Raw genomic sequence first — 71,864 nt, 5'->3', positions numbered from 1 at the left:
CTTCTTTCTCTTCAGCTCTAGAACCAGCTCTACTAAGCACAAATCATCAACTTGGAGAGCAAGGGGATTCTAAGTCCCTCAGACTAAATTCTAATGGGCTGATTCAACTGGGCACTGCAAATTGCTCTGAATTAGACAATCCCCCCTGGCTACTATCAGGAAGCAACGTTCTCTCAGCAAAACTGGGCTTTTAGTTCTTTTAAACCTCTGGAATGGAAAATTAGGAAATAGGCAGTGATGCCTTTGCTCTTGCTGCTGCAGACATGGAAATGGATTTTCTTGCAGCCTACTCAGCTGGCCCTCTACACTCTACTGCCACAGGCCAAGCTCACAGCTTGCTGCACAATTCTTAAACGCCAGGAACATCAAATGTGCCTTTCTTACTCACCTCAGGATCAGCACCTCTGAATACCCGGCTCAGGTGACCTGCAGTGGGCAAGGGAAAATGAAGCAGATGCTTTGAGAAAACTGGAGACAACCACAGCATTTTTAGAAGATTTTCCAAGAAGGCCTCCCAGTCTACATTTTCAGAGTTGTCCTGCTTGACCCAGCAAATGGAGGAAATGACAGACTCTGGTGCCACAGACGCTCCCATGGAGGGAACGCAACCCCTGCAGGCTCCCTTGCAAATGCTGCCCGCACGGCCCTGGCTACACACAGCCCCTTTTGAGCTGAACGTGTTGACAGCACCTTTACCCAAGTGGCATCCAAAAGGTCTTTCTGTTTCCAAATTAACTCAGTCCCCAAGAAAGAGCAGGAAGACATACAAAAGGCAGGTTAGGTGACACCCAGGGAAAACCTCTACTTACGTGCTAGGTGAGTCAGGAAATAGGTGGAATATCCAACTCCATAAACGGAGCAAACTACAGCAGCCAGTTGCCCAATCATTGTGGCAACTGCTGTGCAAGTTTGCCAACTGTTCTCCAACACTATCAAAAAGCAAGTCTCCTGTCAGTGTGCACGTGCCCACTGACAGACGCCTCAAGCTGCAGGACGCTCCTGCACTGAGCAAGCCCAAGAGCTGCTCTGACACCCCTGAGGCCTTCCGTGCACCAAGGCAACCTTGCGATGTCACCATGACCACGTGGCAACCGTGCCCTGACATCACAAAGCAAACGCTCTGCCTTGATCTGTGAGTTGATACAGATGGAGAGACTGATGTTTGTGTAGGCCTAGGCTGCATTTTTACCTTTTCCCCCCCTCAGCTGCCTGTTTCAGCTCTTGTTTCTCCCCCTGTGCCCCCTGTGTCCCCTGTTGCTGTGCTGGGTCCCAGCTGGCGGCCGGGCCAGGCGGAGCAGCAGTTCCAGCCCCGGGTGTCCCTGGAGCGCTGGGAGCTGCCGGTGGCCCCAGGCACTGTCCCCTGAGCCAGTGCCATCTGCTGTCCTTGTCCAGGGGTGCTGCTCTGCAGGGGAGGAAGCAAGAACAGAGTGAAAGGCTTTGAAGATGGGGCGGCGGGAATCCCTCTGCTTAGATTTCTGTTTAAAGATAAATGGACTGTAGCATAGAGAGGAATAATTACATGGATATTTAGATATGCGGGTTGCTTATTGTATAGGAATATTTCTCTATGTATCTTGGTATATTTATAAATGTATTCTACCTATATATGTGTCTGTATATATGCATACATCTTTGTAATAACATATGTTTATATGGATGTAAGTATATGTATATGTAAGTATGCTGTTCGATGTGTGTTTTAATTCTATTTCCTATGAATACAGTTGTGTAGGTATTTCTATTTATGCAGTTGGAGTTATATGGCTCTTTAATTAGGTGTATTGGTATTCCTAGAAGTAAATATATCCAGTTTTCTATTTACATCTGTGTATTGACTTCTGTATTTTGAGGTGGGTGTATCTGGGTGTATCTTTCTATTTAAACATGTATGGAGATGTATAGTTGTGTCATTGTATCGATTGAGATCTTTGTAGACGACTGTTTAGATAGAAATACTGATATTTTTGTATTCCTAGATCGGCTTTAGGCTTGCAGTAATATGTAATAAATTAAGTTGCTAAACACCTAATTGATCTTTGTGTCTAGTGAGTTGTTGTAGATGTTGGCAATAAATTAAGGTTTTCTTAACTGAAGTGGATATTTCTATATTTTTTATATAGCATTGTTGTAAAAATTTAAAAAATCCCTTTTTTAACTTAAATTGAGATATAGAGTTAAATTAAATACATAGTTGTATAGTGTCAGCGTCGGTGAAGCAATTTGTAATAAATGACATTTTTCATGTGAAATCACTTCTGGTGTATTTGTCGATCAGCAGCGCAGCTGTAGGAATCTGCAAGAAAATACAATTGTCAACTGCGATGGGTGTTTTGTGATTTGTGCTGTCCAGAGCAATGAGCAGTTGTAAATACTGGAGGATTTTGGCCATAGAAATCTCCATCCATGCCCAGCACATGCCCCACTTGCACTCAGGCTGGCCAAGAAAAGCACAGATTTGGGATGGCAGCAGAGCCACACGTTGGCTGAGAACTCGCTGCAAAGGCAGCTGAGAAAACTCTGGGATTCCACGGAGCATCCAACTCCAACCAGAGCCACCCAGGGAGAACAAATCCACCCACCATGCCATGGGCAGCTCTTCAGGAAGCGCTCCAAGTGTCCCTCTGAAGGTCATCCTGGAGCCCAGGAGCCAACAGGGATCCTGAGCCAGCTCCGCTGCCTTTGGCAGCACTTTGCAAGTGAGCTGCAGCAAGGGGGAGGCTGCAGGGACTGTGAGTGCTGCAGGCTGGGGATGAAGGAAGGGCCATGGACACTTGGGCTGACATGCTCAGAAATCCACAAGGATGGTGAAGAACTGGGAAGCAACAAGTTCTCACAGCCACAACAGTGATGGAAGCCCTTGGTGTGAAGTTCCCTGGGGGAACTCCCAGGGGAGTTGCTGCTAGGATCAGCAGCAGCAGAAGCCAGCAGGATCTGCTCCTTTTCCTGGCTCTGTGTGCAGGGCACAGGCTGTGATGGCCCCTGCCCCACAAAGCCCTTGCCCATGGAGGCTGCAGGCTCAAAGCAATCCCATTGCAGAGAGAGGCTTTGCAGTTGAAGTCCACTGCCCTTGTGTTTCGGGCTGGAATGGCTCTCATGCCAAAGCACAGCAGGTAACCAGGGCTTTGGGAGGCAGAGACTTTAGAGGGAAAGAGAGGTCAGGCACTCACATGCCTGAAACTCCTTCAGCTCTCTTCTTTTGTAGAATGAGAAAGAAGCAAGCTGGGGAGAGGCACATGCAGTCCTTTGAAAAAACACGGTGTCTAACAAGTCCTGTGGCAGAAGAAAAATGGGTAACAACCTTGCCTTGTTTTCATAGCCTGCATCTTCTGCAGAGGAGACAATGGGATGGGCAGGAGGAAGGGGAGGGGAGGAATGACTGTGCTAACCCAGTCTGCCTTGCTGTGTCCTGCTATACTTTGTAGCAGTGAACATTAGAGGTAATGCCAAATTCCTATTTAGCACCATGACACGCTGCTGCTTCATTGCAAAACTGCCTCAGTGTTGTTATAAATACATACTAAGTGTTTGGCTTTTTACAAATATGAAAATGAATCTTAGATGTGTTATGGTAGAAAGTTATGCGATAGTAATATACCCTCTTGTAGTAGTGGGATAAACACAGTTTTTAGGCTATAGCAGATGCTTTTTGTAACTAGCTCAAAAAATAAAAATAAAAGAACCAAAACTAAAAAACAAACAAACAAACAAAACAAATGGGAGAAGCAATGAAGAAATTCCTCACAGCATCTCATGTGGATAGACATAACAGCAAGGACACCTAGGACTCCAACAAGAAGAATTTATTGCCTTCGTTATCAAGAGATTTGCGACTTTGTGGAGCCACAAAAACTTTATGTGCAGGAAAGAATGGTGGGGGAGAAAAGTTGCAATAAAGCAGAAACACCTAAAGTCAAAAGGAATGTTTAAATCGCGGATGAAATGTATGAATATGCCATACCTATGGTATTTAAAGGTCCTTTGTTGGCAAGCCGTGCCTTGAGTGGAAACACCAGGCACCCAGATGTCTGTCATTTTGCTTTTCTTATGCCTCTTCTTGTCTTATTGTTTATTATTAAACTTTTAAAATTTTAACAAAAAATGAACTGTGTTTTTCACAGAGAAAGTCAGCTGAATTTCTTGTTAGTTACATTAGATGTGGTGAGAAACAGTGACAGTGATTCAAACAGGTTTTCTAACCTCATCATCCAAAGGGAATTTAGTGTTCCCTTTTCTTCATTGTATGCACAACAGTTTGGAGTTGTTCTGGATTCTTCAAGGGGGTATCCACAACCGACCAAAAAAGAAAAGGGGGATTATTGCATTCATTCTCTTTTAACACCTATTTGCACTAAGCTGTAGCTTCAGCTTAGTAAGGAAAAGGAGAGATTGTCTTTAGTCATGCAGTGTGGAATCAATGGTGTAGAACAGCAACCATCCCAGCTGTAAGAACAGCGTGTTCTTGCTCTTAACAGGACATTGTGGATAAAAAAGCACCACAATGCTCATGATTCACGTCTTAGGTAAAACCAGAATGGTTCATGGTGTCAAACTAGCAGGTGATAGAAATAACAAATGTCCCTGGGCTGGGGCAGAAGCAGAAGTTTCCCTCTCTTCCCCCATTTCCTGAGGTACTTGAGAGCTACATACTTCCCAGAGTGCCCAATACCCAAAATTCCTCCTTAACATACAACCCCCTTTAAACTTTGAATTTTTATGGAATTTATGGGGTTTCCCCAATGTTTCTTTCATCTTTCAACATCCATTTTCATTTATCAGCAAACCCACCGTTTGTTTGTGAAGGCAAACATCTTCTTTTCCATTCATCAATCAGTGGGATCCTTCCCATTGTTTCTTTTCTCTCTCAGTGCTGGTTTCATCCACCAGCAGACCCAGAGTTTGTTTGTAAAGACAAACCTGTCATTCCTCCCAGAAGTGTCAATGTAAAGATAAATGTCAATCTTTAGAAAGCTGATGAGTTATTTTCTGATTGGGACAGAGTGTGAATAGTAGAAAAATTCATTTTTCTCTTTGTGACATCTGAGACTGACCAAGCCAACAATTATGAGGGAGAGGTCGTCACCCTACATAAAAGCTGCTGGATTTCTAGTTTCTCTATCAAAATAAAACCAGCCAAAACCCATGCTACCAAACACAATAAAAAGGCCCACAAACAAATTGATCAAATAAGATAATTAGCAAAACTTTAAACAAGCAAACAAAAAGTTTTAATATCTATTGAATATGTAAAACAGCAATCCTTAAAAACACAGCCATTGAAAAGAGAAGGGTGCGTGCTTTCCGGTGAAGCACCCCAGCTGAAACGTTTGCTCTTATGTCTCCTAATTGTCTGTCTTTAATTTTTATTCAACTCATAAACATTTGAAAAGAGAGTGGAGCTCGTTTTTCACACAGTGGAAATGAATTCCCTCCTGTCCTGGCAGTCCCTGATGAACACTCCCACTCCGGTTTCCCTGTAGATCCTTCAAACACTGCAAGTTTTCTCTTCTCCAAAGTCATTTTGTTCTTGAGTTCTTTGCTCCAAAAGGTTCTTGCCATATTATTCAAACCCTTGAAAAAGCTATTTTTTTTGAACTGTGAAAAGCTCCAGTCTGCTATCAAATTTCATCACCTTACACCAAAAACTACCTGAATCCTGTGTGCACATCAATTGCTTTCTGATTAAAAGATGTTCTTCTTCAATAAAATGTGCTTTTAACGAGGCAAAACCACGTTAAAAAAACTTCTGGATTGAAGCCAGAGGATTTATTTACCTCTTCAAGGTGTAGAAAGCAAAGGGCTGAGTTTTACCTGAGATGTTGAACAACACGTTCACTTTCCAGCGACTCTGGCATGAATTTGAGAAGGAACCACAGAAGAAAAAAAAAAAAAGTCAAAACAACTTCTCACAACACGCAGGTATCATGTTGGGAATCAGCTGCAAACTCCTCTTGGACATAAAACGCTTCATTTCCCTTGATCTGTGTCTTTTCAGAGATGTGTCAGAAGAGAACTGTGTTATTAAATGGATCGCCTTCAACTGCTCTGAAGTGGTTTCGATTCCTGGAAACCCGAGCATCTCCGTTTGCTACAGCTGCTGTGAAAAACACAGGCTCGAATGACAGGGCTTGGTTAGGAAAGGAGTTGTGCAACAAATTGGGAAGTTTCAGGGACCAGCTCAAGGATTTCAGTGACAAACTCGAGGGGTTTTGTACAAAACTCGAGGGTTTCTGTGACAAAGTTGAGGATTGCAGTGACAAACTCGAGGATTTCTATTGCGAACTCCAAGATTTCTATGACAAACTCGAGGATTTTTATGACAAACTCCAGGATCTCTATGACAAACTCGAGAATTTCTAGGACAAACTCGAGGATTTTTGGTAAGAAACTCGAGGATTTCTGTGACAAACCCCAAGGTTTCAGTGCCACTTGAGGGAGCTCAAAGATAATTGACCTCGCAGAGCCACCTGGAGTTTCCTAATTCCAGGGAAACAATTTCTATCCACAGATAAAACGCATCACTTTGGAAAGCTAAAGCTAAACCGAGCCTGGGGTTGTCTTTTTCTTGTTCTGTGTAACACCAGGCTCTTTATCAGAGAGGAAGAAATCTCAGCCACGTATCCGGAATATTTACCAGGAGAAAAGGACGGTTTTCCATTTGCTGATTCCCAAGATTTGCCTTTCTCCCCTGTCACCTTCACCTTGGCTGTGACCTTGCTGTGCCCGTGATGTTCCCGTGAGTTCAGGCACATGCATTGCAGGGGAGTGTTTATGTGCCAAATAAATACAGTGGATCGCTCTGAAACTCAGCTTTAGGATGTTTTTATTACAGATGGAGTTGCTGCCTCTCTGTAAATCAGAGCACTTAAAGTGCCATATGATCCCACAAAGGCTGTGTTTAGCAGCAGCAAATGCAGGAAAAGCTGTGTACAGGACTTTAGAGGGGCCATAAAATCCTGCCCTCCTTGCAGTGCAGGTGCAGGGAGCACTGAGGGCAGTAAAAACTCCCAGGAGACAAGGATGAGTCTCGGGGTTCAGCTCCTCAGAGTTATTGTCCAGCCCGGCCTTGGACACTGCCAGGGATGGACACCCCAGGATGGACACCCCGTGCCAGGACCAAGGCTGGTGCACATCAGGCACCCAAACAAGCCCCAGCAGCTGCAGCCTCGGCGGGTTTAATCCCAACCATCCAACATTCCCGAGCCGGCAGCACGGCAGTGCTGACCTCTAGTGAGAGGTCCCTGGAAAAGGGAGGATTTCTTGGGATAAAGTTCCCTTCCCAAAGCCTCCAAAAGCAACACCAGAACCCACAACAACCAAAAAGCACGGATGACAGTGTCCAACGAAAGGTTTTCTTTAAAAACCACCCCAAATTCACAAGGAAAGCGTCCAATCAAAGCCTCAGGGCTGGTACCGAGGAGCCCAGAAAGGACCAGGACAGCTCAGGGGGACAGGGAGCTCCCAAACTGCTCCTTTGGGTCCCCTCATTGTCCTCCAGAATCCAGAACTTTCACCCAAAATGTCCCTCGGGAAGATGAGAATTTTCCAGGCACGTCAAAAAAATCTCCACTGCACAAAAATCTCTTTTAAAACCAAGCTTTGAGATTGGGAGTTCTGCTTAGATTGAAACGATGAAATTCAGGATATTCTACATCAAATGCAGCTTTTTGATTCTAACGGACTCCTCTCCCTGCAGCCAAACAAACGTCAAAGGCTCCTGAGCTTTCTGTGGCACACCAGGATTCCCTGGAGCCATCCCAGGAACATTTCCTGGAGTATCCCAGGAATATTCCCCATTCCTGGGGCTCCACAAACCTCCTGCCCCTTTACAGCAAGCTCAGCTCGGGTCAGAGATAATTGATCCAATTACCTCCAGGAGGAATGAAAGCAAAGCAAAGCGCACTCTGCAGGAGCCCTGGGAAGTCCCTGTTCAGCAAGAAACTTCCCACCGAAATGATAGGAAAAGGATGAGTTCCAGCATGGAATTCAAGGCTTTTCCCTCCGGAAGCAAAATCCAGTCCTTGCATTACCTCTTTTTATTGGTTTTCAGTCACTAAATCTTAAAAAATAAATCGGTTTTCACATTGTTCAGGCTTGGAGAGGTTATTGCTGTTCCTGAGCTGGGATAAATTCCTGAGGCTGAGCACTTTTTGTACTTCTGGAACTGGAGATTCCTCTGCAATATTCCCTGGGGAGCTTCTCCTCACCTTTTCCTCCCCCAGGGTTTTTTTTTTTTTGTGTTTGTTTGCTTTGTAATACACACTAGTAAAGAACTACTATTCCTATTTCCCAAATCTTTGCCTAAGAGCCTCTGATTGTAAATTTATAATTGAAAAAAGAAAAAAAAAGGGGGTTGAGGGGGGGTTTACACTCTCCATCCTAAAGGAAACTGCAGTTGTTGTTGGTTTTTTTTTTTTTATTACCTGGCAGATACCTGTCTTCCCAAACCAAGACAGATTTTGGTACCCAATGTGGGGCTTGAGGGCACTGAGAAAAAGGAAGAGAAATAGCGGTTCTTAACTAACCTAGTACTTTCTTTTGTGTGCGTTGGATATAAAAACCTCATTAAGCAGCATCATGTGGTCTAACTTACCCTAGTTTGGATCGCATGTGGTTGTGGCTGTATTCCTTCCATTTGCAGGCCCTTATCTAAACATGGGCCCTATAACTAAGGCTACTGTGACTGTCATCCAGTTTATTTTATAGCTTAATAAAGTGAAGAACTCATGGATTTTTAATTTCCTCTGGAAGGCAGGCACATGGATTCAGGGCTATCGTACACTAACTGTGTGTTTTTGGAGTTACTTTAACAATAGTACCTACTGTGAGGAAATGACACCGAGAGAGTTTTTTTCCCAACCCTTTACCCATCTCTTTGGGTCTGCCTCACCAGTTTTTGAAGAGTTTAAATCCTCTTTGAATGCTAATGATATCATACAATGGCTGGTGCTGCTAATATGCGTATTCTATTTAGCATTCAGAGATAAGAAAAGATTGACCTGGATAACCACCCTGATACCTACCTCACAGAATAGGGATGATACCCCAGAGCCTGACTCTGCCCCACAGCCTGCCTCAGAAAGGACCCACCCGGATTGGGTTGAAGTTCTGGTAAAAGAGATGGGCCAGATGCTGAGGGAGTATATTTCCCCAGCTCATGAAAAACTCTCCCCCTGCCCCGAGAAGGCGGAGACTGATGGTGCAGCAGTGGAACCCACAGACGTTACAACTGTCCAAGTTCCAGCTGAACCACAAGGGCAGTCACAGCCAGCAGCAGTCGCCCCTGTGGAAACAAGGAAGTGTAAAGTGAAATCGTCAGATTCTGGTATTAAGGATAAGAAAGGAGGGTCCTCACAATCCACAGAAGAGCCACAGGTTGAGATCATCACTGAGTCCCTGACGTATGAAAGTCTACGTAATCTGCAAAAAGATACTGCACGACGAGGACGTGAGGCTTATACAGCCTGGCTACTTCGAGTCTGGGACCTTATGGGTACAAGTGTACAACTGGATAGTGCTGAAGCAAAGAATTTGGGACCCTTGACCCAGGACTCAGGTATAAATCAGGTATTTGTTAGAGAACAAAAGCCCCTTTCCCTTTGGAAACGACTTCTAATAAGTGTGAGAGAGAGATTTGTCCACAGAGACAAAATGCAAGAGCACAACCATAAAATGCGATGGAAGACCCTTGAAGAAGAAATCCAACAGTTGAGAGAAGTGGCAGTGTTAGAAGTACTTTTTAAAAAGACCAGACAGCATGATAATAACCCCGACAAGATTAGATGCACAGGGCACATGTAGAATCTAGCAACTCATGGACCATCTCAATACGCCACATTCATCGCAACAATTAATGCCGAGGATAACCGAAAGACAGTAGGTTCTGTTGCCAACAAGCCCGGAAATTATGAAAGTATGATCAGTGGCCCAATGCAGGCTCATGTCTCTGCAGTGATGAAAGAACTCGAAGAAGAGATGAAAAAAATAAGAGAGGAGATGAGAAGAAACAGTTCCCATGTAGCACCGGTGCGAGTCACAAGCCCCAAAATTAGAGCCCAACATTCCCCAGCGAGAGAGAGAGGGCACACCCCTCGAGCTGACCTGTGGTTTTATTTGCGAGACCACGAGGAGGACATGGGAGCATGGCATCGGAAACCTACTTCTGTCCTGGCAGCACGGGTACTTGAGCTCAAAGAGAGAAACACCAACAGAGAGAGTTCCACTAGAATGAAAGTAGCCTCAGCCTCCCATGAGCAAGCTGCCAAGTATTACGGAAGTGAGAATGCTGTGTCAGATTCCCTCGAAGGAACCTCTACCATGTATGTCCAAGAAGAGAATAACAACCAGTGCTAAAGGAGCCTTGCCTCTAGCCAGGAAGAGGCACGAGAAAATCGAGTTTTTTGGACTGTGTAAATTCGGTTGCCTAGCACATCAGAACCACAAAAATATGAAACTTTAGTAAATACTAGGTCGCAGTGTATTCTAATGCCATCGGGACATTTGAGGGCAGAACCGATTTCCATTGCCGAGGTGACGAGAGGATCACAAAAATTGACTCTGATTGAAGCCAAAGTGAGCCTGACCAGGAAAAAGTGTCAGAAACTTCTGATTGTGACCGGCCCAGAGGCTCCGTGTATTCTGGGCATAGACTTCCTCAAGAATGGATATTATAAAGACCATAAAAGACTCAGATAAGCTTTTGGAATAGCTGCTGTGGAGACAGAGAACATTAAGCAGTTGAACACCTTGCCGAGACTATCAGAGAACCCATCTGCAGTGGGACTCCTGAAGGTAAAAGAACAACAAGTACCTGTTGCCACCTCGACGGTGCACCATCAGCAGTATCAGACAAATCAAAACGCCATGATCCCCATCCACAAAATGATCCGTGAGCTGGAGAGCCAAGAGGTGGTCAGGAAAACCCACTCACCCTTCAACAGCCCCATCTGGCCTGTGCGCAAGTCTGATGGAGAATGGAGACTGACTGTGGACTATCGTGCATTGAATGATGTGACTCCACCGCTGAGCGCTGCTGTGCCGGACATGCTGGAACTTCAGTACGAGCTGGAGTCCAAGGCAGCGAGGCGGTATGCCACTATTGACATCGCCAATGCATTTTTCTCCATTCCTCTGGCTGCAGAATGCAGGCCTCAGTTTGCTTTCACCTGGAGGGGCGTGCAGTACACCTGGAACCGGCTGCCCCAGGGGTGGAAACACAGCCCCACCATCTGCCATGGGCTGATCCAGGCTGCACTGGAGAAGGGTGAGGCTCCGGAACATCTACAGTACATCGGTGACATCATTGTGTGGGGAAAGACTGCAGCTGAAGTGTTCGAGAAAGGAGAGAGGATCATCCAGATTCTGCTAAAAGCCGGGTTTGCCATCAAAAAAAGCAAAGTCAAAGAACCTGCCAGACAGATCCAGTCCCTAGGAGTAAAGTGGCAAGATGGACGGCGGCAGATCCCCACTGAGGTCGTTGATAAGATCACAGCAATGTCCCCACCGACCAGCAAATAGGAAACACAAGCTTTCCTAAGAGCCATAAGTTTTTAGAAGATGCACATTCCTGAGTACAGTCAGATCGTGAGCCCTCTCTACCTGGTTACCCACAAAAAAAAACAATTTCCACTAAGGCCCTGAACAGCAACACGCCTTTGCCCAGATCAAGCAAAAGATTGCTCATGTAGTAGCCCTTGGCCCAGTCAGAAGAAGACCAGATGTGAAAAATGTGCTTTACTCTGCAGCCGGAAACAACAGTTTGTCCTGGAGCCTTTAGCAAAAAGTGCCTAAAAGACCCGAGGCCGACCACTGAGATTCTGAAGTCGAAGTTACAGAGGATCTGAAGCCAACTACACTCCCACAAAGAAAGAGATCTTGGCCGCCTATGAAAGAGTTCAAGCCGCCTCAAAAGTGATTGACACAAAAGCACAACTCCTCTTGGCACCCCGACTACCAGTGCTGGGGTGGATGTTTAAAGGAAAGGCTCCCTCCACCCACCATGCCACCGACGCCACATAAAGCAAATGGATTGCCCTCATCACACAGTGTGCCCGTATTAGAAACCCAAATCGCCCTAGGATTATAGAGATAATTACAAACTAGCCAGAAAAAGAAAACTTTAGTCTCACGGATGAAGAAAAGCAAGAACAAGTGACACGGGCTGAAGAAGCTCCTCCATACAACCAACTGCCGGCAAAAGAAACACACTACGCTCTTTTCACTGACAGTTCCTGTCGCATTGTAAGAATGAACCATAAGTAAAAAGCAGCCATATAGAGCCCCACACGACAAGTTGCAAAAGCCACTGAAGGAGAAGGGAAATCAAGTCAACTTGCTGAACTCAAAGCTGTTCAATTACCCCTTAACATTGCTGAAAAAAAGTAGCCAAAGCTCTACCTCTACACTGATTCGTAAATAGTAGCCAATGCTCTGTGGGGCTGGCTGGAAAAGTAGAAAAAGGCCAACTGGCAGCGTCAGAAAAAACCAATCTGAGCTGCTGATGAATAGAAAGACGTTGCCACTCATGTAGAGAAGCTGCCTGTGAAAGTCCACCATGTAGATGCCCATGTTCCCAAGAGTCGGGCTAATGAGGAACACCAAAACAACAAGCAGGGAGATCAAGCTGCCAAAACAGAAGTGTCAAAGATAGATTTAGATTAGCAACACAAAAGAAAGTTGTTCCTAGCTCGACGGGCCCATGATGCCTCGAGTCATCAGGGCAGAGATGCCACCTACAAGTGGGCCCGAGACCGAGGGGTGGATTTAACCATGGACAGTATTTCTCAGGTTATCCATGACTGTGAGACATGTGCTGCAATCAAGCAAGCCAAGCCAGTGAAGCCCTTATGGTGTGGTAAACGGTAGTCCAAATATAAATATAAAGAAGCCTGGCAAATTGACTACATCACCCTTCCCCAAACCCGCCAGGGCAAGCGCTATGTGCTAACCATAGTGAAAGCCACCACTAGATAGTTAAAGACCTACCCTGTGCCTCATGCTACTGCCCAGAACACCATCCTGGGCCTGGAAAAACAAGTCCTGTAGAGACATGGCACCCCTGAGAGAATCGAGTCGGACAATGAGACCCATTTCAAGAATAGTCTTACAAGCACCTGGGCTAGAAAACATAGCATCAAGTAAGTGTACCATATTCCTTATCGTGTACCAGCGGCCAGAAAAGTTGAACAGTGCAATGGCCTGCTTAAAACTACCTTGAAGGCACTGGGTAGGAGAGCCTTCAAGAATTGAGATATTAATTTAGCAAAAGCCACCTGGTTGGTGAACACTCGAGGTTCCACCAACCGAGCAGGTCCTGCCCAATCTGAGCCCTTGCAAACGACAAAAAAAAATAAAGTTCCAGTAGTACACATGAGAAGTATGCTGAGAAAAACTGTTTGGATTAATCCTGCCTCCAGCAAAGACAATCCCATCCGTGAGGTTGTCTTCGCTCAGGGACCAGGTTGCACCCAGTGAGTGATGCAAAAAGATAGAGAGACCCAATGTATACCTCAAATGGACCTTGTTTTGAAGTGAACTACCCATGACAATGTAACTGTATCCATATTTGCATACATATTTATATATATGTATTTTAACAGTTAAAACTCAATGTAATATGTTCGTATGGAAAAAAAATTCGGGATGGATAATGTTGGGGGTTAGGTTTGTTCCTTCTTTCTCTAAAGAATTTTTTCCCCATAAGTTACCAAAGAAACCAAGCGTTGGATACTTAAGAGTACTTAACCAAAACAAAGAGGTGGACAAAGGTGGAAGAAGGAGAAAATGCAAGTAAAAGACAAAGCTTGAGGCAGCTGCCAGCTCTTCTTTTTCCGGCGTTCAGGGAGGGAGAGAACGGCTGTTGCTGGCTGGAAGAGTTTCACTGTGGCCAAAGGGATCCAGTCCTGGGAAATCTACTATCACCGGTTCGGCCTGAATCCTGAGTTTTCCCTGCCACCTGCGGGAGCTGGTCCAGGCCCGGCCTCGCCTTCGGCTTCTTCGGCGCTGCTCCTCTTGCTGCAGCGTGACCCTGCACCCCCTGCGCTGCCGGGACATCCTGCCCCTGCCTGCCGGGACACCCTGCCATCCCAGCGACCAGCCCGGGACTTTTCCACTGTTCCAGCTTGGTGCTCTGAGGATCCTGCAGGGACACCGAAACCAAACTGCCCTGGGTTTTGTGAAACAAAGCCCTCAAAGTTCTTGGTACTGTTTTCGTTTGTCATTAATGCTGTAGTTGTTTGGTGGGGGTTTTTTTGTGTTTGCTTGCTTTGTAATACATACTAGTAAAGAACTGCTATTCCTATTTCCCAAATCTTTGCCTAAGAGCCTCTGATTTTAAATTTATAATTGAAAAAGAAAAAAAAGGGGTGAAGGGGGGGTTTACACTCTCCATCCCAAAGGAAACTGCAGTTGTTGTTTTTTTTTATTACCTAGCAAATACCTGTCTTCCCAAACCAAGACAGACTGTGAGATTTTTTTTTTCCCGGGTTCATTTCTTGCTTTGGGAAGCACTGCCTTTTTAACAATATTTGCAAAAGAGGTTCAGGGATACACTGAAACACACTCTAAAATACTACAGAGATAAGCAGGGATCCACCATCCCTGTGCCCTGGATTCCTGTCCCTCATTCCCACTCCTGGAAATGCTTTTGATAACAATAAAACATGTTGAACTCTTTTTTGTACTCGCTGACACCACTGCTAAATCCCAATAAGAAATAAAAGATTTGCAGCTTGCTTGGATTTACATCCAAAAGAAACAAAAGGCACAAGACTGGGAAAGGGTGAAAAGTCCTCCACAAAAGCAGTCATGCTTTGCAATGTCCAAATGAAGGAAGACACACAAATATTTTCGGGAAGACCGAATGTAGAATGGAAACACTTGGAGATGGGCAAAAATAACAGAAAAGTGAGCAACCTGAAACTCCTGGCATGCCCAGAGACCTCCTGACACCACGCCAGCTTTAAAACAGAGCTACTGCTGCTCACAGAATAACCATTCGAGGGAGGCTATTTTGAATTCACATAATTTCAGTTCCCAAAGGGGCTATAAAGCACTATTGGTAGTCATCTGTACTACAGTCATTGACCTTAACTTTAATTATCATTAATGCAAAAATATTTATGAACCAAAGCTACTCCCTTCCATTTCTCTTTCCCTTTCAAAGCTGCTAAGAGCTGGATAACTAAGCGAAGGAGTGCCCTCTGGGAAGTCAGCGGTGATTGCCTCATCCTCAAACAGGAAATTGGAAATTCAGAGTAGGGCAAGAAGCTTAACTCCAGCTATTGAACAGCTGCCATAAAAGAAAGAGTTAAGTAGACAAGGGCACTTGTGTGGAGAAGAGGCAGCTGAAGAAAAGGTAAAAACCAGACAGCTGTGAATGCAGGCACTGGACAGAAAGCAATGATTCTTTTTTAGAAGAATATGGAAACATCAAACTAAACCAGCAGAATGAAGACCAGGATTCCTCGCAATGTGCAATGGGGACACTTTTGGACAATCTTATGTCCCAGGTGCACAGTTAGGGACTCTTCCAGAGCCAAAAGACTAGACTGGAAATCTCCTTAACTGGATTTAGCACACGCCTGCAGCTTCATTGTGTTCAGAGGAACACTCACCGTAAAGGTAAAATCCCCAGGAAGCCACACACAGCACACTGTGGAACAAGCAATTTCCTCTTAACCCATTTTAGTTCCTTCGCCAAGACCCAAAACCAGAAGAATGCCAGCAACGTGGATTTTTCCCCTGATATACCTAATCTTTCTATCAATTAAATGTATTCCCAAATCTTTTCATGGACGGGTTTTAATTATTACTTCTACCACTTAAAAAAATAGTCTCAAAAATTTGCTTAAAAATTGCTGAAGCAAGGCACCATTCAAATGAAGGATACAATTAAATGGGGCTATTGATAAAAATTTTCTCCATATTCAGAATTTTCTCTGTGGTTTACATGCATTAGCAAAAGCAGTATCAACTCTTCCCTGCCAGAGTAGTTGAGCATCTTCCTGCTACTAATTCAGCACACATATTTCAGTCATTACCCAGGAAATGCAGTGATTAGGCAGCTTTCCGGTAAACAGTCCTTAAAACAGTTCATAAAAATTCCATTTAGAAAAAGGTTGGTTTCCTGCTCGAGAATTTGAAAAGATATTGCAATTACTGCTTAGGGATATATTTCAAGTCCGCCAAGTGAGTTAAATTCCATTTCCACACACGCTATCATAGCGTTTTCAGGTTAAAATGCCATAAAGTAGTTCTTACGTACTGATAAGATGCAATTAATTTGGGTGCTGCTTTTTTAGAAACACACACTTAGAAAATCCTAAAAACTTGCAATGAAAAAAGTGAAAATACCCATAAAACAGGCCACAAAAGGCAGATTCTCAAGTAGAAATCTAGCAGCATTGTCTGAATCACAACTTGCCCGGATCAAAAACTGCTCCTAGTAATGGAGAGAAAACAGCATCACAATCTATATATTCTTTTGACATCCCACCTGAGGTAAGACCCCTAGTTCAAAGGTCCCAGAATACCCAGAAACAGTCAGTTTTATGGGTTACAAGGAAATCAAAGAAATACTCAAATTTTGGCACAGTAATTCCTAAACTTAGAGCATCAGTTTGTTATCCATAAATGGAAAGCATTTAGCTTGTTTTAACAACTTCCTAAAAAAAACAAGATTCAATTGCAACATTTATTATCTAAAAGTGTTCGGGTCAAAATAAAAATGAAACTCAAAATTATGAACCCTTTTTATGAAAATAGCTGATACTTATTAAGCAATAAACTCTTGCTCTCTCCTGTTTTTATTTCCTCAAAAAAGCAACATAAACTAAAACAATGTAATCTCATGTGTTCAGGCTCCATATTTGTTGTTTTGAGAAAAGGCTTTATAACAGCTTCATTGAAGGCTCTTTAAGAAACTAAATCTTTCTAGTTTAATAGAGTGACAAGGTGTATATGAGGGCATCAAATGAAAAGGAAAATGAGCTGTCACAATAAAGTACTACTGAAAGCCTTAGCACAAACTGCATGACAAGCTAAAAGAAAAAGAATTATTTTGTTCCTTTTGCTTTAACCAAAGTCCTAACACTTTGGACCTGCAAACCACTGCCATTTTAGAGCCAATCTGTATTTTAAGTGGATGTAACTAGCCCTCGCAAACGTAGCAAAAATTGAAATGTTCTCAAATTGGTCTTTGCATGTGCACTAATCCATCCACACCACATCAGATCTATCTTGTAGTTGATAATATTTTACATGCTTACAATAATTACTGTAATTCAGAACCCTGACACCCATTTTCCTAAGATAAATCAACGTAACAAAAATTATTCAACCTCCCTTTTCTTCTAAGGGTAAATGCAAAGCAGTTTGAAGCTCACTGTAGGTTGAAATTTTAATCCAAGGGCTGATGGTCTGCAACATGATTACAGTCTTTCCAATGTCAAAAGTTAACAGAGAAGTGGAGTCTATTTCAAATGACTGGCTCTAAACATCTCATAATTACATTAGATAAATTACACTTCACACATATTTACAACAAGGTTTTGCATTATTAGGCACCGGTCTGAAATACTTGGCAGTTTCACAGTGAGACACTATTCCTGTTGATGCATTTGGATGAGGTCCTTACCCTTCTACCATCACAGTCAGGGATCTGCCACTGGCATAAAATTCCAGATGGCAAATGCCAGCAATCCTAACTACTTCACAAAACAACAGGTAAGGAGGCAAATTGATTAATATGCTGTTCTTATCCCCTTTCAACTGACAGAAGTTTTGCATGCTTAAAAAAAACAAATCGGTTTTCCCATTACATCATTCGGCTTGAATACTAACGCTTTTCCTTAATGCAGCTACATGTACATGGATGTACAACTTCTCTTTACACAGAAGCAACGCCCAACTTTACATGTTTTTCTTTACTCTGTTTCCCCTGATTATAATTCTAAGATCCTTTCTGATTTTTATGCCATTTCCCTGTCTTAATTCTTCAGTGTTGTTAAATGAAGTGCCCCTCTCCATTCTGTGAAGATAGAGTGATTTACAGCAGCTGAAAATCAGGGGATTGTCCAGTAATTACAGCTTTTTTCAGTAAAGTAGTAGTATTGGATTCATTAACAGTGTTTGGATTCATTAAGAATTAAAGTTTATTTCACTCAACAACAAGTACAATGTTGGGTTAACCGGAGCCGCAGGAGAAGAGCCTCATGCTATCATGGTCAGCAAATCTCGTTTATTTCAGGTAGCATACACACATTTATATCTTCTATAATCAGCTCATACATATTGCAAAAGTTAAGCTCAGGATTGGTGCTCAGACTAAAAGTCAGCTACGCCTCTTTCTACATTTCTTTGTGGTTACATAGTTTGAGTAAGTTTTTGTTTTACCGTGCTTCTCCCTCATATCTTTCAGCTACAAGGTCTTGTTATCGTATTCCAGCTGTGCTCAAGGACATACGAAGCTTACTGCCTTGCTGGTTTTCATGAGAGTGCCTGTGTGCTCAGCAAAGCTCTCATGTCTGCGTGACCTTTTGCAGCTAGCCAGTTATCAATCACACTCTCCACACTTCCCCCGTTTTCTTTTACTGCTATCATTGTCATCTTAAAATTATTAAACATTGACAATACCATACGCTGCAAACATTGCAACACACAAGGCAAAACTAAAAGCAAAACAACAATTACAAGCAAAATCACAAACACTACTTGTATCAAATGTTTTAACCAGCCTGTAATGTGCGCTGAAGTTGCATGAAAAGTTCACTCAGTCGGGGGTTGTTAACTTCTTTGAGACTTGCGTCTTCAATTCTGGAGACAACTCCCACTACATAAAGTGAGTCAGAAACTACATTAACAGGTTCTCGGAAGGTTTGAAAAGCCTATATAACTGCCAATAGTTCTAACGTCTGGAGATTGTCCTGTGGGCTTGCTGGAATCACATGATGATGCCACTGGCCTGCCTTGTTCCAAGTAGCTGCTGCTCGGCGGGAGCGCTTTCCTGCATCAGTAAAAACTGTAATTGCGTGTGGAATAGGTTGGTCTTCTCTCAAAGGTTTAGTAATTAATTGCCATTCTCCTAGCCAGTGCAATAATTTCGGTTTAAGAGGGCCTGTTGTAACAAAACTCGGTGCTTGTAGTAATGCCTCTGCCAATTCTGCGGAGTTAAGCAAAAACCAGTCCAGAGACGCTTTTTCTATAGGTAGATGTATCACACTAGGTTCCTTGCCACTTAGCTCTATTGTACGTAATCGGCCTTTCATAATTAACAAGGCAAGTTTTTCAATTTTTTGTTTAATTGTTTTTCTTTGCTGTAAGGGAGGGCTAATCCATTCCAGGACCCCCAAGTCCTCCATATTTCCTGGTCTCTCCCCCGTTTTCTTTTTCTGCGTAATGGCTCCTAGAAGGTGATCTTTGTTATTCCAAATAGTCAGTGAAACAGAAAGGGATGGATCGTACCTGGTGACAAAGCCATTGGCAACACACCACAAAATACTTTGAAGTGCACTTATTTGATCTGCAGAAAGTACAACCGGAGCACAGGGGTCCGTGCCTTTTAAGAGGGGGCGCAACGCTTCTAGAAGGGTGTTAGGAATGCCAACTACAGGCTTGAGCCATTGGAGGTCTCCCAATAGTTTTTGTGCTTCATGCAAAGTGGATGGTGGAGCCTGGATGGTAAGTTTTTGCAGGCGTATTTGTCTCTGTGTAATTGTCCATCCCAAATACTTCCATGGTGCATGGGTTTGAATTTTTTTATCAGAAACCATAAGGCCATAATTTCTCAACATGGCAATGATGGATTGTACCTGTATGACTGTAAAAGGCGAGCTTTGGGCAAACAAAATATCATCCATGTAATGGTAAATAATTGTTTTAGGCATCGCTTGTCTAACAGGTTGCAGAGCTGTGTCAACATATAGCTGACACAAGGTAGGCGAGTTGCACATTTCTTGTGGCAAAACTGTCCATTCAAAGCGCTTATCAGGTTCACCCCTATTCAGGGAAGGCAAGGTAAATGCAAACCTCTTAGTATCCTTTGGATGTAGGGGTATCGTAAAAAAGCAATCCTTCAAATCTATAACAAGAATAGGCCAATCCTGTGGTAGCATAGCTGGATTAGGGAGCCCTGGTTGTAGAGCTCCCATTGGCTCCATCTGCTGATTGACTGCTCGCAAGTCCTGTAGCAGACGATAACTTCCTGATTTTTTCTTTATAACAAAAATAGGCGTATTCCATGGGCTAGTTGATGGGCGAAGGTGTTTAAGCTGTAGTTGTTCTGCAACTAAGCGGTGTGCCTGCTCAAGATTTTCCCTTTTTAACGGCCACTGCTTAACTACCACGGGGTTATCAGAAGTCCAGGTCAATGGTAGAGGGAATGTCCAAGCAATGGCCATCACAATAAAGGGCGATCGGTAAGTACGTATCCCAATTGTGTCAGAACATCCCTTCCCAGGATGCAACCGACCTCCGAGGGCAGGGGTGTCAGCGAAAACACTGCTTTAGCTTGTTTACCGTCGATCTCTACAGCAAGAATGGGAGATCGTTGTGCAAGCTTAATGCCACCAATGCCAGAAACTGTGGTATTAGCCAGTAAAAGCGGCCACGACTTTGGGTATTTGGCCGTATCAATAATACATGTATCCGCCCCTGTGTCCAACAATGCCTTATGCAAAATGATCGTTTGTCCTTGGTAACATAAACAGCAAATCCTTTTGGGTCTTGTAGATAAGTCTATGACAGGAAGAGTGATACCTCCTGAGGAGCCAAGGCATTTTGTTCCGCGCGGCTCATCAGATCATGGTGGTATGCTCATAGTTAATTGCGGTAGAGGTATGAACTGGGCGATCCGTTGGCCTTTTGGAATGTTCACCGGCGGGAAAAGTGTATGAGCTATAACAAAAATCTCTCCTTCAGCATCAGCGTCGATAACTCCAGGTTCTACCAGTAGGCCCAAAACAGACCCAGACGATCGACCTAAAATGAGTCCTCCTGTGGGTTGTCCATTAATGAGAATAGGTCCAAAAATTCCGGTAGAAATCACATGTGGACTGCTGTTATATAGGGTAACTTTTACTGCTGCTGCCAGGTCCAATCCGAGGCTGCCGGAGGTTGCTGGCAAGAATTGCCCATCGATGGTGTGACTGGAACTATTTGTGTCCCGGCGCGGCCCAGTTTCGCGCTGGTCTTGGAGTTTCCCGATCCTGATCGGCAAGCGGTGCTGTTGTGGGTATTGGATCGGCACTTGCCGCACCATACGCCCGTGGCGCCACATTCGCGGCGGATGTGTCCCAGCTTTCCGCAGCGGAACACTTCATCCTCCCACCGGTATTGGGGCTTTGACGCGCTGTCGCCGCTTGGAGGGGTGCGAGGGCAGCTAAAACCTGAGTCTGAGCTGATACTGCTTGTTCTCTAAAAGCCTGAGCCTGCTGTTGTAACCCCTCACCTATCTTTTGCAGCGCTTCTACCACAAATACCTGAGTGCCGGAAGGCATGGCTGCCGCTTTATCTAACAAATCTTGGACATTCCAATTCCCAGGGGCTGAAGCTATGAGGGAACGAGTATTAGCATTCCCATTCTGCAAGATACATTGTTTAACTAGGGCATCTTGCATGTGCTCAGCAATGCCTGCTTTACTTAAAGCGTCAATGATCTTGTCCACAAAGGGGCCAAGAGGCTCCTCCCTCCCCTGTTTTATCCCCATATAAAGAGGAACACCTCCTGGAGCTCTAATTTTCTCCATAGCTCTTTTAGCTACCGCCATGGCCTCTCTCAATTTATCAGGACCTAGGGTAGCTTGAGCCTCTACTCTATGAAGCGGTCCTTGGCCCATAAGCTCCTCAATGGTAATGCCGAGTAAGGGGTCTCCTTGGGGACGAGGGAGCGTGGCACTTGCAGCCGCCTCTTCCCTCCATCGGGCTTCAAACAGTAACCTTTGATGTGGGGTATAAATTAAACGAGAAAGACCTCTAACATCTGCGGGCAACAGGAGATTCGTATTAAAAAGGAATTCTAACATTTGTTTAGCGGGTTCGCTTGTGACCCCATAGCTCGCTACGGTAGATCGTAGTTGTGACAAAAGTTTCCAGTCTAAATTAGTAACCTCCGCCCGTTGCCCTCCCTGCGGGTTATTGTGAAAGATAACTGGGAGGGCGAGGGGGGACGACATCTGCTCCTGAGCTGCCGCGGCCAGATCCGTATCTCCCTCCCGCCAGCCCTGATTTGCCAGTGCCGCCCATACCTCCCGTCTTTCTCGTGCCATAGCCTCCGCGAGGTCCGATAAGGCTCCGGGGAACGGCTCCGTGGCAACAGGACAGGGAGGGGCATTTCTGGCCTCTGCATTCATGGGGGTAGGGGGTGAAGGCATTAGTGGAGCAGAGGGCTGTGGCGAGGGCTGAACGATGGGTGTACTGGCCGGCTCTACAGAGTCAGATGGCGGGAGGTCAACGGTTGCAAAGACCGGAGGGTTTGGAGCGGAAGGGTCATCCCCATAAGCCCTATTCCTAGTGTGCATTTCACGAGCATTATCGACAGCTTTCTTCTCCGCCTGACACATAAGCAATTCATTATGCACAGTTCTCCACAACTTGCTCATCTTTTTCGCTGGCTTATCATCATCTAGCACTAATTCCCAAAGCTTATCCCCATACCTGCGCCATTCGGCTAATTCATGAACAGTATGGGGGTTAGCAAAAGAGCCATAAGAGGTAGCATGGCTCAAAAGAGGGGGGAGCTCCTTATCTAAGTCAAGCCCCTTAAATCCCCGCTTTCTAAGAAAAGCAGTAAAGAGATCATACGCTGCTTGCCTTTCCATACTCACCGGTACCGTCGCAAACCCCCAGGCGTCGGCAGCGCGTAGCGGCAGGGCGCACCGATGTGACCACCCCGGGCGTAAATCCGCCGTCCAAAGGGACCCGACCCCAATGCAGCTCTAGAGAGGGTAGGGGAGAAGCCTGTTCGGGCGCCAAATGTTGGGTTAACCGGAGCTGCAGGAGAAGAGCCTCATGCTATCATGGTCAGCAAATCTCGTTTATTTCAGGTAGCATACACACATTTATATCTTCTATAATCAGCTCATACATATTGCAAAAGTTAAGCTCAGGATTGGTGCTCAGACTAAAAGTCAGCTACGCCTCTTTCTACATTTCTTTGTGGTTACATAGTTTGAGTAAGTTTTAGTTTTACCGTGCTTCTCCCTCATATCTTTCAGCTACAAGGTCTTGTTATCGTATTCCAGCTGTGCTCAAGGACATACGAAGCTTACTGCCTTGCTGGTTTTCATGAGAGTGCCTGTGTGCTCAGCAAAGCTCTCTCATGTCTGCGTGACCTTTTGCAGCTAGACAGTTATCAATCACACTCTCCACAGTACAAAGTTGGGTCAAGCTCCCTTGTTAGGCTTTGACACTTCCTTCAGGAAGACTACAATTCAACCCAGGGTTTCATTTTCTGTTTGGCTGCTTGTAAAATAGAAGGCATCTTGAAAATGATACTTCCATTTAGGGCTCTTACTATGGACCTTACAGGCACTGTAAATGTGGAGTGGCTTTGTCTTAAACAGCCTAATCCTGCCCATTCCACAGAACAGACATTTGGAGTACAACGACGATGGGAGCATGAAAACGCAGCATTAACAACTTCTTCATTGCAAAGAGTAAGCACAATCCAAGTCTGGCTATTTCCTTGGTAAGACCATTAGAAATGAGGCAGGGAAAGTGAATGTTTTGGGCTTGCAACCCATTTTCCTTGAGCTGGGACATCTGCTGACTGCAAGGGGTTTCAGTTTGGAACTGAAGGCATGCTTTTTACACCACTGCCATTAGAGAGATTCTATCTGACACCCTACTTCAAAACTAAAACAGCAGGCAAGTGGGTAAATAGGAGCAAAAATTGAAATTTTCAGTACTTGCTCACACCTTATTTTCAGATATTCTCCAAAATAGGGAGCAGCACCAGTGAAAAGCACGTTTGCATCAACAGGGCCTGGATGGACTATCCCAGGTGATACAACCACTAACCCACAGATGACGTCAGAGGTTTCACAGCACAGTGTTTAAAATTCAAGCAGCAGAAGCCCTTCCACCAGAATTTCACCCTGCTTTGGGAACAGATCTTCTGTCTGTATCATTAATTTCTTTGTTTTCCAATTGAGTTGCCATGCAGCAAGTATTGCAGCATCACTAAAGAAACAGAGCTGGAGCACAGAGCAGCTCAACTGAGTGAACTTGCAGCTCAAACCATCAGAAACACCAAGAACAAAAAAGGCTGGGCCAGCTTTCTCAGCAGCCTGCTTGTGGCACTCAGACCTGAAATTACTCACTGCAAGTGTTCTCTCTAGGGTCTGACAGGACTGACATATATTGGAATATATATAACAAAATGATGAGGCAGCTTCAAAGAGTGACTCACAGAAAACCGGTGCTGGAGCACTCAGAATTCATAAGGGACTTTAACCACAGTCACAACCCTCAGTTGTTTGGTTTGCCTCCTTTATTCCTTTACTCTTGGGCTTTTCTTCCAGCTTTCTACCAACTGTGATATAAAACCATACTAATTAATCCAAATAAACACATGTGCTATGTATTTCTTTCAAGATGGGATAACTACATACTCATCATTCCTGAAAACAAGCCCACAGTAACCAAAACCGGTCAAAGCAACACTGTTGTTATAAATTATAGCCCACAGCCACGGGTGTTCCTTGATGGAAGAAGAAGAAATATCAACCCAACCTCCTGGTCTGCTATGAGAACACTTGTTATAAACCATGTTTTTCCAGTGTTCTATTTCAACTGCATAGATCAGTATCCAATAGAGAGCTCCTTAAGTCACAGACAAACCCACAAAAACTGCTTAAGACCAACATTCCACAAAAACATGACAAAAAACTTCAAAGCAACCCTACAGTAGAGAAAATGCGGATTTAATAGGAGCTTAACATTAAGAATCCCATCCTCAAAATAATGCAAATTGATTTTAAAGTGGATTCAGGTTTTTAAATATTAAGAGCATAAAATTGAAGAATTAATTGAATTTACTGTCGGTTCAACATTGCTAATGTAAATGATAGATAACTGTATCGGGTCATTCTTGACTAAATGAAGCGCTATCTACCATTATTACACGACTAAAGGCTTTAAAAAATTCTGTTGTTAAATGCAATCAACTTTAAATTAAACTATGTGCATTCAGTCAGTGTCTTAAGCAATGATGAGGCAGAGATACCTTAAGGTGGTAGTAGGGATTTAGACCTCCACAACTTCTGATGTAAAATTTAAATAAGTTAGAATTTGAAAAAGCAAATTAACCTGTACTGCATTTTGCCCACAAAGCTCTTCCTTCCATTTTGATTTACCACTGGTCTCCACTCCTTAGATCAAAGCTCACAAAGTATTTTTGAGACCAACCAGCACTTTCAGCCCAATTGAAAAGTCACTGAAGGCAATGAAAATTACTTCTGTCAGCTTCAGTAAGGCCTTCTACAATCTCAGTACTCAGAAGCTACAAGGAGTAGGACTGAGAGGGTCTGACCAACTTTGCTGAGGATATCACTTGGCAATCAAACATCATTGGAAAAAATCAGAGATTACTATTTATATTGCTTCAGCACAGCCACTGCTGTTCTGAGATTACCTGCTGCACAATGGAAAAAGCAAAAAAAAGGATGTGAAAATACATATACCGACACCTGACTTATACACATCAGTATTCATCAATTAAAAGAGCCTGTGATGACTTCTCCAAACTGTCACTGGGGAATGACAAGCAACAGTCATTTCAGTCAAACTGGTACTCACATATCCTCTTGGCTGTGGGAATTCTGGGTCACACCCATTTCTTTTACCATTTTTTCCTGCAATGTAACTGAAAGTGACATTGACATTTGTCCCTTGGAAAAGTTACTGTTATCCTCCTTGTTGTCAGGATTATTCTACTGCCTGATGTTTTGTTTATTTTCTAAGCAATTGCCAAGAATACTGTCTGTGCCTGTCATCAGTCTGCATGTTGACTGGTATCCACGCATCACACTGGAAGATCAGAATCCTTAAAAGACACTTTCCTTCTCAACTCTTGAAAAGATATTCCCAACACCGCCGGTAGAATCTGAAGATGCCAGCTATTAGGAGACAGAATTGACCACAATTTAGTCAAAGTGCACCATCACACCTCCTACTAAGAAGATTTTAAGAACTGGAAAGTCTGTTCTTGTGGGAAATCCGCGGCGGGAGAAATGTGCACTCAATATGAGTGATCGGCAAATCTCGTTTATTGATAATTCATACAATGCTTTTATAATAACACTAATAAGCTCATGCATATTGCAAAAGTTAAGCTCAGGATTGGTGCTCAGACTAAAAGTCAGCTACGCCTCTTTCTACATTTCTTTGTGGTTACATAGTTTGAGTAAGTTTTTGTTTTACCGTGCTTCTCCCTCATATCTTTCAGCTACAAGGTCTTGTTATCGTATCCCAGCTGTGCTCAAGGACATGCGAACCTTACCGCCTTGCTGGTTCTCATGAGAGTGCCTGTGTGCTCAGCAAAGCTCCCTCATGTCTACGTGACCTTTTGCAGCTAGCCAGTTATCAATCACACTCTCCACACAGAAACTTTCTCCCTCAGAAATGCCCAAGATGAAGGAGAAAGGCATGCGTGGCATTGTGTTTGTTTCCAGCTGTCATCGCTGCGTAGCCCTAATCTTGGCATTCAGGTGGCCTGAGACGCTTTGAAGATGGTGTATTTAAATGATTATAACTCAACAACATTGTTTTCAGTCTTATTCTCATAACTGAAGTCTCCTTTATGTGTTACTGCACACTGGCTTACTTGAGACAAGCAACCAGGTTATCTGGGTGGGTTGGTTTTGGTTTTGGTTTGCTTGGTTTGGTTTTTTTTGTCAGAACCTTAAACTGTAGGTCTCTGGCAAGTCTTGTTCCGTTCTGCAAGCAAAACATGTTTTGTGCAAAAAAAAATAGGAGCAGGAGTCTGCCAGCTCCAGCTAGGAAGTAGTGAGCCTGGGTTCAGGGAAGTATTGGATCTCTTGGTTCATTTTAGGAGATAATGTCAAATCATTGTGGGGAAGGGTTAATCTAAAGAGTTACTAAACAAAGCAAGGCCTGACACACTTGCATCTATTACAAACAGGAATGACGGCACTGAGTTTGGTGGGTCTGTTTATCAGAAGGTTACTAATAAGGTTGAGACATCAGTCAATCTTGCATGGACTGCTGGCAGTAACAACACACGTTTTGGTATTGCTGGAAAGTACCAAATGGATGAGAAGACTTCCGTTGTGGTAAGAATTTTGTTACAGAAATGAGTATTTCAAGCTCCCCTAAATACTGAAAATTTGTAATGAAGCAGTTGCCTGAACTAGTTACTGGGGAAGTATGGTAGATTGCGAACTGTGGCTTCTGTTGTGGTTCAAATTTAAATTGGGACCTCACACATCGTACTTGTGAACTTATGGAGGAAAAGAAATCTTAAATATAATTTTGTCCATAGTGAAATAGTCTGACTAGTGTGCTTGGAATAGCATGCTACTGTGCTGAAAAATGTCTTTTAAAAGACAATGAAAGTGTCCTTTGAATTCTTAAATCCATAATGTAAAACCATATTATAATTACAATGGTGGAAGTTTACCTGAGCTTACAGCCTTCTCCTAACAGCAAGTTAACCGTTGAAAGTTAGCTGACGTGTGTGTTTTAAGACCAAGAACTGAAGTAGCAAGCATTTATGTTTCAAAACAACAATTAGTTCCAGGACCACTGAACCAAAATTGAAAATGAGAAATACTGTTGTTAAGAGCTCAAAACTTAGTAATGCAAAAAGGGGATTGCATATTCATGTATTTCTTGCTCATTAGAAGAAAAAAGAAAATCACTCCTGAGTGATGTGAACAAGACAGGCTCTGAGGGACTGCAGTAAGTAGCTCTTTAAAAGATATAAAGACATAATAGAGGAGGCAGTGAAAAACAGCATGGCATTCTCTGAAGGCAGAATTCGCACCATTTGCTTAAGCTGAAAACTCCTGAGAAAAGGAAAAGATTGGAACATGCTTCTAAGAGAGGTTGGTCTCCAAGTAGCTCAAGAGTGTTAATGCATAGGCCACCTTCTCAGGGGACTGGGATACTTCTGTATGAATACTTACACAGTTTATAAATACTGTGATTTTTTTTTTCCTATAGGCTAAAGTGAACAATGCCAGCCTCATTGGAATTGGTTACACTCATGCCCTTCGACCTGGTACGCAGTTCTCACTGGTAACAGCAAATGGTGTTAAGTACTACACTACGGTTTAATTCACTGTCATCTTAAGAACAGACTAGATGAACAAAGGAGCTAGAAGTCTACGCAGACTCAGAGAACTAAAGGATGTCTATGGATGCAAGTTCCTGTGGCAACTAAGCCACATTAGTGAGGTCAAGGACCTGAGGAAGAGCACTGTACTGGGATGTCAGTGCATGATGGTTCTCGTGACTTGCTTTTGTAGGTGTAAAGCTGACCCTCTCAGGCTTGATTGATGGCAAGAATTTCAGTGCTGGAGGTCACAAAATTGAGCTGGGATTTGAGCTGGAAGCCTAACACAGCTTTAAGTAAAACAACTGGTGGTGCTCTGGAAGATGAAGGAAAAGTGTACCCGGTGCATTTCAGCCTTAATATTACTCAGAAATTTGAAGAAGTGTGAACTTTCTACTCTGCCCAAGAATGACTTTAACCCACTGCTGAAGTCCAGAGTGTGCCAGCACAACAAAGGAAGACACTTGAAGGCATGCATGGAAGTTGTGATGTTTGTGCCACATTTCAGTTTCCTGTATTTTAAATCTGTTCCAAAAAAACCAAAAGAAAATCCAACCTCTCCCCATTATTGTATTGCATTTTGCATGTCCTATACTTCACAGCCTTTTATAAAAGGAGGTCTCTGTGTTGTAGTGGAAATTTGGGGTTAGAACAGAATGAAATAAATTGGTCACAGTCAGAACACAAGGTTGGTGTGTGTTGACTCTCACCAAGGTTCCATCCAGCTGGGGTTTTTGGTCTTTTTTTCATCTTTTCATGCAACTTTAAGCATGGTTAATAGATAATCTGCAAATGCTTTGTTACACGATACCTGTACACTGAAGATTTCCTTCTTTGGTTTCTAGGCTAACATTCTTACACCTCTCACGTTTTAGAGACCTGCACAGTGAAAGCAGCTTTTTCCATTATAGTGTTATTGAGCGCATCAACAAGAGCAAACCAAAAGTTTACATGTTTTAGATAATTTTGTTCCCATACAGGAAACAAGTATTAGGTAAGTACAACCATTACACTTAAAGAAAAAAAGTGCAAATCAGCAAAGTTAAGCAATTAAGTTCACAGTTCATTAGAAGGTGACATCTACCAGTGACTGGGTATACCTTGTCCATTGTTCATTAGAAAGCCCAAAATGCAGCAAAACAGCCACAGGCGATGCCCAAGGGAAGACGTATCAGGACAGAGATCTGCTGACTTAAGGCACAATTAAGAACATTCTCCAAGCAGTTAGAACAGGCATTCCCTAGTGTATCTTTGTGAAAAAGTGTCTGAGAAGTGGATACTAAAAGCTAAGCCATATGATTCACATAAGCAGCTGGTGACAGTAGAAGGCAGTTGATATTCCCTTCTCAGAGGCAGCAGCTTTTCACAGTTGGCTTCCCAAAGCAGCATGGCTTCAGAGGCAACCAGAGTGATTCTACATCTGGGTTTGTTCTGGATTGTTTGTTTCTTCTACCTGAAGCTGCAGCCAGCTCCAGTCTAGAGCCGAAAGAATAAATGAAATTCAACACCAGGCTACAGTTGAGCTTTTTCTAAAATAAAGGTAAAGTGTGCTAAGAGTTATAAAAAATTTACTGGGAACAAGTTGGTCAATTTCATGATGAGCCACGTGACTGCTGTTAAGGAAACAACCTATTTGCACTCTCCAGTATTTTACTCTCTCTTCAATATTCTGCATTGTTAAATTAAGGATCCCTGACACCCGCTCTTCCCAAATTTGTGTGCAGTTTTGCAGTAGTTTTGTACAACAGCCAAGTGCTTTGCCCCATCCTTTACTGTTTAGCGCAGCAAGTTCCCAGCATGTGGCTCCCAGTTTTGGCAAGCAGAGTAAGTCAGGCGGCAGATTATGAGGGAACCGGTGCTTCCTATCTCTGTGCATCTCCTACTCTCCCCCTTGGCCATGAGTAAAATGCAGATTTCATTTAGCTGTGTTAGTAGTGGCAAAGTTGCACATTCAGAACTTCGAAGCCAGGCACTTCCTTAGTCCATTTACAGAAGAGTGAATACATTACCAAGAAACTCTGCTCTTGATCCTTCATTGTGTCACGCATCACATTTTCTAGTTGGCTACAAAGTTTCCGAGATTCCAGCAGCAGCTCCTCACTGAAAGGGGCAATTATTACACTATTAATTTCTGTGGCAGTTTAAAGAGATGCTGCCTCTGTCATCAAGAAATACTTCTGGCAGATACGCTGCAGAACACTGAAGTTAGTCAGGTCATAGGCTTGTAATTCATACTGCAACTTGAAAAGTTGGTGGCAGCCCCTGATTTACTAAATGGGGGAAAGGAAATGTATTCCAAGATGGATCTGGGTTCTTATTAGGTGGAACCACTGTTGCTAGAGGAAAAGCTGAGTAGCCTATAAACTTAAGGATGGGGCAACAGGCAAAGAAACAAACCAAGGTCTTTCATTCCAAGTGGTAACCCAGTTCATTTAAGCAAGCCGGAACTACGCATGCAGCAGTCTCAATGACACAGCTCAGCTACTGTGACCTTACATGACAATACTTCAACAGTTCTTGCTGGCAGTGTACTTCCAAGTGAGCCCAACCATCTCAGATTAAAGGAAGAAAACCAAAAAACCACTTTTGTTACTGAGGCTGGGGGAAGTGAAGCCATACATGATACCCAATTTTCATATGGAAGATCTGAAAGCCCCAGGAAGTCTTAACTACCAAGTAAACTAAGGCTGCTGACAACGCAAGCTGAACACAAAGTGTAAAATATGAGAAACCCTGTGGGCCATTATTTCACAAAGCAGGAAGACTAGCTTTGTAGTGGTGGCATTAGCAGCCGAGGAACTCCAGACTTTGCCTCACCTTTTTCTTACAGATTCTGATAAATTGAATGTTCCAGAAGGGACTTGCAGCAGCAGTTGACCTGAGCTACCAAGACGGGATGTGTTCATGCTCTCTGGACTGCCAGTAACAGGACCACGCACTTTACTCTGAAGAAAACACAGAATATTCAGAGTGCAATTGTTCCCACTAGTTTTCAGCAGCCGGGAATATGAGACAACCTGGAACTTGGCTTTCATACTGATTCAAAATAAAGAAAAGAACCATAGGATACACTCAATTTACTATTGTTTCAGTAGCCTGTGCTACAAACTATATTCTCAGGTTAAAGGGGAGTTCTTAATTTACTTACACAAGCAATTTTCAGCAAGTTCCACAGTTCTTTCTGTCGTTTCTCCTGAAGCCTAACAACTGTTTCCTCATCTTCACTCATCAGATTCATCACTTTCTCCACTCTGGGGAACAATTCCAATGCCTTCTGTTTGCAAACTACAGTTTTACTATTAAAAAAATAAAAACTAATCAGATCACACATGGGCCACTGCAGTAGGAGAACAGTTCTGAGTTAATGATTTTCTGTTAACACTGCAAGATCTCAAGAGCCATATGCAATGAGTTTTAAACCTTCTCTTGCTGGAAGAGAAAATACCTTCTCTCAACTCTGAATAAAATGTGCAAAGCTCACCTGAGCTGAGCATAAATGACTCAAACTTCTTTTTCAAAGGTCTGGATTGCCTGTAGAAGCAGTCGTACTATTTCCTGGCTGTCACCGCCTGTCCTCTGATCTGGAATGAGAGCCAATATTACACAGAAAGGTCGGTTTATAGGACAGAGTGAGAAGATTCTTAGCGGCTCATTTCCACTACTGCTTTAATCCTGAAACAGCCAAAGTTCAGGATATGCAAGTTTGAGTGGGATGAATTACACTGAATTTTAGCCACCTTCTTCAAAATTTAAAGAACTTGAAAAGGAGAGTTGGGACTGGATCAAAGGAACAGTCGTGTCTTTCATCCTTTCTACCCAGAAAGGTTGGTTGTTGCTTGTGGCAACAGCCTGCTCTGAGAAGAGCTCCAGAGGAGTTTTGAGAACAGCTCACAAAGCACCAAGAAAGGAAGGCTGGCCTAGTGTGAAACTGACTCCCTGACTTCCCTCTCGAGAAAAGGCAATCCAGGAGAGCCCATGTGCTGCTAGTGTCTGGGCAGGCCTAGAAGTCAGCTAGTTTTCTCAATGATCGTTACTACACCTCCAAAGTTACACACAAAGCAAGCTGACCTCGAGCTAAAGCATCTTTTACCTCTTGGCTTCTCTCTGAGTCTTCAGTACAGCTCTCTGGCTTGTTCTTCTCTAGAAGAAAAAAGCAGGAAAGAAAAGGATTTCCAAAGAACCAAAACATGGAACAAATAGTTTGAGAACTCAAATCTTTTCTATACCTGTCTGCCATTTCAGAACAATGACAGATGAGTCAAAAAACATCTTTAGTGTTAAAGTGCTCCCAGTCCCCCACAATTTGGGTGGAAGAAACAGCCCTTTCACTGTCCTCTAGTGAGTAAGCTTAGCCAGAAACACTCCTGCATCTGAAGCTCAAGGTAGTTCAACTCACAAATCCTCCAGTGTTCCTCCTTGTTTACGACCTAGCGGGCTTCTCTGCAGGTCCACGATGTCTGTCTGCAGGGCCATCATCCTCTTCACTACCTGCTCCACATCATCTTCCTGAAAGCAGGGTAGAACATAAGCAACACAACAATCTCATACCTAGAGACACTACCACTCACACTCACACTGGTTCTTCCTTTCTCATTCTTATTTCTAAACAAACCAACAAGATGCAAACAGCAGCCTTGGCCAAAGACAAATGAGTCGTTTCAATTCAAGGAAATTCCAAGAGGTTTCTGGGGCTTCGCCAAGATCTCCCGTTTCCCCCTAAGCCTTACAACAGAACGAGCTTCATGTAGTACTAATAATGGACAAAAATTGTGCCACACAAACCGAGGCAATGTGAAATCTGACATCAGTGCAGATACAAGGGGCTTCTATTTAAGGCAGGGACAATGAAGCTAAAGGGGGAGGAGGGGAGAGATAACAAAAACAAACCTCTTTATGACTAGCAGTTAGATTTAGAAACATACCCTCCCACAAAGTTCCACAGCTTGCTCCATCCCTTTCCAGACAAACAGCAGCTTCTCAGAAGCTAGAGGAATCAAAGAAGAGTGACTGGCTTTCTCAGGTTCACAGAGAAAGAGGCAGGTGTTTTTGTGAGGATAAGAGTCATGAAAAGACCCGTTTTCCAGATGCTATACTCACTAATTCCAAACTCAATCTGCTCTTTATACTTTTCCAGGTCAATTTGGATGCTTGTTTTAAAGAAGTCCAGCTTTGCTTTCAGCTGCTGAGAAAGGGAGGCCATAGAATTCTTCATCTTCCAGAGGGTACTATTGTAACGCAACAGATTCATCCTGCAAGGACAAGAAGGTCCTATTAGCCTCTGAAAGTAGAAATCCACCAGGCTTTCATTTACATCCAAAACAGATACTTGAGACAGCGGTGAGGACAAATGCAGTTGTGCCAAAGGGCTAACTCTCCACTTTTCATGAATTGCATACAGCTCCAATCACGGGCTTCCCCATTCCTACAGGGTCCCATTTCTGTCTTCCCTTCCACCAGCGCACAAAGACAGAGATAAGTATTGTGGAGAAACGGCCACCGTACATGGCTGCTCGCTGCCCCTGCTGAAGCTGATTACAGTCCTCTTTCAGCATCCGCATCGTCTGCCAGATCTGACCCCACACTTTCCGCAACTGGAAAAAGTGGAGATTCTTCTTTGGATCCTGAACTGAAAACAAAGGAGGTGGGAGAAAGGGAAATGGACATATCAGCGTGAAGCAGGAATACTGTGTTATCACAAAACAGACCAAAACACTGCTCCTTTGAGGGGCATGTTACTGCCTGCAAAGCCTAGAGCTGGATAACCCCTGTGCAGCTCCCCTAGCATGTCATAATCAAACACCTCCCTTTTTTAGTTATTCTGATAAACTGAATGAATGACAGTCCATTTTACCGCTTCTTCAGTCCCAATACGCAAAAGCTCCCTCTACTCTTTGTGCACGATACAGACCACAAAACACAGACGCCCCTCTCAACACTGACCCCGGCCCGCCCTTCATATTCATGCCAGAGGAGTCCTTACGGATGCAGCCAACACTTTCTGGATGAGGACGCAAGGCCACCTGAGCCTCAGGAAATTTTCTTGTTATCAAAGAGGAAGAGAAGGTCTGTGTCTGCTGCTGCAGTATCATTCCCCTGCAGAAGACAAAAGACCCAACCAGGTTTTCTTGGGAAGAGCAAGCCTTGGCAACACCACAAACAGAAGAGTCCTCCTCAACCAAACACAGAGCACCAAAGGCAACAGGCTGCCTACGCTACAGTGGCTGTTAGGTCTGTGAGGTTACCATGACAAAAGCATGCCACAACAGCAGGGAGTGCTGTGATCCCAAAGCGAGTGCAGTGACTTCTGATTCACTCAAACTCAAGAAAGGAAATACCGAGACTCACCTTGCCATCAGCTGTATGTTTAGTGACCAACTTCTGAGAAAACAATTCAAGTCCTGCTTCCTGCAGCAGTTCCTGGTCCTGTTCTGGAATTCCTGTATCTGACTGAATCCTGGCCTTCACACTCTGCAGAGTCTCTTCCTCTGTCACAGGGTAGGTGTGCACAGTTCCCGTAACCATGTTCAAAACGTGAAGCAACTACAAGAAGAGTAGCATGGCATGAGAAAGGCTGAAGATACATTGGTCATCTTAGAGCAGAGATTGAGGGACCGAAAAAATGACCACCAAGAAACTGTTCAAAGCACTTGTCAGAATCAAGAAGTCACTTTACAGCTACTTCCTAACATTATGGCAAAGTTCTTGTCCTCCATCAAGTGGAAGAGAGTTAAATATGGCAGTTAAACATGGCAGTTAAATACCTGTAGAATCCTCTATCAGAATATGGAACCAAGCATGCACAGAAGCTCTTCACTACTCCCAACAAGCTCAGGGAGTATTTGTCCTCAAAGAAGCAAGAGGAAAGCACCTGTCACTAACGGTCAGGAGACAGTTCTATGAGTTTCTGCCTCACTCTTCCTCCTAAGTCTAGGATTCAGAGGCTCAGGAAACTGCTCTCTGGAAAACTTTTTAGGCTAATACAGACATATTGCTTACCTTCAAGTTCAAAATGCCATCCAATGCTTTGAAACACCCATTGGGTCCATAGGTAGGATCTGTACCTCTCTGACGTGGGTGCCACATTAACATGAGTTGCGGCCATTTCTCCAGCCTCCCAGACAAAACACTGAGCAACAAAAACCAGGAGATCAGAAAAGGTAAAAGTGCATTTGCAGTAACAATACGGCCTGTTCTGTGTGGGAGGACTGACAAAACTGCCCCCCTCCTTCTCCCTCCAGCACTCCACCTCTCCCCATCACAAACGCAGCGTTTAGAAGGCAGAAACCAAGACTACACAAGTCTGACAAGCGACAGTAGTACTGCCTGTGTCACGCACTCAGTGTATTCACAGATTAACACAGTAAGGCATATAACACAAACTTGGTCCTTTTGCAGAAGAATCAGTTTATCTCAGCACAGCAATTTCTAGTACTCACCTGTTTAGATTGTTGGGGCAGGGCAAACTGCTAGAAAACTTGACTTCTCCGGATAAGTCTTCTGAAACAACAATATCCAGCTCACCCTTCTGACGCACTTTTGCATGCCTAATGTGAGCGAGTACAATGGTGAAAAAATTGCCCGCCTTTCCCAGCCTGCATGCTAGTAGGCTCTTAAAAGCTACTCTTGACATATAATACAGATGCCACTTTGGTTTCTGTTACCTGCCCTGCGGGAGTCAGCCCTTATCCCATAGAGCAAGGATCAGGAATGCTGAACTTGCTCAGGTGAGTCAAGCCCCTGTGAAAGGGGTCACTTTCCAAAAGGGCAAGAAACATAGGGATATTATCCTCAGAAAAAAGGGACCACACTTCTGCTTCCTAAAAACAGGAAAGTCACATCATGCCCACTTACCACCCAGCCACGGTTCACTCACCATTGCACTGGCTGCCAGTTGGGTAGGAATGGTCGGAAGCCTGTAATGCACTCAAAGGCAAGCGTGCCAAAGCTCCACGAATCCATTGTCACCGTATACTTCTGCTGTTCCAGCAGCTCTGGAGCCTGATACAGTTTACACGCATGAGACAAAGCCAGATGGCTTTGGCCAGAAAGCTCTTAGCTTTCTCTGTCCCTTAACATCTCATTAACATTTGTACAAATAATTAAAGACATTACTGAACGCTGCCTCTCACGTGCTTTAAGACCCTCCTGGAGTGAGTAGCATAGGTTACTGGCACTCCTGCTTTTTTATAACAGATGCAGGTAGCACAAAACCCAGTCTCAGCAAAACCCAGTGTCAGCAAAAAAGCAGTCACCTTTGCTAGCTTCAGCACCACAAATGCACCCCATACCGTGCAAGTACCTAATCCCAGCCCAAAGCTTGGTAACAGTTAATTCTATCCCACTAGAAAGCAGTAGCTGCTCTTCTAGCTGAATTCCTTTCTTACCAAGTACTGCAGAGTCCCAACAAAGGATGTGCACAGGCTCCCCTGATCCAACTCCTTAGCATAACCAAGGTCAATGATTTTGTGTATTAACTGAAACACACAACAGAGAATAAGAATGCCAGACTGAAGTCCTGTTAAAAGCACATCATACAGCAGAAAGAAAAGGTTTGGCTCTTCAAAGCTATGCAGGAAAGGTGCCAGTGAAGAGATAGAAGCAGAAATGGGAGGCTACTGTAGATTTCTAAAACCACAATGAATTTGAAGGTGTTGGAGCACACTTAGCAGTTACGCCTCTAGCTCCTTCCGATCTTTGGTCAATCAGGACAGTCTGCTTCTTTCCTTAATAGTTGAAAGTCAAAATGTCAGGTGTTAACAGACGTCTAATACAACGTCTCACCTCAGCTGCACACAGAATACTATGTGACAGTGACCTGAGACAGGTGTTATCCTGGGCTGAGTGCTCTTGCAGAGGGACCATGTAACTGCATGAAGCACATGCAGGTTCCTTGTAAGTTTACTTGTCTGTGCAGGTAGAGACGACTGCTTCCTGCTTACCCTTTGCTCTCCTTGCTGCAGCACAATGTTCTCTGGCTTCAAGTCTCTATGGATGATCCTGTTCTCATGAAGGTATCTGAGAGCAGAAGCTGAGACAGAAAAAGCCAGTTGTTAGAGCTAAGTAACAGTACCTAGCATGAGCTCAGTAAGTTCTTTACCGAGCTTCCCAGGAAGAAATTCTAAGCAGGCAGCTCAACTCAGATCTAAGTAGTTTCACTGAACAAAGCTTTCTTTGAAAGTGTCTTAGCTACCGGAATCTTGTTTCTAACAGTTTTAAGAACTTCAAGCCTTCTCTGCAGATAACAACAAAGATCACCAGTGATACCAACAATTAGCAAGTTAAAACATTGCCACTGTGGGATTCAGAACACAAGCCTGCATAGCTGTAATAATGAGCCACAGCTGCGGGGAGTAAGGATACTATAACACAGGGTTACAGCAGAAACCAACTGACTGGACAGCGGTTCAGATCATTCACTTCGGCTTTGGGAACGCTGCTGATTTAGCTCAGATGCAATTGAAGTTAATGTCTACTTGGGAATCGCTTGTACCACTTTTTTTTTTAAAAGGCTCACTATGCAGTGTTTCCTAAGAGGTGAAAAATGACTTGAAAGTATATAAAAAGTGTACTGTGAAATCTATGGACCAATACAAGTCACTGAGAGATGCTCCGAATTTTAAGGATTTTATCGTCAAGATGTGACCTAAAGATAAAGCATGGAGTAATTAAGGTCCTCGGAAGATGTTCTTGTGAATCTTTTCAGTCTGACTTGCAACTTAAGTCCCTTCTTTTTGCAGCCTAATGATGAGAAATCACATCCTAAATTATCCTGCTGTACTTCTGGTTCTGCTTCAGAAACTGGACTATTTATACCTTTTGCTTTGAACAAATTTTAAAACAAACAAACAAACAAACAGACAAATAAAAAAGCCCCAATGACAAAACTACTAAAAACCCAGAGTCTTTCTCCATATTAGCCCTGAATCCAAATTTATGACTCATCTATCATACTCCAGTTTCACCAGCTGTTATCCAGCTGCCTTCTTTGGCTTTATATAAACAGAGTCTGAGCTCATGATTTCTGGAAGTAGTAGTTTTTTCAAATAATTGAGTTAGCTTTCTGCATATAACATAGATGATAAAAAGGTGATAGTGTGGGCAACGCTGCCTGAATATTATTTCAAGTATTTGGAACTTCAGGGCAATCCTAGAGACTGGAAATTAAAATCTATCTTCTTGCCTGTATCTTGTGCCTGCTACTTTATCTTGCTCCCAGCTCTTGGTTTGTATAGGAGGTATTATATTTTAAAAGGAAGAGAGAAAATGGACTTGTGGTGCAGGACTTGTTCAAAGCAGGCAGGGTCCACCACACCTACATTACACCTTACAATCTTCCACTAGGGATCAATGAAGGTTCTCTCCCAAGAGTACTGATAGACGAGTCAGACTATGTAAAACGATTTGGAGAAAGCAGAAACTCTTCTTGGTGGATTGAAGAGGGCTTTGAAGTGTAAAGCTGCTGAAGAGATTAGAGAGAATAATGTATAGTTGTGACTGCATAGAAGTGACATAGAGAAAGATGCTGCAACAAATAAATGAGACTATCAGAAAAAAGCTAGCCTGCCAGACCATTGCCACAACTCTGCCTTTTTAGCAAAAGCGTATGATACTAGTAAAAACTAAAGGCTTAGTTGGGAAGGATCGGTAGAAATATTGAAAATAAGTCCTCACCTATCATCAAGCAAAGTCATTTTGCCTACACATTCTCTACACAAGAGAGAATCTTCACTCTCACCCAAAGTAGCAGTCTACAAGAAATGCAGATCCTCTTAAACCACTGTTAACACAAATTGACCCTTCAGCAGACCCTCTGCAAGAGATCTCTTAAGTAGGTGTCAGTAATCAGAATCTCAATTAACACATTTAAATCACCATTACACTGCATCATCAGGTAAGCCCATCTCTCTAATAGTGCACATGGTACTACTCTTGGCATCCTACAATTTAGGGAAAAAGTACTTGGAATTTACTTCTGTATTATTCCCCAGGAAGCACTCTCTCAGTTTCCTCCAGATGTAAATGAGTGTGCTTTAGCTTACAAGTTTCTAAGTTTATCAAGTAAAAGCACATCTGGATCCAGCCTGGCAGTTTCCCTAGGAAGACCAGGACAGTTAGACCAGACAGCTGAGAAGTGATGGGTTGAAAAAATGTATAAAAAGAATTCTCATCATTTAAAACTTTCATTTAAAGTTACACCTTGAACTGCATTCACACTGTAAACTTCCTTTGTTCAACATCCTATTTTTTGTCTCTACAAATAATTTGATATTTAGAGCTGATGTGAAAAACACTCCGAATGGAAGGCAAGCTCCCATGTCTCCTTGTGCTGGTAGGAGCAATCATGACTGCCCAGTGCCAGGTAAGAGGCTAATGCATCAAATAATTCTCTTGCCATCTTCCTGTATTTTCAGCAGCATTTCTTTGCCATTGGCTGCAGCTGTCTGCATCAGACAGAATGAGAATCTGCTTAGCTCACTACAAATCAGAGGAAGAAAAATGTTACAAAGTAGTCTATCATTGTGGATGTGTTATGTGTTATCCTGGCTCGTTTTCATTTCAAGACTTGCAAGTAAACAAGTCTTCTCCGAGTATTCTTGGTGTATCTGTTCACTGTCACCTTTCACTGTTAATAAGAACTCCATTGTAACCAGCCTTCCGTTTTCTATGGTCATCATCTTCATCACTATTCTCACTTAAAACTGCACGTCAGTGGTTCCCTTGTCCCCTCACTTTAAGCCTCACACCACACACAGCTTGAGTAAATGCTACACAATTCCAGAACGTTTACTCCCTTTCTCAAAAAATTGCTATCCCACCTTTCCTCCTTCTTATCTTCTTTCTCTTGTGGCCTAATCAAAGAAGCTTTCTAAATCGGTTTCCTCCATTAAACTTTATCCAAAATATTTCATTTAACTGGCTGCAAGAGACATATCTCTTAAAGATAATCAAGCTACAAAGTCTCATGGGGAAACTGCATGTCAGTGAGCAAAAGTAACTGCTTGTTGACTGTACCTACCTTGGAAATTATTTGCTTGAACCTCCTTCAAATAGCAGAAAGCTGGCAAGCTTTAGTTAGCATTTGCAACGCCCCAAGAACACATAATGACTTCACACACAATGTGAGTACGGCATATCCCAGATTCACCTCACTCAGATGACAAGCAATCACCTGGTAATCTGTGGAACAAAATGATTTACAATTCTTAGGAACCCATACTGAGGTACTAGAGGCACATTTCACTGTATTGTCTGACAAGAGGGCAGACAATTCCTCAGAGCTCCTGATTTACATGCCCTTAAGAAAAGGACTGACTCTTTGAAGGTACTTGCTCTCTCATCTTTTTTAAGAGAGCAGTTACTCACAGAATTAACCTTCTTTGCTTGCAGGGCTTACACATGCGTTTCAAACGAGGAGCCAGATCTAGAGGTAAGCCAGGCTAACTAAAACCATGTTAGCTGGAGCATTATGAACATGGGAGGGGAAAGCAAATCATGCTGAAGAAACAGAGCCTGACAGCTTTTTGTCATGGTTATGTGGATGAGAGATTCAGAAGGCAAAATACCAGCGCATTAATACCATCCACAACAAAGTTTTCCCCTCCCTCTGCTCTTCCTGAAAGAAAGAGAGACGAGTCAATAGTGGAACAGTACATTTGGCAGCACAGCAGCGAGAGAGATGGGACCGTTGTGGTCGGAGAAGGAAAAAGGGCAACCCATTAGAAAGATGCTCCCATCACAGATGCTTTTCTCCTGGAAATAGAAGGGAGTCCTTTTGCTCAGCCAGGTCTTTTCCCTGAACTAAAAGAGGATTTCCTTTCTCCGATTACAGCCATTTGCACAGATAATTCATCTGCAGAAATTTACCAATACAGGGGGACCTGGCTGAGGCTTTCAGGGAGCAGAATCGAATACTGTGGGTGTGACAGTGGTCGGAGTCACTGCCACACTCTGCCTGTCAGAGGTAAGTATGACAAAGAAAAAGGAAATGGTGAGAGCTTGTCCATCTAATCATCCACTGTCAGGGCCAGAGTTACTGCACAGAAAATTTGTCTGGGAATAGAAGAGGATAGAAAAGAAAATACCAGTATACACTGTCATGGGCGGGACTAAGTGGGAGTGGGCATGGAGCTGAGAAAGTCTGACAGAATATGTGGAGAGAATGAAACAGAGAAAAAAATTGAAGCGCTACACAAAAAGGCTGTAAGCACATGGCAATAACAGGTGGGTAGGGAAAAACAGAACAGGCTAAAAGAGACTGACAGGAAAATGAAAGGTGTGTATACATTTCCAGCTTCTTGCTTCTGTGAAATCTTAACAGTATTTCCTGGCTTTGGCTTATTCCACAGCCTGCACCAGAAATAAATGCTACAATGGGGGCCAGTGTTCACAGGCATGTTATTCCCCACAGCTCTTCATCTGCCAGTGCCACCAAGGTTTCTCAGGGAAGCAGTGTGAAATAGGTGAGTATACCACATCAACTGCTGTGAACACAGCTATTGGGGTTAGCTGTGCAGTACACAAGGATGAGATACCCAGAAGCTCCTGCTGTAGGCTAGGCTCTCTAGTAAGTTGTCTTTTTTTATTCTAAAGCTAATACTACAAAGAACTTTTAAGCACATCTTGGTTGTTCTAGGTGTCTCTTAATAAAACTCTAAATTTTGTAACTGAAGACCTTCATATACACTTACAGACTGCCTGACAGGGCATTTTCACTGACTTACTAGACAAGACATTTGAGAGCCAAGTTTAAACAGAGCAGAGACTGGGGAAACTGTCAGGGAAAAGAATTGGTATTCTGTCCTTAGATTTTCACATCTTACCTTTTTTTCAGATACTGAAGTTAAATGCTACAAAGACACTGGAGTAACATATAGGGGTATCTGGAGCACGGCAGAGAGTGGAACTGAATGTTTAAATTGGAATAGCAATGGCCTGGTGGACTGGTTCTCTCCACAAACAGAGAAGCTTCTGCAGCACGGAAAGTGCTTCTCTTAGCCTGGGAAGCGAGAAAGCGCCTGTTCTCTGCGCCAAGTGCAGTCAGCGGTTCAACGCTGCAGGCAGGCTGAGAACAGTGCTAGGTGCCGTTTCTGAGCTCTCCACAAGCAGAGAAGCTTCTGCGGCACGGAAAGTGCGTCTCCTAGCCTGGGAAGCGAGAAAGCGCCTGTTCGCCGCGACTAGTAACTAATAACTAGGACTAGTTCCATTGACGCATGCCACACGAGTTTCTTCACCTTACATAGCTTTCATTTCTACTTATGAATGCAATTGACTTTCCCTGCTGTTACTAGTTTTCCTCAGATTTTTAGTCCAGAGGGACTTTTATCCAAAAGGTCCAGGGACAAATAAGCACCAGAGTTTAACTTAACTGTGTTTTCATTCATTTCCACTGTGCTTAAAATTCAAGACTTAAATAAAACTGAAAACACTCCTTCTGCAGTATCCTATACGTAGAATTTGAAAGTTTAAGTAAACTTTAGCATTCCAAGTAACAAGAATTTCCTGTGATCCCCATTTTAATGATGGAGAAGTGAAGCCTCCTCACAATTTCACAGGAGAGCTGGCAAAACCAGGAATGGGTGTCATAATTTCGATCTTTAACCACAGGCATATATTATTTGCTAGATAATATTTTTCTTACGTTGTCTCTGAATTCTGCACATCGTACCGCTCAATGCTGTTCTGATTAGTAAGACGAGCTGCTTTTCAACCTACTTTGTAACTCTATTTGCCTGAGCTCCCTCCTCTTACTGCATTCTTATGGTGCAAATGGTGTAAGTCGTTAACTTTCTATTACTGTATTCTGTCTCAGTTGTGCTTTTGATGATTACTTGCATCGTGCACTGGGAACGTGTGGGCACGAGGAACTGTGTGGTCTCCGTACTATGGCTGCCTCTGCTTACTGACATCTCTTGACAGACAGTTTTTCTGGCTGGAAGCTTTGATTCTCAAATAATATGCTAATAGTTAATTATGCTGTCTTCTGATTGTGATGGAACGTGAACAACTGTATTAATAACTAAAATGGGCTTTTTCTTCTCCATGTGTAGTGGTTTGGAAGCAAAACAAATGAGAGGCTCCAAGTCAGAGATACAATTTAATAGGAAAAAAAAAAGGAAAGAAAGTAAACTAAAATAGATGCAATAATACAAAAGACCACTGACAGAGTCAGAATACAACCTGAGCGGAGTGATGGAAGCAGTCCAGATGAGGTGGTCTTACTGAAGCAGTGATCCTGTAGAAAGGTCTGGTAGCTCGGGTCCTCTGGGAATCCAGTGGGTAAGCGCCCCTCTGGTGTTCAGAGTCTCAGCTGATATCCAGGTTGGAATGTTTGGTTTCTCCCTCTGGGTGGAGCATCTCACAATGGGATGGTGAGTCACGTGATAAGGCCTGATGGGCCCATTAACAGGAGGTAGTCCAGGAGGGGGTTATCTGTGAGCTGTGTAGCAAAGGTGCTGATGGGCCCATTAACAGAAGATAAGCCAGAGTGGAGGAGGCAGGGAGCACTGCCTCACCTGGTTTCAGCAGTTCATGAAGATGGTGATAAAATATACTTCAACGCAGGACAAATTTTTAAAGCCCCAAAATCCCCAAAATTCACCCCAAAAATTCTACCCAAAATCCCCAAAATTCACCCCAAAATTCCCACTAAAATTGGGATTTTCAGAGCCCCAAAATCCCCCCAAAAAACCCCAAAATTCCCACCCCAAATCCCCCCAAAAAACCTCAAAATTCCCACTAAAAATTGGAACTTTTAGAGCCCCCAAATCCCCCAAAATTCACCCAAAATGCCCCAAAAATGACCCCAAAAATTCCCATTAAAAATCGGGATTTCAGAGCCCCAAAGTCCCAGGAAATGACCCCAAAATTCCGACTGAAAAAATGGGATTTTTAGAAGCCCCAAAATCTCCCAAGTTCACCCCAAAATTCCCACCCCAAATTCCCCCAAAACCCCCTAAAATTCCCACTAAAATTGGGATTTTTAGAGCCTCAAAAATCCCAAAAATTCACCCAAAAATTGGAATTTTTAAAATCCCAAAACCCCCAAAATTCCCCCCCAAAAACTGGAATTTTTAGAGCCCCAAAAATCCCCAAAATTCACCCCAGAATTTCCACCCAAAATCCCAGAACATGACCCCAAAATCCCGACTGAAAACTGAGATTTTTTAAGCTTCAAAATCCCCTAAATTCACCCCAAAATTCCCACCTAAAATCCCTCAAAAAACCCCAAAATTCCCACTAAAAATTGGGATTTTTAGTTCCCCAAAATCCAAAAAAATTCACCCCAAAATTTCCCCCCAAAATGCCAAAAATCACCCCAAAATTCCCACTAAAAATAGGAACTTTTAGAGCCCCACAATCCCCCAAAATTCACCCAAAATGCCCCTAAAATGACCCCCAAAATTCCCACTAAAAATCGGGATTTCAGAGCCCCAAAATCCCAGAACATGACCCCAAAATCCCGACTGAAAACTGAGATTTTTTTAAGCCCCAAAATCCCCCAAATTCACCCCAAAATTCCCACCCAAAATCCCCCAAAATTCTCACTAAAATTGAAATTTTTAGAGCCCAAAAATCCCCAAAATTCACCCCAAAATTTCCTGCTGAAAGTGGGAATTTTTAAAGTCCCAAAATCCCCTAAATTCATTTCAAAATTCCCACTAAAAATTGGAACTTTTAGAGCCACAAAATCCCCCAAAATTCACCCAAAATGCCTCAAAAATTACCCCAAAAATTCCCATTAAAAATCGGGATTTCAGAGCCCCAAAATCCCAAAAAATGACCCCAAAATTCTGATTGAAAAATGGGATTTTTGAAGCCCCAAAATTACCCAAATTCACCCCATAATTCCCACCCAAAATCCCCCAAAATTCCCACTAAAATTGAGATTTTTGGAGCCCCCAAATCCCCAAAAATGACCCCAAAATTCCCACTAAAAATTGGAATTTTTAGTTCCCCAAAATCCGCAAAATTCACCCAAAATTTGGAATTTTTGAAGTCCCAAAACCCCCAAAATTCACCCCAAAATTCCCACTAAAAATTTGGCTTTTTAAAGCCCCAAAATCCCCCGAATTCACCCAAAATTCCGACTGAAAATTGGGATTTTTGATGCCCCAAAATCCCCAAAATTCTCCCCAAAAATCCCAAAAAACCCCCAAACCCCCTCCCAGAACAAACCAGTAAAGAAAAACCCCAAACCAGTATAAACCAGTACAAACCAGTCACCCCAAATCCCTTCCCAGTTCATCCCACTTCATCTCAGTGACCCCTAAACCCCCTCCCAGTACAAACCAGTAAGGAAAACCCCCAAACCAGTATAACCCAGTACAAACCAGTATAAACCAGTAACTTCCAGTATCCCCCAGCGCCGGGCCCTGGCCCTGAGCCGCTCCCTGGAGGCCGCTGAGCGTCAAGAGATCCCAGTTCAAACCAGTACGGACAGGTGAGGGCACTGTGACGGGGACTGGGGGGCATTGGTTTATACTGGGATGAACTGGGAGTGGGTTTGGGGGTCACTGGTTTATACTGGGATGAACTAGGAGTGGGTTTGGGGTCACTGGTTTATACTGGGATGAACTGGGAGTGGGTTTGGGGTCACTGGTTTATACTGGGATGAACTGGGAGTGGGTTTGGGGTCACTGGTTTATACTGGGATGGACTGGGAGTGGGCTTGGGGTCACTGGTTTATACTAGGATGAACTGGGAGTGGGTTTGGGGGTTACTGGTTTATACTGGTTTAAACTGGTTTCGGGATTTCTGGGCGTGGTGTTACCTTTGCCCCTCCCCCCACAGGTGAACCGACCACACCCCTCGTCAGGCCACACCCCCTTCCCTTATATGGAGCGACAAGGGCGGGACAAACTGGGCGGGGCCTGGGGGTTACTGGGCTGTACTGGGAGGGAGTGGGAGGGGCCAACGCGGCTCTGACCCCGCCTACCTCGCCGATATGCAAATTTATGTAAATGAGAGCACAAATAAACGCGAATGACGTCACTGACCACCGGGACTGGGAGTTACTGGTTTGTACTGGGAGGGGCCTGGGCGTGGCTCAGACCCCGCCCACCTCACTGTCGTGCCAGCCTTATGTAAATTTATGCAAATGAGAGGTGAAATAAACGCGGGTGACTTCATTTGTACGCCGAGGAGCAAAGCGGCGCCGGGGGAATGATGGGATACACCGAGGCACAGAGCGCCGCAGGGCATGACGGGATACACCGAGGCGCAGAGCGGCGCTGCGGGGCATGACGGGATACACCGAGGCGCAAAGCGGCGCCGTGGGGCATGACGGGATACACCGAGGCACAAAGCAGCGTGGGGCATGATGGGATACACCGAGGCGCAAAGTGGCGCGGGGCATGACGGGATACACCGAGGCGCAAGGCGGCGCGGGGCATGACGGGATACACCGAGGCGCAAAGTGGCACTGCAGGGCATGACGGGATACACCGAGGCGCAAAGCGGCACCGCGGGGCATGACGGGATACACCGAGGCGCAAAGCGCCGCCGCAGGGCATGACGGGATACACCGAGGTGCAAAGCGGCACCGCAGCGCATGACGGGATACACCGAGGCGCAACGCAGAGCGGGGCACGATGGGATACACCGAGGCGCAGATCGGCGCCGCAGGGCACGACGGGATACACCGAGGCGCAAAGCGGCGCCGCAGCGCATTATGGGATACACCGTGGCGCAAAGCGGCGTGGGGCATGACGGGATACACCGAGGCCCCAAATGACCCCAAAATTGTCCCGAATTTCCCCCCCAAAAAATCCGCCCCAAATTTCCCCCCCAAAAATCCCCAAAATTCCCCTCAAATTTCCCCAAAATGTAAAAAAATTCCCAAAATTTCCTCAAAAGTCCCAAATAATCCCCAAATTTTACCAAAATCCCCCCAAAATTTCTTCAAAAATCCCCCAAAATTCTTCAAAATTCCACAAATATCTGCCCCAAAATTGTCCCCAAATCCCCCCAAAATCGACCAAAATTGTCCCGAAATTCCCCCCAAAAACAGCCCACAAAAATTCCCAAAATTTCCTCAAAAATTCCCCAAATTTTACCAAAATCCAAAAAAATTTCCCAAAATTTTGTCAAAAATCCCCCCAAATTCCCCAAAATTATCAAAATTTTTTCAAAAATCCTCCAAATTCTCCCAAATTTCACCAAAATCTAAAAAAAATCCCAAAATTTCTGCAAAAATCACAAAAATCCCCAAAAATTCCCAAAATTTCCCCCCCCAAATCACCCAAAATTTCCCCCGATATGACCCAAAATGGTCCAAAAATTCCCAGGATTTCACCATTCCTTCTTTGAATTCCTCCGAATCCCCCGGATTTCCCCCTAAAATTCCCAAATTATCCCAAAATTCCCCCAAATAACCCCGAAATTTCCAGAAAAAAACCCCAAATTTTCCCCCAAAAGTCCCAAATTTTTTCCCAAATTCCTCCCAAAATCCCCCAAAATTTCCCCCCAAATCCCCTGAATTTTCCCAAAATCCCCAAAATTCCCCCAATTTTTTCCAAATTACCCAAATTTTCCCCCAAATTCTCCCGAATTTCTCAAAAAATTCCCCCAAATTTGCCCCAAAATGACCCCAAATCATCAAAATTCTCCCAAAATTCCTTCAAAACTCTCCAAAATTTCCCCAAATTTTCCCAAAATCCGCCAAATTCTCTCCCTGCAGAGCGCCCACTGGTGGCCCTCGAGGTTGGAAAGTTTTGGGGGAAAAAACCCGAAATTTGGGGTGAAAATTTGAGAATTTGGGGGAAATTTGGGATTTTTGGGGTCGTTTTTAGGGGAATTCTGGGGGGAAAATGGAGGATTTGGAAAATCTGGGAGAATTTTGGGGAAATTTTGGGAGATTTGGGGTGAAAATTGGGAATTTGGGGATTTTGGGGGGAATTTTTAGGTGATTTTGGGGGAAAATCGGGAAAATTTTGGGATTTTTTGATGGTTTGGGGTCGTTTTTAAGGGGATTTTTGGGGAAAATTTGGGGGAAAGCCCCCAAAATTTGGGAAAATTGGGAAAAAAAATGGGAACATTTGGGGGGATTTGAAAGATTTGGGAATTTTTGTGGAAAAATTTGGGGAATTTTGGGGGAATTTTTTGAGGATTCTGTGGGAAACTTTCAGAATATTATAAAAAATTGGGAAAAATTGAGAAAAATGGGGAAAAATTGGGAAAAAATTGGGAAAAATGGGAAAAAATTGGGAAAAATGGGGAAAAATTGGGAAAAAATTGGGAAAAAATTGGGAAAAATGGGGGAAAATGGGGGAAAATTTTGGGATTTTTTTCGAGGAAAAAAATTGGAATTTTTTGGGGGGGAAATTTGGAGTTTTTGGGAAATTTGGGGATTTTTGTGGGAATTTTGAGGGATCCCCGCTCTGCCCCATAGATCCCGAATCCCAAACCCCGCCCCACAGATCCCATCCCCGCCCCACAGATGGCTCCTGCCCCACAGATTGTCCCGCCGCCGTCTCTGCCCCACAGGAGCCGCTGGAGCCGCCCCACAGGATCCGGCGCCCCCCGAGTGACCTCCTGAGCAACCCCTGCCACGGTGAGCCCCACGGCTGAGCCCTGACCCACGGATCTGTGACCCACGGCTGAGCCCTGACCCACAGAGCCCGGACCCACAGAGCCCTGACCCACGGATCTCTGACCCACGGCTGAGCCCGGACCCACAGAGCCCTGACCCATAGAACTGTGACCCACGGCTGTGCCCTGACCCACAGAGCCCTGACCCACGGCTGAGCCCTGACCCACAGAGCCCTGACCCACAGAGCCCTGACCCACGGCTGAGCCCTGACCCACAGAGCCCTGACCCACAGAGCCCTGACCCACAGATCCCGGACCCACAGAGCCCTGACCCACGGATCTGTGACCCACGGCTGAGCCTGGACCCAAAGAGCCCTGACCCACAGAGCTCTGATCCACAGATCCGTGACCCACGGCTGAGCCCTGACCCACAGATCCCTGCCCCACAGATCCCTGCCCCACAGATCCCTGCCCTGCCAGGGGCCGGGGCTCAGGCCTTGGCCTTTTGGATTCATGGAACACATCCAGGTTTGCTCAGCACCAGAGACACCTTTGCCTTGTCTGTCCCCACCTGTCATCAGTGCCTGCAGTGATGGAACCTGGGGACACTTTCTCCATTGGGTCTCTCTGTGTTTCTCATTAAAACTGCAAAAAACTTCAGTGTTTTAATTTACCTTTGAGTTCTTGAGAAGTTTTTGGAACACTCTTTCAGGGACAGAGTTGAATGGAAACACCAAATCCACGGGAGGGTCATTCAAGTCCTTGTGCTGTTTCTGTGCTGCTGAGCTGGGCCGGGCTCCTGGCACAGAGGCAGCTCCTGGCAACAAAGGAAACTTTTAGAAAGACATTTCTCCTGAGGAGAAATCCTCCTTCAGATGGGTCACCTGTATTATTTGAAATGTAGACTCAGAGTGAAAGTTTACAGTGGCATAACAACCTTTTCTGTTCCTTTCTCATTAATTGTTAACCCTCTCCTTTTTGTTTGTTTTGGTTAATTTTGCTTTTAACAGTAGAGAACATCATTCTTACATGGAATAGTAGGTTTTGCACTTAGGCTAATTGATATCTACGCCTACAGAACCCATACCTATGGAATATTAAGTTTTAAATACAATACGTATGTTTCATGAGTAAATAAACACGTTGAAGTGAACAAGTGTCCCCCAGCCCCTCCAGGATCCCCAACTGTTCCCTCAGCGCCCATTCGCCCGCCCCCAAAGCGTCCCCGGATCCCTTGAACGCTCCGACCCCACAGATTCCCCTTAGAGCGACTTCAGGGAATTCATCTCCAATCATCCCCCCTGGCCTCGGAGCCCCTCGTAACACGGTTCTGCGCCTAAAAACTCCTGCCCCGCCCCGCGCCCTAGAGAGCTCGGTTACAGCTCCCCAAGCTCCCCGCAAGTGCTCCCGAGCCGTACACGTTCCCCCCGAGGACCTCAAATCGCGGCTCGGACACAAAAGTGTCCCCAAAGCGCCTTCCCGGAGCCCCAGACGCCCCGTTCGAGCCACTTCCGGGACTACAGCTCCCAGCATGCTCCGCGGCGCACTTGGAGCGCTACTCCAGCCGTGACTCCATCTCCCATCATGCCCCGCGCCCCGCCGACAGCCATTGGAGCTGCGCCTCCACCTCCCGTGATGCTCCGCGGCGCCGTTCAACCCTGTTCTACCCGCGCCTACAACTCCCATCATCCCCCGCGCCCCAGAGAGTCCCCTCAGAGCCCCCCAGGTGCCCGCCCGGACCCCGAAGGGCCCCGGATTCCCCTCCCTGACCTCCAAGTGCCCCCCTGGACCCCGAATTGTCCGACAGAATCCCTAAGTGCCCCTCCAAGTGTCCACCCGCTTCCCAAATGTGTCCTCCAGACCCTCAAGTTCTCTCCAAATTCCCTGCCCCAAATGTGCCCCAGAAATGGCTCCATGAACCCCAAAGTTGCCCCTTTTACCCTGTCTGAGAAAATGCTAAAGAAGATGACAAAAGGACTAAAAATAGAGCAAATCAGCATGAAGAAGAAGAAATCAATAGCCAGTAGTGGTCAATCAATTCATGAAGGGAAGTGTGTTACTTAGAACCAATGACCAATAACTTTCTTCATTGCTAAAAATATATTGATTTTTTAATGTCAATATAAAAATTAGGTAATAAAATATAGAAAAATGTTATTATAAAACTGAAAAATAAATTTCTAATTTTATTATTTACATGTTTCTTTTTATTAAAAAATGCTGAATTTTCTTTTATGTTTTGGGAGCGCAGTCCAAGGTGGGTGATGTCACACGTGGTGAGGTTGGGTGAGAAGCAGGTTGTCCAAACAGGGTCAGCCTGCAAGGGGCTCATTCTTCGCTGTGCTCAGAACTCCTAAGGAGACATTCAGCACCAAGATCACCTAAAGAACGCTTCAGTCAACTCTTCAATGAAATGAAAAATAAAAAAAATACTCCTGCAATTGAAAAACCAAAAATCACGAGGTGCGCTTTGATATCTTCCTCCTTAAGAGAATTCCGAACTGATTCCAAGCAGCTGCACAAGCCATGGAGACTTGAAGACAACTGAAGGAAGACAAAGAGCTCCGCAGGGATTTCGGTGGATTTTTATCAGGTGGATTTGGGGCTGAGTCCAGGAGCCCCGAGGAACAGACCCCTGAGGAAGACCACTGGTGACCGGCTGCCAGCTGGATGCAGCGCCATTCCCCACCACCCTCTGCCTTTGCCTCCCCAGCAAAGAGTGCTCCTGTCCAAGCCGTGGGCCGCCAGCTTTCCCAGGAGTGTGCTGTGGGAGACAGTGTCAAAGGCCTTGCTGAAGTCCCAACAGACAACATCCAAAGCCTCTCCCACATCCACCACGCAGGTCACCTGTTCATAGAAGAGGCAGGTTGGTCAAACAACACCTGCCCCTCCTAAACCCGTGCTGGCTGGCTCTGATCCCCGGGCCGTCCTGTAGGTGCTGCATGATGACACTCAATATAAACTGCTCCGTGACCTTACCGGGTACTGAGGTCAGGCTAACTGGCCTCTAATTACCAGTTCCTCCTTCCCACCCTTTTTGTGAATGGCTGTCACACTGGCCAGTTTCCGGTCCTCCGGATCCTCACCAGTGAGCCAGGACTGTTGGTAAATGACGGAGAGCGGCTTCACAAGCTCATCTGCCAGCTCCCTCATCACCCTGTGGTGGATCCCACTTGGGCCCATAGATCTGTGAACATCCATTTGGCTCAGCAGTTCTCTGGCTGCCTCCTCCTGGATAACAGGGGCACCATTCTATTCCCTGACACCATCTACCAGCCCAGGAGGGCAGCTGTCCTGAGGACAAGCCATATTCCCACTAAAGACTGAGGCAAAGAAGGCATTAAGCACTTCTGCCATCTCCTCATCTGCAGTTCCTAAGTTCCCTCCCACATCCAGCAGAGAATAAAGGTCGGTTTTTAGCCTTCCTTTTGCCGTTAATATATTTGTAAAACCATTTTTTATTTTCCTTCACAAACTTGCTGCCGTTGGTAGGACATTTAGTGACAGAAGCTGCAGCTTGTTCTCCAGGAAGGGTTCTTGGAAAGAGCAGACAGGACTGTGGAGAAGATTCTGGGAAAGCTGAAACAGCTTTTAAAAAATGAAACAAAAATGGAAAGAACCAATCCAAGATGGTTTTCTCTATTTATTTCTATGCTCCCCTTTTCCATTTTGCACTACTTCTCCATCTCATTAACTACAAATGGATGTCACCTCTAAGATCCATGACTTGGCAAGTTTTAGACGCTGTAAAATACCATGAGCTACACACAATTTGCCTACCCCCGTTTTTCTTGGAAAGCAATGCTGGAGACGCAAGTGCAGTGCTTGGGCCAGGTACGAATTCTGCATTCAAGGAATGTTCTCTGACAGTGTGTGACCCTCAGCAGGGACAATGCATAGCAGCAGCCAAGGGGATTGCTCTGCCACAGTGCAGGAGTCAAGGCTCTGGGTCTTGGCTCAACAGGGCAAAGTTCCCGTGTTTGGAAGGCTCAGGGGCTGCCCCCGGGGTGCGCGGGGCTCGGCGTGGCGCTGAGCGGGCGACGGACAAACGGCCCCGGGGAGAAACGGCCCCGGGGCTTCAGTTGCAGCGGCAGCAGCGGCAGCAGCGGCAGCAGCGGCAGCAGCGGCAGCAGCGGCAGCAGCGGCAGCAGCGGCAGCAGCGGCAGCAGCAGCAGCAGCAAAAAAAAAAAAAAAGCTCCTCTTGCGACTCCCTCCTGCTTCTCCTCTCCCTCTCCTGCAGTCCCACACCCGCTCCCAGTCTCCCTGTCCCGGTGTCCCCCTCCTCTCCCAGTGTCCCTCTCCCCTGCAGGGCCGGGCCATGCCCCCGGCCCGCCCCCGGCCCCGGGCGGGGCTGCCCCGTCCCCGCCCCCGGGCCTCCCACCGCGCTCTCGCCTCCGCCCGCCTCTGGCTGTCCTGGCGATGGCGGTGCTGGGCGGGGATCGGTGCCTGGGCCAGGGACAGTATCGCCGCGCTTTGCCTCCGCCTGTTCCGAGCCCGGCCCCGGCCCCTCCCGGGCCCCGCGGACACACGCGGCGCGGCCGCTCCCGCCGCCTGCGCTGCGCCTTCCCCGGCCCGAGCTCCGCCGCTGGCCAGCGCGGCCGCCGGCCCCGAGCCGCCAGTGTCGCCTTCCCAGGAGCGAACGCCTGGGGATGCCCGGCCTGGGGTGGTTGAGGGGCGCTCAGGGGCCGTTCCTGGCCCCAGGCCGAGCGCTGACAGCCGCGTCTCTCCGGCAGGGAAGGCGCAGCGGGGCCTCCAGGAGCTGTACCGGCTGGGTTCGCTGCTGGGGCGCGGCGGCTTCGGAACTGTCTTCGCGGCGACGCGGCTTTCGGATGGCGCCCCGGTGAGCGGCGGGCGCAGGAGGAGGGGGTGCAGGAGGAGGAGGAGAAGGGCGGAGGAGGAGGAAGAGGATGGGGCTGGGCAGGGCGGGCGGTGAGCTCAGCCCGCTGCTCCCCTTGCCTTGCAGGTGGCCATCAAAAGGGTGCCACGGAACCGCGTCCGGCACTGGGGAGAGCTGGTGAGTGAGCGGGGGCCAGCGGGAGAAGCCGGGCCGTGCCGGGCGGGGACGAGCCGAGGCCCGGCAGGGTGGAATCCGCCAGGACGCCTCGAGGGAGAGCGGGCGTGCGGCCACTGGAGGGTGCAGAACATCCCGGGCAGGGTGAGCGCTTCCCCACCCCTGGCAGGGCCTCAGCCCCACTGACGGCATCGTGGTCCTCCCACAGCCCAACGGCACCAGCGCACCGCTGGAGATCGTGCTGCTGGACAGGGTCTCCACTGGCTTCCCTGGTGTGGTCCAGCTGCTGGAGTGGGTGGAGCTCTCCAACGACATCGTGATGGTGCTGGAGCGCCCGGAGCGGTGTCAGGACCTCCAGCATTTCATTCGGGCACGGAGGTTCCTGTCCGAGGAGGTGGCGCGGGAGCTGTTCCGCCAGGTCCTGGAAGCCGTGCGGCACTGCACCAGCTGCGGGGTCCTGCACAGGGACATCAAACCCCAGAACATCTTGGTTGACCTGGCTACCAGGCAGGCCAAATTGATTGACTTTGGCTGTGGCACCTACCTGCAAAAGACAGCATACACTCAGTTTGCAGGTGAGCCCACGCAGGGGTGTGCTCCCGGTCCCAGCATCTCATGGCCCAGCCTGGGTGTGGCAGCAGGGACTCTCCCTTTTGCTGCCAGACACGGCACTGAGTCTTCAGCCAAGTGGCTTTTGAGCAGGGGTGTGTGGGGGGCCAGCTTCCAGCCCTGCTGGCAGCCTTTGCCAGCCACTCTGCCCAGGACTGGCGCTGGGGTTGGGGCAGGCAGCTCGACAAAAACACCTGTGGGTGAGAGTAGCAGAGAAGCGGGGGCTAGAAGCAGTGCAGCAGCCAGTTTGATGTGCAGGCAAGAATGGGCTTGGGCTGCTCTGCCTGCCTTATTTGCCCTGGCTTCATAATGTTTTTTGGGGCAATGCAGGCAGGGAGGATGAGGGCATGGTTTTTCCCCGGCGCTGGGTGGGTTTTTCCTTTGGATGTCATGGCCAGGCCTTGCCACGGCTTCCGCTGCCCCCTTCCGACACTAGTAGCTTTTTTTCCAACCCTGAGTTTGTAAACAAGTCACTGGTGCTGGTGAGAGAGCAGCAGGTCACCCCACGTGCCACTGGTGCAGCCCCCGCATGCCCAGGGATGCTGGGGCCAGGCTCTGGGAGCAGCAGCATCCCCCTGATGAACTCCATCTGTATTCCATAGGAACACCATCCTACAGCCCCCCGGAATGGACCCACTGTGGCTGGTACTATGGCGAGCCAGCTACCATCTGGTCCCTGGGCATCCTGCTGCACCAGATGGTCTGTGGAAGACACCCTTTCAGGAGGGGTCAGAAGATCAGCTGGGGCCATCAGCTCTCCCTGCCACAACGGCTCTCTCAAGGTGGATGCTCATCTCTGGGCACGGGGGGAATACCAGTGCTGGGAAACAGCAGTTGGCTTGTGAGCATCCTGCTTTGGCAGCTGCTGAGGAGGTGGCACGTCCTGCTCTCCTGATCTCCTCCAAAACAGGGAATTGGTGGGAAAGTTTAGGCCCAGCTCTGAGCACATGCAGCATGGCCTGGGCGTGGGAATAGTGGGACAGGAGCTTTCTCCAACTGACTGGCGGCTTCTGGTTTCTCTCCCCAGATTGCCAAGATCTGATCAGGTGGTGTTTATCAGTGCACTCCTTGGACAGGCCCTCATTAGAAGACCTGTTCTGTGATCCTTGGATGCAGGATACTCACCTGCCATAGAAGAAGGGAGAGAGCCACAGGCACACTTTGATGCAGGGCCCTGGTAAGTTCCAGCTGCACACATGCCTCGGCGATCAGAAGCAGAGCAACCCAGACTTTTTGTCCTGCCTGTGTCACTGCGCAGGGCTCATGGGATGGGCACAGGCAGCCCTCGTGCTGGAGCCGAGCTGCTCTGCCCAGCACTGGTGGCTGCCATCCAGGCTGGTTTTGCTTGTCCTGGTTCACTGACAGCTGGGGCCCTGGGCAGAGCCCTGAGAGCCTGGTCTCACCCCCAGGGAACGAGAAGGAGCCCCTGGAGAAGCTGGAAAAGGTGGGGCTGCTGCTGCTGGAGACAGCGAGGACAACATCAAGGATGAAAACCTCTTCTGGGACCTGGCCACCACAAAGGTGAAGATGATTGACTTCGATTCTGGCACCTTCTTCAAAGCCAGGCTCCACAGCCAATTTGCAGATGAGTCCACGCACAGGGGGATGCTCCCAGATTTGGGCATTGCACGGCCTGTCCAGGAACCACAGGTTCCTCCCTTTGCTGGGGCAGGTCCAACTGATTGTTCAGTGGGCTGCCAAGCTGCTTTTTGGCAGGGCTGGGGGCACAGGCTGGGGTGGTTACGAAATGGGAGTTGGCTCCTGGCCCTGCCAACAGCCCCCACCACCCACCGTGCCCTGGGCTGGGGCTGGGGCAGCCAGCCCGACACAAACAAACCCCCCAGGTGGGAGCAGAGGTGGGACTCCAGAGCCTGTCCATGGGCTGCTTTGCTTTGCAGGCGAGGAAGGGCTTGGGCTGCTCCACTGCCCTTGTTTCCTCTGGGATCACCATTATTTTGGGGGGCAGTGCGGGGGGGAAGAGTGAAAGCATGGGCTTCCCTCACTGGTGGGTGGGTTTTTCTCAAGCATGTCGGAATTGGCCCTTCCTCAAGCCCCTGACAGAGATCACATCTTTTACCTTTTCCCTTGTTTCCCCTTTTTGTCTGTTAATTTGTTGCTTGTTTTTCTAAAGGAAGTGTTCTAGGTGGTGTCCAGTTTGGATTGGGAAGTGCTTGGGACCAGCTGTGGCGTGGATGGGCCGCGCCCTTGGAGAAGGCTGAGGACGTGGTTTGGGAGCAGCTTTTCTTCCAGCGGCGGATGGCGTGAGGTGGGTCCCCGTCTTCTTGGCACGGGTGGGGTAAGAGCTTTTGGGAGATGGCAGCCAGCAGAGGAGCATCTTGCTCTGGGCAGCTGCTGAGGGCTGGATGCGCCGTGGCTGGCTGCAGGCTGGGCACACGTCCTGCCAGCACTGATGGGCAGCTTTGGGCCCAGCCCTGAGCACGGCCAGCGTGGCCTGGGCACCGCGGGCGGCTGGGACAAGGGCACAGGAGCCTTCAGCTGACGGGCGGTTTCTGGTTTCTGTCCTTGCAGCCGGGCTCTGCGGGTGCTGAGGCTGCTCTGGGCTCTGCCAGGGCTCTGCTGGGCTCAGCACCGGGCCAGGATCAGCCAAAGAAGAAACGGTGTGCCCTGCAGCAGAGACTTGCCTTGAGCATTTTGGCAATGCGGCTCAAGTTTGCAGAGTGTACATCTCCAAGAGAAAACATGATACCGCCCAAAAAATAAACTTCTTCAATACCTTCTGAAATGAAATCAATCCGGGATGGGCCCAAATGACATTTTTAAGCTTGCTCAAGCTGTAGCTCAGCTCTTCTCTGAACAGTTCTGTCCTCCACCTGCCTTTTCCTTCACAATGCTCTCTATTTTTCCCCAGTGAGTTCCCAGCCCATGCCAGTCTCCATCACACTGTTGCCTTCCTTGGTGCCCCTCAGCATGAGGAAGACTGAGTCCCAGGCTTAGGGACTGTCACTGGCTGAAGAGTAGCAATGTCTCAGTGGCCCAGAGACATTTTAGTGTCATTCAGAGCTGCTCTCCAGCCCTCAGCTCTCCTCACTGCTGAGTTCCCACACCCTTTTTGTCGTCCTTCCAGCAGGATGACCAAGGGGCTCTTGGATGTCTCTGTATCCATGCACAGAAGGCTCTGTCTGCGCCAGGGTTTCCATAATGTCTTTGTACCCATGGGTATGGAATGAACACAGAGAGGGAAAGTGTCAGGCACGGTGCTTGTGCACTCCTTCCTTTCTATACAAGACACATCCATGCACACCTCACATACAGATGTATTAAAAGGATAGGGATGGATAGAGATTTTCCACAGAGCTCTAACTTTGGCTCACTTGTAAGCCGGAAGCCAGGGGATTTTTTCCCAGCTTTGTGTGAGTAGGTGTCTAAGAGCTGAGGAGAGCAGCATTTAGAAGCAGTTTCAGGATTTCTAGGCAGGAAATGGAGCTGACAACCATCAGTGTAACTCGCTGTATTCATTGGGATGGGCTGCTGGTTCTTTAGGAATATGGCACAATGGAGAGACAAGACTTGGAACAATCCCAGCTCTCTGTGGATTTGTGCAAAGGGAGAGCAGCAGGAAAACTTTGTGTCTGCTTTGGGGGACACAAGGTCCACGGAGCTGGGGTGGCAGAGGGAAACGCGGGCTGGTGGCAGGTGAAGTCCTGTTTCATGACATCCCAGAGTGGCACAGGACAAAGCTAAAAGCACCCACTACCCCACTGATGAAATCCTTGGGCTGCTACACACAGTATAGGAAAAACTGCTGTCACACAATCCATTGGGATTTAAAACTTTCATTTGCAACACTTCTGCTCCAAGTTTCAAACTGCCAAAGTTTTACACTCAAGATGCAGTCGTGCACAATCCGTCTTTCAATTTCCTATTGCTTTAAGTTTAAATTTACTTCATATTAGGAAATAATTCCAACATCTGCAAAAGAATGCAGCTGATGAATCCTCGCCACGAGCACATTTACAAAGCAACTGAGTTCTCATTTCAAAACATCACTTACATCTTTTTAATCCACAGTTATGGAAGACTTTTAACTACACGGTTTTGGGGCAGTTTTTATCTTTTGTATTTTTTCCGGTTTTCTCTTTTCTCTTTTTTTTTCATCCTTTTTTTTTTTTAACAGAAAACACATCCTAAAGAATGTGTTTCCTTTGTTTCCTGTTCCTGTATGGAGCAGCTCCCTTCCCGCTGGCCCTGCAGGGCTGAGGCTTTTCCCCGTTGCTGGGCACAGACTGATGGAGCAGCACTGCTGAACACGGGGACACACAGAGGGAGCAGAAGCAGCTGCCTGTGTCCACCTGCAGCTCCAAGGCCCAAATTGGTTCCCCCCTGTCCCAGCTGTTGGGGGGTCACACTTTTATTGGGGTCCCTCATCTATTCAGTCCCCACCCTCCCCAGGCTGCTGGGAGTCCCAGGAACCCAAAAAGCTCCCCCCTCTTCTGTCTCCCCACTTACGGGTACTGGGACTGACTGGGCTCATACTGGGACTGACCGGTGTTATAAATGCATATTATAAACTTGGCTTTTTGCAAGATGTGTTCTATATGGTTAAGAATATTGTGTAATGATATAAGTTTTTTTAGTTCTGCTATTAGTAAAGAAAATTAGGCATAGAGGTACTAGATGATATAGTATGCTTAAACTGTCTGTTTGGTTGGGATAACATCTAGTGAACATGTAAAGGAGACTCTGCTATTGAGATACCAACTATCAGCATCTACCATCTGAAGAAAGTATGGACCAAGGCCCAAGCTGGAGGTGATAATGAAGACACAGCCAAGAAACACGCATGCCCTAAAACAGTGGACCCAAGGAGGGACCATGCAAAACAGTTCCCGGAATATGGAAACTAGTTTATGGAAAAATATGAACATTCAACAGGTTGATACAATGGAAATGGTATTTAAAGAATGACTCTGATACAGCAGAGTGTGGACTTGGCTAAATGCCAAGCCAACCGGCCAAACGTACTTAGCTTTTTTTTAATCTCCTAACTGACTCATTTTCTATTAAACCTGTTTCTGAAAATTTACATAGAAAGTGAATATTGTTTTTCACAGACTGGGCTCATACTGGGACTGACCGGGCTCATACTGGGAGCAGCCACTGCCGGCACCGGGACCCCCCAAAAACACCTCCCGGGGAGCCCCCGATGATCCCCCCGAGGGGCATCTGCTGCTCGGCTTTGGATCCCCGCGAGCTTCAAACATCCCCCCAACAAACCCCAAACCCAGGGACCCCCCGGGATATTTGGGGCGAGCTCCCCCTCCCCGGCCACCTGCGGGATGGGGGCGATGATCCCGGCGGTGCCGCCAGTTCAGGGAGCGCTGGAGCCGCCGCTCCCTCCGCTCGTCTTCTCCTCCCGCTCCTGCCGCCGCTGCGCCTCTTCCTCCCTCCCTCCTCCTCCTCCCCCGGGCCCGGGCCCGGCCTGGGAGGGCGGGGCCAAGGAAAGGGCGGGAATTGGGACGGGAAAGGGGCGGGGTCAGGGACAGGGCGGGAATCGTGAGGGGAAAGAGTCGGGGCGAAGGCGACGCGCGGTCCTAAAACCGCCCGGGTTCGCTTAAAATCACCAAAATGCGCCTAAATTTCTCCAAAAGGGCCTAAAATCCACCCTAACACGGATCAGGTTTGGCCTCAAATCACCCTAAGAGGCCTGCAATCCCCACAAAGTGGCCTAAAATCACCCAAAGGGCACTAAAAGCCACCCTATAGCCACAGGGTTCGGTCTAAAATCAGCCCGTTGGGGATAAAATCATCTAAAGGGGTCTAAAACCAACCAATATCGTCTAAAATTGCCCAGACTGGTTTAAATCCACACAAAATGGCAAAAAATCCCCTTAAAACTCCTAAAAAGGGCGTCAAATCAACCCTGAAAAGACCTAGTTTGGCTTAAAATCAATGAAATGTACCTAAAGCCCACCCTAAAACCCACCAGATTTGGCCTAAAATCATCCAAAGGGGCCGAAAATCCACCCTAAACCTGCCCAGTTTGGCCTAAAATTACCCAAACCCGCCTAAAATCTCCGGGACTGGGACCGAGAGCGGGACCGAGAGCGGCAGCGGAACCAGCCCCGAGACTGGCACCGCCCAGGGACGGGGACTGAGAACGAGATTGGCGCCGGGAGCGCTCCGGGACCAAGACCGGCACCGGGACCGGCACCGGGACCGGCACCGCCCGGAGACCGGGACTGAGACCGGCAAAAAATGGCTCGAACGGCACCAAAAACGCCCCTCAAGAGACCAAAAATGCCCGAAAAGTGACAGAAAATGGCCACAAAATGGCCCCCAAATGACCCAAAACTGACTAGAAATGCCACCGAAATTACAAAATATGGCTGAAAATGACCCAAAGCGTGACCAAAAATGACCCAAGAGTGACAGAAAATTGCCCAAAATGCCGCAGGATGGGGGAGAGCCCGGAGACACAGAATTCCCAAAAAATTAAAAAAAAAATCCCCTCAAAATTGCATACAAAAGGAAAACTATAGAAAAAAACAAACTGCAAAAAGCCTCAAAATAGCTCAAAAAAGAAAAAAACCCAGAAAATGCCTCCAAAAATTCCAGTAATATTCCCAAAATTTCCCAGACTACCCAAAATTTACCAAATTCCAAAAAAATGTCCAAAAATTTCCCTAAACACCAACAAAAATCACCCAGAAAATAAAAGAAAAAAAACCAAAAAACCCAAATCCTAAAAATCTCCAGAAATATTTTAAAGACCCCCCCAAACTCCCCAAAAATTCTCCAAAATTATCTAAAAATTCCCTAACTCCTCAGATTTCTCAAAATTCCCAACATATTCCCCAAAGCCCGCAAACAGCAACAGAAAACACTCTAAAAATGCAAAAACACCACCCCAAAGTCCTAAAAATACCTCAAAAATCCCCTCAAAATACACAAGAAGTCTCCCAAAACGAAAAAAAATCCCTCCAAAATTCCCAAAAATCCCACGACCCCCCAGAACTGCCAAAATCCTTGAAAATTCACAGAAATTCCTACACTTGCTCTCAATGAAGTTGTGCAGCAGGCAGGACTTGCCCGTGCCGTGCTGCCACTCACCGACAACTTGAAGAGGATATCTAGGAAAAAGAATTCCCCAAATTCCCAAGTTAGGACCCAAAATTACCCAAAATTCCCACGCTTGGACAGGAAATTCCACAAGTTCCTACGTTTGGACCCAAAATTCCTCCAAAATTCCCCAAAATTCCTAACAGAGGCCCCAAAATTCAAAAATAAAAATCCCAACAGAGCGCCCAAAATTGCCCAATTTGGACCCCAAATTTCCAAGAATTAGCTGTACAGAGCCAAAAATTCACAAAAATTTCCTTTATGGGCCCCAAAACTCCACTATAGAGATGCCAAGACTCCCCCAGACCCCCTTACATCCCATGCAGAGAACCCCAGATCCCCTATAGGGTCCCCCAGGCGCCCCCGGACCCTCTATCGAGCCCCTACATATCCCCTCAGACCCCCCTGGGGACCTCCAGACCCCCCCAGACCCCCCAAATCCCCCACAGGGACCCACAGACACCCCCAGACCTCTCCGGACCCGCTACAGGCTCCCGCTGACCCCTAGAGATCCCCTACAGACCCCCCAACCCCCCAAAACGCCACAGAGACCCCCCAAATCCCCCACAGACACCCAGACCCCATTTAGGGACGCCCGGAGCCCCTTTACGGACCCCGCTGGACCCTCTACAGAGCCCCAGACCCCGATAGAGCCCCGAGACCCGCCCAGCCCCCTTTAGGGATCCCCAGACCGCCCCAAAGCCCCTACAGACCGCCCCAAATCTCCTGCAGATCCCCCACCAAATCCTCTAAGGAGACTTCCAGGTCCTCTCAGACCCCTATAGATCCCCTATGGATCCCCTATAGATCCCCTATAGACCCCCATTCCCCCACCGCAGGTCTCGGACACGCCGGAGCCGGCTCGGGGGACCGGGAACAACGATGGCGGCGCCCGGGAGAGCCACCTCTGGGTCGTCTGCGCATGCGCTGGACGGAACGCGCCAGCAGATGGGCGGGGCCCAAGGGAGAAAGGGGCGTGGCCAATGAAGAGCGGGGAACGAATGGAACGAGGCGAGGTCAGAGACAGGGCGGGAACTGGGAGGGGAAAGGGGCGGGGTCCAGGGAACGGCGGGAATTCTGAGGGGGAATGGGCGGGGTCAAGGGAACGCGCGGTCCTAAAAGGGCCCGGTTTGGCTTAAAATCACCCAAAAGACCCTAAAATCTCCGGCACCGAGACCGAGACCAGCACCAGAAACGGCACCAGCACCAAGACCGAGACCGAATCCGGAACCGAGACCGGCACCGCTCCGGGACCTGCACTGTGGGACCGACACCGAAACCGGTACCAGAACTGGTACCGGAACCAAGACTGAGACCGACACCGACACTGGGACCGGCGCCGGGAGCGCTTCGGAACCGGCACCGGCATCAGGACTGCTCCAGGACTGGGGCCAGAACCCAGACCGGGAGCGCTCCGGGATCGAGACCGAGACCGGCACCGGAACCAGCACCGAGACTGGCACCGCTCCGGGCCCAAGACTGGGATTGGCACTGGGAGCACTCCGGGACCAAAAACGGCACCGGCACCGCTCCGACACCGAGACTGAGACCAGGACTGAAACTGGAACCGGCACTGGCACCGAGACTGGCACCGCTCCGGGATCGAGATCGGCACCGCGACCGGAATCAGCACCGGGAGCGCTCCGGGACCGAGACTGAGACCGAGGCCGAAACAGGGACCGGGATCGGACCCGGAATCGCTCCGGGGTCGGCTCCAGGGTCGCTCCGGGACCGCCGCGTTCGCTGCGGGGAGTTTTGGCCGCGCCGCCGGGCGGGACTGGGAGGGACGGGGAGGTTGCCCTGGGCCGGGCGGGACCGCCTCGGTTCGCATCGTTCCGAGGCGGCCACCCCGGTCCAGATGATCCCAGTCTCTATGGTTCTGATCCAGATGGTCCAGCCTGTGAAATCCCAGTCCATGTGATCCCAGTCCATGTGATCAAGAACTCTCCAAGTCTGATTTACTATCAAACCACATCCCACCCACCCAGCCCCACACAATCCCGATCCCAACATCCGCCCACAAAAATATCCCCAAACCAACTGTTCCATTTAGAGTTGTAACCCGTTCATTCTTATCCCATCCCCACTCACGTGGACCACCATGATACCCTGAGGTTGCCAGGTTCAGGTGACGACTTCTGGGATGTGATTCTTGAGTACTGGTATATCTAACAGTGGCTTCAGACCACGGCCACTCAGCTGGCTCCTGGCCATGGGAGTGTGGCAGGATACAGAGAAGTATTAATAATGTTAACATGGTTATTTTGTTTTCATGTCACTTGAAGTGTCCCCTCGGAGTTCTCCGGCAATAGCAAAACACAGAAAAATCTGCCACCTAAGGGCAGAACATTAAAACGATGGAATTATCCAGCGGGTATTTATCCGATGTTCTTTTCCTAAGGCATCAGATGCTATCCACGAAACTTTATTCAGAGAAGTTTTCAACACAAGTGGTACTTCTCCCACCGTAGGGAGGTCTACCAAAACAAGGTGTCCCGGGTAATGAACTGGATTTTCGGGATCATTTGGTCCTCTTTGTGAGGAGATTAAGCTCAGAGGATTTGGGCAAAAAGCAGTAATTTTGGGGCACCCATTTACCCTCCATCTTTCATTTTCACTTTGCACAGCTTTATGCAACCGGCCATCCCAGCCTCCCTCTTGTGGTTTCAGAAGTTGTTTTAAAAGACCGTTAGTCCTTTCTACAATTCCGTTAGCTTGAGGGTAATAGGGAGTGTGAAAAGTCCATTTTATCCCTTCACCTTTTGCCCATTCCTGTACTACTTTAGCAGTAAAGTGTGACCCATTATCAGATTGAATTTCCTGTGGTTTTGGGAAAGTCCCGAACCATATCTGCAATGCTTTAACAGTGTTTCCCCCTGTAGCCCTTTTAAATGCCTTGGCTTGAACTAATCCAGATGTAATCTCAACCCCCACTAACACAAAATGTTTACCTCCTGATTGCTTAAAGGGACCCATGTAATCTACCTGCCATGCATCCCATAAGCCTTTACCTGTCCTCAAGTGTAGTGGGTCATCCTCTAAAGGATGTCTTTCTAGCCGTTTGCGACGCTGCTCACGGGCTGAAATGCAGGTGTTACACATTTCTCTGGTAACGGGCCAAGCCCGGGCATGAGCTTCCTTGGATAAATCTTTTGTACCTGTGTGTTGTCGTTTTACATGCAGCCATTCTAATAAGTGCTCCCAATCTTCAGTGATTTCATCCTTTTTCAGAGGACTTAATTTTGCTAATTCATCAGCTCTGTTATTCCATTCTCCTGCTGGATTATCATCTGTCTGGTGAGAGGCTACCCACCCTACAGCAAAATTCCCTTGACTTGCAATTTGTAAAATTTCTTGCCACTTTTCTTTCTGCCACACTGGAATTCTGTTAACTTCCCAATCATTCTGTTGCCAGAAAGGCAGCCGTTCAGTGCAGCCCTTATATACAGCATAGGAGTCAGTGTAAATACAGACAAGAGAGGTGTTTTGTGCCTCCCTCTGGAAAACACTCCAAACAGCTCTAAGTTCCCCAATTTGGGCACTGCCTTCCCCTTCTGTAATGATCCGCTCTCCAGAAGAAGTGTGCAAAGCTACAGCTCTGTATTTCCACACTTTTCCTTCACGCTTAGCTGAGGCCTCAGTAAACCATGAATGTGCTGTTTGCTCAGGGGAGAAGGGAGGGGCTATTTTAAGAACTGAGGCAGGTTTGTCTTGGCTGCTATTCAGATTCTCTGTGTCTTGTATTGGTAAATTTTTCACAGCGCCTTCAGTAATTGAAAAGATGTTATTATAATGCTCTATTTGTGCATACCATTTCCTTACTGAGGCTCGTTGTGCTACCCCTTCAGGAGGTGGAGTCCCTGTGATCACTATTTTAATGACTTTAAAGGGACCTCTCAACACAATTGGTTGTTTTCTTGTGATTTTTTCTACTTCTATGAGAGCTTGGGTAACAACAAATAAGCCTTTCTCCCAAGTTGTATATCTTTTTTCAGCATCTTTCAAGCCACGGGAGTAGAAGCTAACAGGTCTGATTGGGCCTTCAGGACCCCTTTGCCATATATGTACTGACAATCCTGAGGTAGCAAATCCCCATTCTACCTGAAAAGGATCTGCTGGGTGGATAGGGCCTAGGGCCTGATGAGCTGTGGCTTCAAAAATCAACAATTGTAATGCTTCTTCCTGAGAAGGGCTCCAGTCCCATTTTGTCCCTTTCTCAACAAATCATCAAGAGGTTTGGCAATAATTGAAAAATCTGGAATGTGTTTTCTCCAAAATACCAACAGTCCTAGAGCTTGTTGGAGTTCTTTTCTAGATTCGGGCATCTTGATTTGATCTGAAGAAGTTAGGGTGTCTGGTGGGATGCATGTCATACCTCCTTTCCACCAGATGCCTCAAAATTTCACTTCTTGAGAAGGTTTTTGTATTTTTTCTGAGGGGATCTGCAAACCAAGGCTTTCTAAGTGGGAAATTATTTTCTGTTGAACATCCTCCACTACTTCTTTTTCTTCCCCTCCCACTAAAATATCATCTATGGATTGGTAAACAGCTACAGTGTCAGGTTTAGATAGTTCTTCTAATTCTTGGGCTAAAGCATGGTGGGCTAAAGTGGGGGAGTGTCGCTACCCTTGGGGTAGATGTGTGAAGGTATATTGCTGTCCCTCCCATGTAAAGGCAAAACGGTCCATATCTTCTTGTTGTATGGGTATCATGAAAAACATGTCTTTAACATCTATTGTTGCCATAATAGAGTGAGCTTTTTCCTGAATTGATATTATTAATTCAGCTGTATTTGGGACCGCTGCTGTAAGAGGGTCTGTGTTGGCATTAAGCCGTCTGTAATCAACTGTCAGTCTCCACTTTCCATTGGGTTTTTTAACTGGCCAGATTGGTGAGTTAAAAGCGCTGTGAGTGTTAACAATTACTCCTTGATCTTTCAATTCCTGAATGACTGGCTTGACGCCATCTTTAGCACCAGAGGGTAAGGGATATTGTTTCACAGAAGTGATTTTGCTGAACGGTAGGGAAGGAGCTGTTTGTAGCAGCCTGATGTTAAGGCTGGGAGCTCCGAAAGACCAGAGAAAGCCTTCTGAGTCTTCCCATTGTCTCCCAGCAAGTATATCCATCCCTAATAAACTGTCAGGAATGTTTCCAATGACCATTTGGACAGCTATTGGGTTGTCTTCTCCGGGCAGTGTGAGTTTTACTAGAGCCATACTCATAGACTCTGTAGTTCCCAGGGCATTTAAAACACAACATGGTTTTTTGCTGGGAACAAGCCCACACTTTTGGGCGTGTGTGATTTTCAATGCACTGATTTGGGCCCCTGTGTCCACAACAAAAGCTATTAATATTTGTTTGGGGCCAACTATTGCTGTAATCAATATGTCCCCTGTTCTCGGGTCCTTTGTGAGCTTCCTCAAAAACATCCAGTCTCCGTTTCTTCGCTCACTATCAAGAAACGGAGTTTCTAGTTTAAAGGAGGTTGGTGTGTTTCACTTCCCTGAAGCAGGGAGAGAGCATGCTGTGTCTCATTGCTTAAAATCTGTGTTGGGGAATGTTGTGGCTGGTTGCCCAAGGCTTGTGGAAGAGGAGGTGCACTGGGTTGTTGGTTGGATGATTCCAACACAATAGGTTTGGGACAGGGCCAATTGGAAATGATTTTAGCCAATTTATCATACGGCAATTTATCCATTACTTCTCGTGGAACTCCCCTTTTCAGCCCTAGCAACCACAGCTGCTGCCGGCTGGAAATTTGTTTTCCCTTTTCTGGTTTTTCATTAGGAGAAGCAATGTGCCTGACTCCTCTGGGTTTTTCTGGTTTGTCCTCTGAGTACTTCACTGGTCCATATTTTCTACTGTAACTTATTAACTCCTCTGCTACCTCACTCCATGTCCAAAGTTTATGACTGCTGTTAGATTGTGTGCTAGGAGTTGTGAAAGGTGAGGAGTCAGTGGAACCAGTTTGATCTCTTGTATGGCCAAGAAATCTTTCAAATCTATCTACCGGAGTGATAGATGCTATTGTTTTTTGAAGAAGAATTGCTGTTGGTTTAAGAGACTCTGGCAGACCTCGAATTAAAGGGGTCATAATCTCAGGTTTGACAGACTGTTGCATTGGCGACTCACAGCCAGAGATTAATTTTCTTTCCTGTATCATTTGCAAGCATGCAGCTTTGTGTATGTTTTCTAGGAGTTGGTCCGAGGTGCCGACTATTGCCAGAGGGTCGCCCCTCTCAAGGGGGTTTAACCCCCCTGCCCAGTGAGCTGCACGCTGTGTCAGGGAGCATGGAGCATGTGTGTTTCCTGTTGTTAAGAAAACTCCATGTCCCCAGTAGCCACTTGCTTCTTGTTCACTTAATTTAATTTGGTCGCCCCCTGTGAGGAAAACTCTGAAAACATACTCCGTCTCTGATTCACTAGGGAGGCGGGAGTATTCTTTCTTTAATTTAGCTAATGCAGTGGCTGTGTATGGTATTTCTTTGGTGGTTATGTGGGGATCACCATCTTCTTCATTTATATAATTATATTCTGTTTTGCTCTCAAGTTGGAGCAACAGTGTTCCCCACAATTTTGCATGTGTACTAATCCTTTCTGAGGGTATATTTGTTTAATGTTGTATGTCTCCTTTTCTTCTATTTTTCCTTCTGTGGGTGAATCTGCAGATTTTAAGTTTTTACTTCGCTCTTCTGCAAGGGAAATCTGCAGCAAATAATTCCGATTTCTTTCCTGCTCTGATTGTTTTTGCAAAGCTTCTACCAAATTCTGCAGGGATTCTATGACTGCTTTTTCTTCACTCACCCGTTCAAAACGGGTTTCTATGGCTGCTGAAAGACAGGCCCCCAAAACTGAGCAAAGAATGGTTTTATTTCTGCCCAGTTTGTATCTAGCATCATGTTGCAAAGAATATATTCTATCTACAATGTTTTCAAAGTTAAGCCAATTATTCTGTGCCCACCTTTCTCCGTCTGGAGAAGGTCTAGCACCATGTTTTGCTAGCAAACCATAAAATGCATTCTTATCTTTTTCACTCATTTTGTGCAGGGACCAAAACCACTCTCAGGGAGGTACGCTTCAAGTTACACCAAAGGCACAGCTAAAACTGTGTTTCCCTTCGCTTCCCTGGAATGGGCGAGGAGACCAAAACTGCCTGGGAGGTTCACCTTAGTTCCAAAGAGTTGTCTCCTCAACGACACCAAGCAGCCCAAAACACACAAAAACTAACTACAGTCCCATCTTTTGCACAATGAGATCCTTTTGTGAAATCCTGATGACAGGGAGTGCTATACGCCTGGGTGTATACAGTTTGCGGGAATTTTCCCTGGCCCCCCTTGCTTTCTAACAGCGCTCACCGAAGTGGCGTGCTAGGTGCGGCTGAGACGAGGGTCCTTCCCCTGTTACAAGCTATACAAAACTCGCAACCCCTCTGTCCATCAAGATCCTGTCCATGACGCCAATTTAATGTCACGATCCGCTCACACAAGCGGGGTTCGTGATGGTTCGTTTTAGGGATCTCAGAGCACAAAAGACACAGCGGGGGACAAACTCAGTTTACTCCATCACAAATGCACCTTTATTTAGTGCCAACAAATGCCATAGTGGGGAGAGAAATAAAAAATAGTAGGAAAGAGAGAGAAAGAGGGGACGGGGATTATAGCTGTGAACGTGGAGGGTCGAGTCTTCGACGCCTAACGATGCCTATAGACGCGATCTTCTCCAGTGGGGTGATCACAAAAGTGAGCGGGGGTCTCCAGAGGTTCTATAGGTTGGTCAAGGCGGGAAGCAAAGCAAGGGGCACAGAGCCAAAGCAGGAACCAGCTGTGTAAAGGCTGAGTGCTCAGGAACAAGCTGCAAACCGTACCTCCAGTACGGACAGACCAGTTTGGACAGGCAGCCTTGGCTCAGTCCGCTGTGACCAGTTCCATTGTTCTTGCACTCCGCTCTCATGGAGATGCATACCAGTCCTCCGAGACTTGGCAAGCGTTCCACCTCAGCCAGGCCAGGGGCTGCTTTCAGAGTCTGGGGTCTCAGTCCTCAATCATTGGAGACAGTCGTGAGGCATATCACATCCTTGGACAGGCTCTGACAGCTTCCTGTCATGGGCAGAGTGGGAGCTCCAGGCAAAAGCTTCATTTCTTCATTGGAGAAACTCCTGCTGAGTCATGAGGTGGAGAAATGACACCCAACAGACACCATGGATCCTCAAACCCCTCCAGGATGCCTGACTTTTCAAATTCCATCTAAGAGAGGAGACTGGGAGTGGCTGGATCCTATCCTAGTCCCAGACTTTGTCAAAGGTTTATGTGTAAAAGACTGGACAGGTGGAATTGAACTGCAATACAATTTGTCCCCCTGGATTACCGATTCAATACCAGATATATTTCCATAAATGCAGCTATGATTGATTCTGATCAGGATTAGACAGAAAGATTTATTTACACAACAGAGCAAATAGAAAAAAGAGAGTTATTTACTCCACAGTATAGGAGCTGTAACAATTATATAGAATATAGTGCTCTAGGAAGCAATTTTGAAGTAAACAGGGCCTTGTTGGACTTGTTTGAGCCCGTTCCAGGCAGAGCCTCCTGCTCCATGAGGAACTGCCTTTCCTGTGCCATGACCAGGGCAGGTCCCGCTGCAGGAAAAGCCCCAGGCCAGCCCCAACACAGTGAAGGGCTCGGGCACAAGTGCAGAGTGCCGTGCTGGGAGCTGTGCCAGGGAGAGCCTGAGGCACCAAAGGCACCTTGGCAGCAGCAGCTGCTTCCAGGCCATGGCCAGAAGCCTCCCTTGGCAGCCCGGCCTGCTGGCCCCCACTGCACAGCTGCTGCTTCAGGGCTCATTTCTGCCTGGGCTCTGCCCCAGCCCGCAGAGTGACACCTCAGCCCTGACTCTGGCACAGCCGCTGTGCCTGAGCCCTGCAAAGCCTCAAGGTCACCTGTGCCTCCCTGGCTCTGGCAGCCCCTGGGGCAGGGGGGAAAGGCCAGAGAAGGGGCTGGCTTTGGCTGCTGGATGTGGGCTCCAGCAGAGACAAGGAGGAGTCAAGGGAGTGGATGGAGTCCAGCCAGCAGCCCCTTCTCCCCATGCAATCCTGGAATGGTTGGGATGGGAAGAGCTCTGCAGTGCTCATCTCATCCAAACGCCTGCGATGAGCAGGGACATCTTTCACCAGATCAGGTTGTTCAGAGCCCTGTCCCAGCTGGACCTGAATGTTTCCAGGGAGGGGGCATTGACCAGCTCTCTGGTAAAGCCTGTCCTGGTGGATCACCAGCCCCATGCTCAGAAATTTCTTCCTTATCTCTCCGCATCTGAACCTCCCTTCCTCCAGTTTAAAACCAGCACCCTTTGTCCTATTGGGACAGGCCCTCCTAAAACCTTTGTCCACCATTGCATTCCCAATGAGCCAGGTTTCCGTGGCAATTGCCGGGACAGGTGACCCAGGTGTGGTCTCCCAGGGAGGGTTGCCATGGAACCAGTGCCCAGCACTGCCCCTTTCTGCCTGGCTGAGCTGCCTTTGGCCCTGGCAGCGGCGTTTGCTGCTGGTTCCGCGGCGCCTGAGCAGCCAGCGCAGCACAGGGCAGGTGGCCGTGGCACAGCCCCCAGCAAGGAATCCCCTCTGGCTCTGGCCACTGACACCAGCCCTGGGCAAGGGGCCCAGGCACTGGGCTCAGGCCAGTGTCCATGGCCACAGCCCCTTGCCATGGCCCCGGGCAGCTTGGGATGATGATCCAGCCTCCCTCCTGGCCCAGGCCTGGGCTGCAGCGCCCTTCCCCACAGCCTGTGTGCACAGAAGCACTTCCAGGGCTCTCTGCATTTCCCTTGCCCTCACTCTTGCCTCACTCACACACCTCCCAACAACCCACCTGGAGCTTTGACTTGCAAGGAGTTCAAAGCTTGCCTGTCCTTGAGGAGTTGGTCTAATTCTGCCTCCAGCCGACTCTAAATTTTTGTTTATTGTACATCTTCGTTGGTGTCTAAAACATTCCTTGCATGGTTCTGCCTTGGGGAAGGGGAACCTCCTTGGTGACACCTTGGGCTTGCCACAAATTGAGGAGATTGTTTGGAACTTAGGAGGTTTTGATTGCTAAGAAAGGAAGAAAACCTCTCTTTGTCTGAGTGAACCCAGTTCTCTGAGCAAAGCAGGTCCCAGGTGAGTGAGGAGAGGCAGGATGGGGTTAGGGAATGTGGAGCATGGTTGTCCAAAGTGGATCAGAGCTCAAGGCACAGCTCCTCTGACCAGGCCAGACTTCCTTAGGAGAGACCCTGGATCAGTATCAGTCACTTGAATGCTGCAATGACCTCTGCTCTCAAGAGAAAAATACCCCCTTTGAAAAGAAGAATGTTGAT

The 71,864-nt window shown here is 46.6% G+C and overlaps 2 long non-coding RNA genes across 3 annotated transcripts; both read right to left on the bottom strand.

The window, feature by feature from the left end:
- Positions 1-29,495: 29,495 nt before the first annotated feature.
- Positions 29,496-31,578, bottom strand: LOC136303535 (uncharacterized). 2 transcript variants are annotated; one of them, XR_010724244.1, is made up of 4 exons: positions 31,440-31,578; positions 31,109-31,236; positions 30,301-30,391; positions 29,496-29,767 (listed from the first exon to the last, which is right to left on the bottom strand). It is a non-coding gene; the product is annotated as an uncharacterized lncRNA (long non-coding RNA). The 2 variants fall into 2 exon arrangements; XR_010724243.1 differs by lacking the exon at positions 31,440-31,578 and having other exon boundaries at positions 31,109-31,295.
- Positions 31,579-43,663: 12,085 nt separating this feature from the next.
- Positions 43,664-50,332, bottom strand: LOC136303538 (uncharacterized). Its single transcript, XR_010724247.1, has 3 exons — positions 50,256-50,332; positions 49,495-49,637; positions 43,664-43,803 (listed from the first exon to the last, which is right to left on the bottom strand). It is a non-coding gene; the product is annotated as an uncharacterized lncRNA (long non-coding RNA).
- Positions 50,333-71,864: the final 21,532 nt, after the last annotated feature.

Source organism: Chamaea fasciata, unplaced genomic scaffold (assembly GCF_029207755.1).
Source record: "Chamaea fasciata isolate MVZ Bird 193981 ecotype frontalis unplaced genomic scaffold, bChaFas1.0.hap1 SCAF_36, whole genome shotgun sequence".
NCBI classification, from domain to species: domain Eukaryota; kingdom Metazoa; phylum Chordata; class Aves; order Passeriformes; family Sylviidae; genus Chamaea; species Chamaea fasciata.
Note: the sequence above shows the minus strand (reverse complement) of the source record. Positions and strands in the feature narration are given on the sequence as shown.